The sequence below is a fragment of the Somniosus microcephalus genome, chromosome 9, assembly GCF_052327205.1.
Source record: "Somniosus microcephalus isolate GS21.2 chromosome 9, FLI_Smic_1.0, whole genome shotgun sequence".
Lineage (NCBI taxonomy): Eukaryota > Metazoa > Chordata > Chondrichthyes > Squaliformes > Somniosidae > Somniosus > Somniosus microcephalus.
Window position 1 is genome coordinate 164,030,237 of NC_140995.1, and position 72,089 is coordinate 164,102,325.

Below are 72,089 nucleotides of genomic sequence, written 5' to 3' on the forward strand. Positions count from 1 at the left end.
TACTTACTGTGACTATTATTACTGTGGAGAACAGAATTAAGTATGTTGTTTTTTCTGATGAAAATGTATACCATCCCTTGATTTTGAACATTTCTACAGTAAATCTTAGCCTCATGTAGTTATTCCCTCAAATTACTTTTACATGATATAAGCAAGTTCCATATTAATTTGTACCAGAGAAAATTTAAAGAAATTTAATATACAGGTATTAAACAAATACGCACAAATGATTACATGTGGTAATTAATTAGAGGCAGTAACTCAATCTCAGAGTGCAAATGACTATTTTTAGATTTGTTTGTGTGTTTTATGTAAACTGGGCCTTTCAAGTGGACGTTACTGCTTTGTAATCAACTGCTCTTCAATCACTATTCTCCAGGTGTTGATCCTTCCTACTGTTCATACCTTTTTTTTTAAAAAAAAGGTCATAAATATCAGCAGTAAACAATGGGAAATGTTTAACAAAACCAATCTGAAAAGTTTATTGACAGCAAACTACAGTTAGTGTAAGTTATGTTAAAATGTTACAACTGAAAGCAAACTGTGTTTACAGTGTGAATAATCTCAGAAGAATGCAATACAAATAAAACCTTAAGCAAGTACTGAACTATAGACAGCACTTGGAAAAAATTTACACCTATATACATATAAACACCTACACAGTTGTCACGTATGCCTCTATAATGAGACAAGCCTCCAAAACTCATGGAATTTCTGATCATGGCAAGGATGCCAGACATTTTTCCCCCTTAATGCTTACGATTATTGGGCGTCCTCGACCTGCAGAAGGAGAAAAAAAACCAAATTAATAACATGCAAGACTGCACTCTAATCACCAGCTAAACTAATTGAAAATACAGTATTTCAAATTAAGTTTTTAATATATATACCCCCCCAGCTAGTATATATATATAAAACAAAGCGCAGAAGAGACCAATATGTCCGTGCCATTTTAACATTACTGGCCTTATAACTTTTACATATAAAGAAAGAAAAATTGTATGAAATGTGTACTACCTTGATCGTGACTTAGACTTGTGTTTGCGGCTTGCCTTCTTACCAGACCTTTGAGATTTTTCCACTGATCTTGAGCGACTGCGTTTCGATTTCTTTGCCTTCTTCTCTCTGCTGCTATCTGGAGAACGTGAGCTGCTCCTTGCACTAGATTCTGTGTCTGAACGCTTTTTACCATCCTTTGTAGATCCTTTCTTGCTGGACTTGCTATCCTGCCTGCAATATTGTTGTGGAAGTTTACTGGAGCTACTACGCGAGTAAGTCCGCTCTGATTCCCTCTTTCTCTTCAGTTTACTCTCATCCTGACTGCCTGACTTATTGCTATCTTTATCCTCCTTTTGTTTATCCTTACTTCTTTGTTTGTCTTTCTTTTTGTCCTGATCCTTTTCTTTGTCCCTTTTCTTTTCCTCTCTTTTTTTAACCCTCTCTGTACTTCCACTCCTAACTTTTTTCCTGTCCCTGTCTTTACTATTTCCCCTTTGTCTTATTCTACCCCTGCTATGACTCCTACGCCTTTCAGGACTCCTACGTCTTTCCTTGCTCCTACTGCGACTGACACGCTTGACATCACTTTTGCTTCTACTCCTATGCCTGTCCCCGCTTCTCCTATTCCGGGACCCACTGCGATGTCTACGCCTCTCCCTCTCCCAACTCCCATTTCTACTGTTTCTCCGAAGTCGATCCCGGCTTCTGCTCCTCTCCCTCCTGTGCCTGCGGGAGTAACTTTGGCTTCTGCTACTACGTCTAGTTTTACGGGAAGGGGATCTGCTACGGCTCCACTTTTTCTTTCTCTTAGGAGAAAAGGAATAGGAAGAGCTACTACTGCTTTCTGTACTGCTGCTGGACGTAGAGCTCCTTGACCTACTACTGCTGCTAGTGGTGCCACTGGTGCTGCTACTCCCACTACTACTGCTGGAGGAACTTCTGTTTCTTGAAGTTTTTTCCTTTGAATTTTTCTCACTGGAGCCTTTGCTCATTTCTGAGTTGGGTTCAGTTTCACTGTGAGTTCTTTTCTTTTCAGTAACAGTTTCACACTCTTTTTCTTTCCCTTCCTGTTTTACTGCACTGCCACCATGTTCTTTACTCTGTTCTTTAATATCCACCTCCCTGAAAACTTTGCCCTCTTGTTGATGTTTTGCATCTGGAAAAAGAGGAAAAATAATTTTAAAAAAGGAAACTGAACCGAAAATGATCTTGAGAAGTTACGAACGAGTTTCAATGAGAGGTTTGTGTCTTAGCTATGTGCAAACACAAAACTAATTTAAAATGAACACGGAAAACCAGGGCAGGTAGAACTTTTTGAAGTGAAATTCACACATTAAAGCATTGTTTTTTTTTAAATGCCATGGACCATGTCCGATTACAAAGCTACAAGATGACCCTTAAAGGAAGCTGCTAGGGTGAGGCATCCAAACTTTTGAGTCTGTGGATTGCTTGACGCGTACCATATAGAGCCTTGGGAACCATATACGATATTCATGTAACCATTACATATGGTTGAAGCTGTGGGAAGTAACAAATCATGGCTTTCTGATTTAGGATTTATGTACAAATGAGGCAACAGTGCAAAAAAACAGCCCTTTTCAAGTTTTTAGCTCCACAAAATTGAAACAGCACAAACCAGCAAATTGTAAAACAAGTGCAATTAGGACCGAGTTATCTGGGCCACTGTTTGGACATCCCTGGGTTAAGGAAAAATTACAGGAATTTAATCTAAATTTAAACAATGCATAGACACAAAGACAGTACTATAAATAGAGCACTTTTGGAGGAAGATGGCGAGTACTTTTGTGAGTATAAGCTAATCAGTCAGTAGTTTCATCTCAAAATGCTTTATTGCCAAGTTTTCCTTCTTCCATATGGATCATTCACATGGTAAGGTGCTATGTAATACATTGATTCATTGGCTCAATTTAGTCTTTAGGTGAAGAAATGTACTCATTACTATTCCGCCTGCAGGCACACTTCATGCTTTCTATTTACTGACATTCCTGACATACCTAGTTAATATCTACTGAAAATAAAGAACCATATAATTTCTGAAGCCTATCTGGTCATTTGCTTTTTTTAAAAAAAAAGAGCTTTTCATGTATAGTAGTTGGATAGTTTGGAAGGGACTTGGGAAAAAAAAGGACCCTATAGGAAATGTTCAGTAGGTAAATGCAACTTTAGCTAGCACAGTGATGGGACAGAGAACACTTGGTCTGAATTATCACTTGGCATGGGATGGTGGGAAAAAACACAGCCAAGATCCTTGCTCCTATTCATTACACCGATTCCTGCTTCAAAATATGCATCTAGTTAAGACAGATACAGCTTGGCTAAAAAGCCTACCAACATTCAATTTTAGACTCACACAAAACCTGGTCACTTAGATGCAGTATTATAGAATCATAGAACGATACAGCACAGGAGGCCATTCGGCCTATCGTGCCTGTGCCAACTCGTCCCAAATTAGTCCCACTCCCGTGTAAATTTTTCCCCTTCAAGTATTTATATAATTCCCCTTTGAAAGCTACGATTGAATCTGCTTCTACCACCCTTTCAGGCAGTGCATTCCAGATCATAGAAACATAGAGAGATAGGAACAGGAGTAGGCCATTCGGCCCTTCGAGCCTGCTCCGCCATTCAATGAGATCATGGCTGATCTTCGTCTGAGATCATAGCTGATCTTACCAGTTCAGTACCCCGTCCCCGCCTTTTCTCCGTAACCCTTAATCCCCTTAGCCTTCAGAAATATATCCAATTCTCTCTTGAAAATATTTATTGAATTAGCCTTCACAGCCCTCTGTGGCAGGGAATTCCACAGGCTCACCACTCTTTGAGTGAAGAAATTCTTCCTCATCTCTGTTTTAAATGATTTGCCCGCTATTTTTAGCCTGTGGCCCCTGGTTCTGTGCTCCCCGGCCATTGGAAACATTCTCTCTGAATTCAGCCTGTCCAGGCCTGCCATAATTTTATATGTTTCGATGAGATCCCCTCTCAATCTTCTAAACTCCAGTGAGTACAAGCCCAAACTATTTAATCTCTCTTCGTAGGTCATTCCCGCCATTCCAGGTATCAGCCTGGTGAATCGCCGTTGCACTCTTTCCATGGCAAGAACATCCTTCCGCAGATGGGGCGACCAAAACTGTACACAATACTCCAGATGCGGTCTCACCAGCACCTTGTACAGCTGTAGTAAGGTATCCCTATTCCTATACTCGAACCCCCTTGATATGAAGGCCAACATACCATTTGCCTTCTTAATCGCCTGTTGCACCTGCATGCTCTCCTTCAGTGACTGGTGCACAAGAACACCCAGGTCCCTCTGCACTTCCCCATCTCCCAATCTATTGCCATTTAGATAATAATCTACCCTCCTGTTTTTACCCCCAAAGTGGATAACCTCGCATTTATCCACATTATAGTGCATCTGCCACGTATCATAGCAACTCACTGCGTAAAAATGTTTTCCTCAAGTCGCCTTTGGTTCATTTGCCAATTACCTTAAATCTGTGTCTCCTGGTTACTGACCCTTCTGACACTGGAAACAGTTTCTCCTTATTTACTATCAAAACCCTTTACGATTTCAAATCTCCTCTTAACCCTCCCTCGCTGCTAGAAGGAGAACAACCCCAGTTTCGCCACATAATTGAAGTCTTTCATCTCTGGAGGAGAATTGTAGGCACGCAAAGCTCAGCCCAGGTCTCCATCTTCAGGAGATGACAACGAAGGAGCATAACTGAAGGGAGTATGTCCTAAATTCTGGATTCAGAACCCACTACAGGTGGATCAAAATCTACATCGACAGGGAAAGATTTTATTAAAATATTAGCACTTGATCTCCCATGGCAAGTCAGACAGTAAGAACAGGGACATTATGCAATGCACAATGTATTATGCTGTTGCTTTTAAGGCCACATAGTTTAATAATGGCAAAGAGAGACATCTTGAGGTCAATTACATGTTACTTCTTCTTGGGTTCTAGAGTCATTTTTACAAATATTGCTCCTGGCAGAGACTCTGGCACACCAAGAGTGCGGCATTATAAAACTTAGCCCTATTATTTCTCTGCAGACTGTCAGCTGGCTTTAAATCCCAGCTTCCTTGGTTTACTTTGTCAGCGCAGATCCTTGTAGCCCTCTCACCTGCACATGTCTAGGGAGGTTGCATACTGGCATTGGTGCCTCAAGATTTCTGCCCCTATTGTATGTACACTAATTAATTACCATGGTGTTGCTCATGGACATCAAATTAAAAAAAGCATGCACCTCTTGGGAGTTTATTATATACCAGTTAATCATCCATCGTGCTGCACACGGTTTGTCGGAGGATTAGCTGTTTTTTTTTTTTTAAGAATAGGAACATTATAAAATGTATTATTCTGATGGTAAGTGTAGGTGTGGGCCCTTTTTAGCTCACAAGGCATAAATATTCTGCACTCTTACAATGAATGCAGAGCATTGCTTGTGGGAAGGTTAAGCAAGAAGCATGATATAGAAATTTATGTTAGACCAAGTGGGATGTCTAGATGTGACAACATTTTCATAATAGATATCACAAACTGTAGCATGGAGAACCAAAAGTTCTTATTAAAATGAAAATATAATTGGAGCTATTTTTGTTTTGTAGGTCATTTTATTTCGACATAATACCAATCGAAATGCATTTGATTTGCTATTAGAAATGGATGTTAAAACTTTACGTCAGGTAGCATCTGTAAAGAATTGAAAAGGGTTTGGTTAATATTTTGGAACGGCTCTAACAAAGGGTCATAGATCTGAAATGTTGATCTATCCTAAGTTGCTTTTTGCTTACAGGAAACTTTCGATTTACCGGCACCTAAATAACCGGAAATCTCGGTTAACCGGCAAAATTCAGGAGTAGGTTCAGGTAAGTTTTACTTCATATTGTACTTGCCTTCCTCGATCTGTTGCTGTGCAAGGGTGTGGCTGCAGCTGTTGCTAAGCTAGAGATGCTTGGAACTTGTGGCCATTGTTCTGCACCTGTTGCTAAGCAACAGGGTTTGTTGCTTTATACGGAGCTCTCAGCTCTCCGTATCTTTTACTATAGCTCTCGGTTATCCGGAATTTTTGATGAACTGGCACCACGTCGGTCCCTGATAAAAAAAAGTTTCCTGTATTTGCTGAGTTAGCGGGTTTGTCGGGTTGGTTCATCTCAGATATGTGCAGTTGCCAGGGCTGAGCTTGAACCTGTGAGGCAGTTACTGACAGCTGCTGGGACTTTATGTAGATTAACTGCTAGGATGTGAGCTTGTTGGTTTGCAGTTAAAAAAAATAATTCATGCTGGCTCATGGCTTTAAGATCAGCGTTGGAGCTTTGTCAGATTGAGTGACCCAAGTCGGGTTTTTTTTGGCAAGAGTGACTCTAATCCAGTAAGACCTTTATTTACTGAGTTAGTGGCAAATATATAAAAAAGGTGATGAAACCGTTTAAATAGATACATACGCGAGGAAGAAACCAGGGATTTTTTTTAAAAACTACATGCTTAAGAATATTAAACTGAAAAGTGGCTTAGTTGAGGGGGCACTTAAAGAGCAAATGCTATATAATTGTATAGTAAACTCACATGTTTGTAAAGACTTTTTTTTCGTCCGCTCAATCCTGGGAATCCAGCAGGAAGAGAGGACGGGAGATCCAATGAACAAAGAGGGCTGAAGGTCAAGTGGATGATTGGAAATTGTTAGGCTCGACGGGGAAGGCTTGAGGCCCAAACAGCCCTAATTTGGAGGCCATAATACCAGGGACACACCCCGTATGGGAGAGGCTCCAAAACATAAATGTTTCAGGTGAGTAGGCCCCCAAGTGCTAGCCCTGAGACCCAATGAACTCTTGCCAAGGAAAGGAAATCAGCCGGATGGGGAGTGGTAGGTTCCGGAATAAAAATAATGAGTTGGACACGTGGAAGCGGTGCTTGGAATTTGGCTGTGCAGTTTCAGCAAAACCCAATAAAACAGAGTCAAAAATTGGAAAAGAAAACAAAATGGCAAGCAGACCAGATAGGATTGCTCAAAAGTGCCAACTAGTGGCCAATGGTCTCCAAAACTTTGCATCACAGAAGTGTGATAGGAAAGAGACATATTTTGACACTGTGAAATATTGACAGATGGTATCGAGAGAGATTTGGGTGTTCTTGTACACAAATCACAGAAAGTTAACAAGCAGGTACAGCAAGCAATTAGGAAGGCAAATGATATGTTAGCCTTTCGTGCAAGGGGGTTGCAGTATAAGAGTAAGGAAGACTTGCTGCAATTACATAGGATTTAGCGAGACCACACCTGGAGTAGTGTGTACAATTTTGGTCTCATTACCTAAGGAAGGATATACTTGCCTTAGAGCGGGTGCAATGAAGGTTCACTAGATTGATTCCTGGGATGAGAGGGCTGTTCCAAGAGGAGAGATTGAGTAGAATGGGCCTATATTCTCTGGGGTTTAGAAGAATGAGACGTGATCTCATTGAAACGTATAAAATTCTGAGGGCTTGACAGGGTAGATACCAAGAAGCTGTTTCGCCTGGCTGGAGAGTCTAGAACTAGGGGTCATAGTCTCAGGATAAGGAGCCGGCCATTTAGGACTGTACTGAAGAGAAATTTCTTCACAGAGGGTTGTGAATCTTTGGAATTTTCTACCCCAGAGGGCAGTGGATGCTCAATCATTGAGTATATTCAAGACCGAGATCGACAAGACTTTTGGGCACTTCAAGGGATATGGGGATAGGGCAGGAAAGTGGAGTTGGTGTAGAAGATCAGACATGAACTTACTGAATAGCAGAGCAAGCTCAAGGGGCTGTATGGCCAACTTCTGCTCTTATTTCTTATGTTGATACCTTAATGATGGCAATGAAAGCATCACTCAAAAATTGTGACAAAGATAGGTTAATATATACAAGAGGTGTGTGCAATACACAACATTTTTAATAATAGGTGAGTTGACTTCCCATAGCGTTGTACATGGGAAGGAAAGACCATGGGTGAAGAAAGAGGCACGGGAGATAGCTGGACTGTGGTGTGCAGATATAATTCAATCCTCATTTTAAAATCAAATATGCTGTCTTTTTTTTAAAATAATATTTAGTTTTATTATTTTTCTAGTTAAATAGCAAAACTAAACAATATGGGAAGCAGAGAATTCGAGTTGGTTGGAAGATAGGAATTTCTCCGCAGTACAGGCCGAGGAGCTGGGAGAGGCAAAACTCAGGGAATACAGCAATACCACTGGCAAGGTGGTATAATTACAGTGCGACAGGTTTACATATGTCCATAGTGGAAATTGCCTAAGAATTTATAATGGAAAAAGTTGACAAAAAAAGTGTGCCAAAAACATGACAAGAGGAAGTAAGGTTTTGTAAACATGTACAAACAAATGGAGATTTTTAAAATGTGATACGTATATTACAAATATACAGATTGAGAAGAGATTGCAAACATTTATGAAATCATGTATACTTCTTAACAGTATGTAAAAAACACTGGCTCACTGTTTGTAATCTACAGATTTTCAAATTATTTGTATGATAAACAATTACAGGAGACTTTGGTTTATCCGGAGGTTGTATGTCCGGAAACCTCGATCTACCGGCAGAAATCAGGAGCCGTTGCGTTAGGTTGTTTTTCTTCTCGTGGCTTTTTTCCCCCCCAACAGTCAGGCTTTGGAAAGTCTCTCTGAAGCTGTTGCTAAGCTACAGAGACGCTTCCAAGGTACGGGCTGACTGTTTGAAGCTGTTGCTAAGCAACAGTGTTTGTTGTCAGATACGGAGATATCTCCGTATGCTTCAACATTAACTTTGTATGTATGTCCGGCAGTTTTGATAGATCGGCAACAGCTCGGTCCCGTCGGTGCCGGATATAACAAAGTTTCCTGTATCTGTGGATTATAAAATGCAAAGAATTCCACTTCAGGGGGTCCATTAAATTTGCCACCCAAGTATAGAATCATAGAAATTTACAGCACAGGAGGCCATTCAGCCCATTATGTCTGTGGCAGCCGAAAAAGAGCTTTCCAGCCTTATCCCACTTTCCAGCTCTTGGTCTATAGTCTTGTAAGTTTTGGCACTTCAAGTGCATATCCAAGTACTTTTTAAATGCAATGAGGGTTTCTGCCTTTACCACCCTTTCAGGCAATGAGTTCCAGATCCCCACCACCCTCTGGGTGAAAAAAGTTCTCAACTCCCCTCTAATCTATCCAAATATATGTAGCAAATATAAAATCTTTCCAGTGATCCTAGCAGAATATTCATTAAAGATAACAGAATCTTAAATCTTGATATGAAAATCTTGGCTCTGTGAATGGTTCAGTGAAGCACTCAGACCAGGAAAGTCTCGGGTCCAATTCCTGAGCTAGCTGGATCTCAACCAGGTGGCAGCAGTGGTGTACAACTTCCCTCTCTGTCTCGAAGCTCATGGGTAAAGGAGAATGATTACATGAGTCAGATACTGGAGAGTGTTATTACCCATGGACCAATATTGGCAAACATTCTCAGGAGAGGAAAGGAAAAAGCTAAGGAGTGGGTAAAGGTTAATATTGGAGAACACCCCATTGACAAGGTTTCAGTAGAAAATATAATCTAACCTCAGACAGCAGTCATACCTTCCATTTGTTTCTCTTGCTGCTGTTGTAGTAGGAGCTGCAATTCCCTTTCTTTGCGTCTAAAGGCATCCTGTTTTTGTCTGATTCTACGGTGTAGTTCTTCATCATCTGTGTCAGAGGATTCGGAGGCTCTCTCACTTCTCTCATCTTCACTGTCAGAGCCATACCCGCCCAGTCCACCTGCACATAAAAACCCCAGTTTCTTTCACAGTGGCAAGAACATGCTTTCTAGCATATTTGTAATTTAGTTCATTATATGCTTAATATACTTTGCCTTAGTTTGTCTAAACTCTTTCCTGAAGTACTGAAACTATTTGCATATTGCAATATCAAACATTTTAGTATCAATGTTAAAATTAAAATACTTTCTGCAGCATTATCCAGGTAAGATTCAAGAACATAAACTTCCAGTACTAAGCTATTGACAGCAATTTAAATCTGTGCTATCAATTCTTAAATTGAAGGCAATTTCACACTAGATTTCTCAAATCAGCCCGATATGATTTGGAGGGTAGCTAAAGAATAGTGACCTCTTTGTGAGCACCACAAGTTCTGACATTGAGGAAACTCTTGCATTTTTATTGACTTAATTGAAGACACTTAAAATATGCTAATGAGGAGCACTGCAGATGGCTTGAGGAGTAAATTCACCAACATGTGGTTCTGAGCCACACAGACCAGGTAAGTCACGTGTTCAATCCCTAGTCTGTGTACAGTTTGCTGGCCTCAGCTGCAGCAGCGGTCCCTTGACAATATTTTGTGGGAGAGAGCGGGAGGGAAAAAATCTGCTAAGATTTTTGCTCTTCATCACTACCTATAACTCTTTCTGATAAAATGCACATGTGGACACTAAGTGAGGCCAAGATCACTCTTTCTGCTCCATGGTGAACAGTAACTTGGGCAAGGTGCAAAAGGGCTGCCAGTCCCTGTGGAAATTTCACACTAGATTTCTCAAATCAACCCGGTATGATTTGGAGGGTAGCTATAGAACAGTGGAAATGTACCCAGGCATGAGTCACTGGCCTGAGGGAAGACAACTGAAAATAAAATGGCATCATAACAGCAACCACAAAGCAATGTTTTTAAATTATAAAAAAAAAAATCATGTTTGACTTCAACTTCTCATTTAAAATTATTTTAATTTTTTTTCTTCATAGCTTGGGTAATTCTTTGTGAAGTTATGGATCCTTTAAGCTTACCATATGTGTTTTTTTTTGGGGGGGGGGGGGGTGAGAAACAATTTCAGTTGGAAATTATTCAGTGAATATTAACAAACCCAAGTGTATGCAGCACCATAAAGTATCTTAAAACCTTAAATGTGCATTTAAAGCTTTGTATGTAAATAAAAGGAAAAAAATGTTACATTATCTCCAGCTATGGAGCATAAATGTAGATGAATGGGTTCAAACTTTGTTATTACAGTATTTATAAATTTTCTGATATGAAGTCTGGCCTGTATTTTATTTGTGCAAGTAATTTCCCTAGTTTGAGGAGGTGGGCCGTAGCTGTTAATCATAGGGGGGAAAAAGCAAATACAAACCACCACCTGGCAAGACAACATAAGACTTCACATTTTGCAATACTGGAAAGTTACTGCACCTTAAACCGTCTTGCTAACATTCTTAGTAAATACTAAGAAATTGCAGGCAAGAATCACTATAATACAGCATAGATAAAAAACAAAACAAATAATCATTATTTGTAGCAACTGGCAAATTGTTTACAGGCAAGATGAACCATCATGAAAAATAATTAACATAAGGGAGACAGTGTACAACTGCTGTTTGTTATCTCCAACTATGGAGCATGCAAGATATATTGCAGGAACAGATTCCTGACTCACATTTTTGGAGCTTAAAACACATCATTTCTTTGGTAGTCTTTTTGGCTTTAACAAATATTTAAAACAATAACCATGGCATGAACCAGCAACTGAGTAGTCTGAATAATTTTGTTCTATGAAAGCAACAGTGTGGAAGTAGTATTGGTACCACAGCATTCACGATTAAAGTGGCACTGCTAACAAAAGGAAAAAATAAAATAGATGTACCAATCAGCTTCCGATCGAGGCAAAGCTCATTAGTTCCCAACTGTCTGTAATAGGTTTATTTGCTTAAATCTGATTTAATGACAATGAGTTTCTAATTATTGGGTTCTCACAGATGTCATTTTCTTTCACCAGTTTCCAGTTGGAAACAGAAAATTGATTTGACACAAACGGGCATTATTATATCACTGTAACAATTACTTTTGAGGACTGAAGAGGGGACAGGTTGCACTGTACAGAGGTGTGAAAGTTCAGGCTGGGCAAGGATGAAGTTCTGCAATGTCAGCAGCACAGCTTGGTCACTAGTACTATACAAGCAATGCTTTCCATAAAGTTTATGTAGTAATCTACAACTGGATAAGAAAACAAGAGTGAGCTGAAAGTACATAATTATCACCTGTTGACTGTTAAAAGCACATGTTCAGTTAAAAAGTACATAGGTACACACATGTACAAGCTTAAATTTTGAACACATCCCCTTTCTCCCATTACCCCTTTTTTCTTACAAAGGATGTTACTTACCAAGTCCAGTTAGAGAAGCCAGTGCACTGGACTGTGCCAGCTGCTTTGCAGGAGCTTTGTATCACATCAACAACAGGAACAACATGTTAACACTTTTTCAAAGTCATGAGTTTCTATGGCATTGCAAAACTGTACTACTACAGCTGCTTTGCAAGGGAGAGAAGAAACATTATAAACAAAAAGATCCATTCAAGAGCATAGTGCTTCACATAACAGGCACATTTTGTTTACAACTTTATATCACCTAAAACAAAATCAGTTAGCATCTTCTAACATGAAATGGCAAGGTGTCCTTCTCTAATAATGCACTATCAACTAAGAGGGAGCAAAGGATTTGGGTTTCATAGGACTTTTTATATGGCAAGGAGATGCACTGTCAGCTTTTCAAAAATAAATCTTCTGATAATTTTCCTGCCTTTAGGGAAGCAAAACCTGAAAATATAGTGAAATGCTGACATATTAAAAAAAATCAGTGATACATATCAGTATGTATTCAGCAGGAAATATTACTACTGGCTTGGCAGCAAATGCAAAATCTGAAAAGGTAGGTTGATTATATCACTGATTTCAGGATTCACATTAAACCAAAATGATCCCAATTTTTGATCCTTAAATTCAGGTATTAAGTGAATTGTACATATCTGAATATGCACTGCACTTATAATCCAAGAAACAGAGTTCAGAGGCTGTTGCAGATGTGAGGCTGCAAATTGAATTGCTGCACTTTGATTGTGCACTAGTAGAGACAGATCACAATAACTGCATTACACTATTGCAGAACACTGCTAGCATAAGTTTGTTAATGATTTGATGACCGAAAACCACCAACTATTAATGGATATTAAAGCTGCACTCCCTAATTTGTTAAATTCACAAATATAGGGAAATAATGGAACCTTCACTTTTGTTCTGATTACAACTATGAACAAATAGTATAATAAAAAGAAATTGCATTAATTCCTGAGCTACCTGTATAGCTACCCATATCTGTGTTATATATTAGAGAATATAACTCCTGCTCTCTTTATTAGTCATTTACTGAAAGGATTTCAGAACATACCCATGCTCATTTTTACAATGGCTACCCTTAATAAGTCATAAATCTCAAAAGATCCCCTATCTTCCTTCTGTGGATATAATATCCAGAACACAACTTTCTTCTGAAATCCTGTTTGGCGGGCACTTCCATTTTGGAGAAAAAATGTCAATATCAATGATACTTTAAAAAGTATCATGGAGGTTTTAATTTTTTTTATTTTTAAATTTTTTTTATTTTTTATTTTTTTAAAGCAATTTGAAATATTGTGGGAGAAAATATTAAATCAAAGTTTTCTTAACTGAAATACACTTCATTTTAGTTTTGCATACAGTAAAGTCCCATTCAACCAAACCCCTCACAAACAAAACTCTCAATTAACCAAAAGGGTTACCTCACAACAGGTCCGTTACCAAATCCTGTTTGACCAATACAGACCCTGAAAGTCGGGTTATCACCAGTGGTTAGCAATTTAGTCATTTGATTAAAAAAAGGTATAGTACACAGGGGTTTGTGCAATTTTCAAACTGCAGTTCTTTGTTTTCCTGTCTTGCTGGCAAATGGAGCACTTTCAATTTGAGGTACCCAGTCTCAGTATAGAGCACTCCCAGGGCCTTGTACAACACAGCCAGATGTGGAGTAAAGCTCACTCTCTCTTTCGGTCCTAATCTCAGAACCGCGCCCCCTACCACAGTAGTGTTACATTTTTACATTTCTCATAGCAACCATCCTTAGGCCTGTCTGAGTTACATTACCAATTAGTGCTAAATTAGGAACAATTTTGTGCTGTAGGCCCATATGCACCAGGAACTGGAATGAGACTGTCCACACACATTTCATACAAGACACTTAGTCAGAGAGACTTCCACCCCATCAGTCTAGGCTGGATTTGAACCCACTGTACCACTAATTGTTAATGACCACCTACAAGGGCAACGTTATCACCGATCAGCTACATAGGTCACCTTCAAGAGGTAATTAAAGAGTTAGTTTTAAAATTTACATAAGTAACCCTAAATAAATTCCACTTTTGTCAATTTCAGACATAAGCTCGGATTTCAGCTATATTGTGAATTGAGTACTGTACCTTTATCAAATAGCAAAACTATTTTAGACTAACCATTAATCTCTAAGGGAGCTAGAGAAGTACATGAGGGAGAAAGGAATAGAAGGATATGTTGACAGGGTTAGACGAAGTAAGGTGGAGGAGGCTTGTATGGAGCATAAATACGGACATAGACCTGTTGGGCCGAATGGCCCATTTCTCTGCTATAAATACTACGTAATCTCTAAAATAAGATTGGGACAGTTGAGCCAAAAAAAACTGGCAATGCACCTGGCTGCAAACTCTCGCCAGCAAGATTAGCTCATGCTGCAACAGCTGATTCATCAACTGATCTGCAGGGTCACTTCTCCCCACTTTCCTGAATACTCGCTTGACACTTTCTGTAGGTCTCTTATCTTCATCTGGGGAGCAGTTATAATTAAGTTGTTCTATGTCTGTGATAGTTTGTCACAGCTACTGCATAGCGAAACTCATTCATCTGATCTCTTTGACTTACTTCCATATCCCACAAACATTTGATTTAATGAGGTTTTACTGTACCATCTATTCAAAATGACTTTTCTCTTAAGAAATCTAAAATCTTTTTCTGTAGAGTGTGCAATACAAGTGAGAAATGTTAAATTCAAGGAGTAGCTTACTTTTCCATTTCTCCTTAGGAATAAATGCAATTTTCTTTATGGAAGTTTAAACATTTTAAATTTACTGTCACGCATTTTAAGATTTTGAAAATTCCAAAATATGTTGAGTCTGAAGGAATTAAAAACCTATTCCATATTTTATGCTTCTTCAATTTTCTATCAATTATTTAATTAAAAAAAGACAACCATCTTTTGTACCTTTAGTGGCTTTACGGTGAACTTCTCTGGCAACATAATAGATCTCTTCATTTGTCACTTCTAAAAGGACTTCTGTAAGCAGCATCTTCATCATTATCATCTGCGATCAAGAACAGAATAGCAAACATTTCAATATCAGCTTTAGGTGATCACCATATAGAAAGGGAGAATATAATGGAATTATGTGCATAAATTGGAAGCTAACATCCACATTTACAGCCTTAACCAGTCATTGTAATACAGCATCTAATTTTTTTTAACAAGTCTATGTAAATGCACCTGAAATCAGTTTCTATTTTAATAATTAACTTGTACTGACAGAGACTGGCTTAAGTCACTTGTGAAAATGTGTTCTTTAGACCATACATAGGGTCAGAATAACCATAAAAATGTTGCTTACAGTTTGTGATCAGTCATTTTCTCTTGCTTCTATTTGGTAAATATTTTAATTTTAAAATAATTCATATACTACAAACTCCTTCGGCTAATACATTGTTTTTGGCAACTATGGTCTTTAGATTTACATTTTTGTGCTCATTAATGTGACTGTTTCAGTGCGGAGAAATGGAACATTTCTGGTATCCACTTTTAGCATCAGACATTCCAATTTCAAATATGACAAAGCCACTTGTAGAATAAGACGCCCTTTAATCTGCCCAACAATTTTCCTCAACCTCAACTTCAGGAACGCCTCCCCTACTGCAGGACATAGAAACATAGAAGATAGGAGCAGGAGTAGGCCATTCGGCCTCTAGAGTCTGCTCCGCCATTCAATGCGATCATGGCTGATCATCCAAATTCAGTACCCGGTCCCTGCCTTCTCCCCATACCCCTTGATCCCTTTAGCCTTAAGAAATATATCCAACTCCTTCTTGAATATATTTAATGTATTGGCCTCTACTGCCTTCTGTGGTAGAGAATTCCACAGGTTCACCACTCTCTGGGTGAAGAAATTCCTCCTCATTTCTGTCCTAAATGGCCTACCCCTTATCCTTAGACTGTGACCCCTGGTTCTGGACTCCCCAACCATCGGGAACATCCTTCCTGCATCTAGTCTGTCCAGTCCTGTCAGAATTTTATACGTTTCAATGAGATCCCCTCTCATTCTTCTAAACTCCAGCGAGTACAAGCCCAATCGACCCAATCTCTCCTCTCATGCGTCATTCCTGCCATCCCAGGTATCAGTCTGGTGAATCTTCGCTGAACTCCTTCCATGGCAAGAACATCCTTCCTCAGATAAGGCGACCAAAACGGCACACAATACTCAAGATGTGGTCTCACCAAGGCCCTGCACAACCATAGCAAGACATCCCTGCTCCCACACTCAAACCCTCTCGCTAAGAAGGCCAACACACCACTTGCCTTCCCAACCGCCTGCTGCACCTGCATGCCTACCCTCAGCGACGTTATCAACCTTGGAAACTAAGGATGATATTTATATACAAGTTAGAAAAAGGATGTAGTAATAATAGTTATAACTGAGGTTTTAATTATGCAAAATAATTCATTTTAGGGAAAATGTGTGGTAAGAAAGGGTTGGGAGGGAATGTACAGTACATTCAGGACATTTCTCAATCAATGTGTTGTTGATCAAATGTGGACTGATGCACTACTTGACTTGGTTATGGATAATGAAGTAGAGCAACCAGGTGACCTAAAAGCAAGCAAACATGTTGGAAGCAGTGACCACAATATAATGAGATACAGTGAAAGAATGAAAAAGAAAATGTTGAGGACAAGGATACTTGACTAAGAAACAAAACAAAATATTGTGAGATAGAGGAAGGAAAAACTATCAAAATTGGTACATTGTGAATAGGAAATATTCAAACAAGAGATGGAAAAAAAGTACATATCAAGTATGATCAGTTAAGGGGAAAAGGGAGTTGTATTGGAGGTCGCACTTCCAGTTACAAAGCATTGGTTAGGCCAGTTAGAGTTAGGTGTATAGCTTTGGGTATTCCACTCAAGAAACAACATTAAAGCCACAGATAGTATACAGCGAGGATTCAAAGATGTTGCCAGGAATGCAAAAACTACTGAGACTATTTCACAGGAGCAGAGAAGGTTCAGAGATTTAAGAGACTTTAAAAAAAAAAATTATGAAGGCATAGACACGACAGACCAAAAGGCTTCTTTCTGCGCTGTAAACTTCTATGGATGAATAGGGAAATAAAATTTGAAACTAGTAAATAATAAAAATGAAAGCCAGGACAAATATAAATAATATAGGAAAGCTACGAAAAGAGAGCTCAGAAAGGCTAAGAAAATTAGCAAAGAGTATAGCAAATTGCAACAAGGATTAAGGGAAAAACAGCAGAACATGGGTAGGCAGGATAGACAGATAGGTGGCAGAATCAGTGCAATGAAGAAAATGCGAAGTAATATGTTTTGGAAGAACAGGTATAGTGTTAAGATTTTAAATGCAGTAAAGGCACCTTGGTGTTTGAATGTACAAAACATTAAAAGGTAGCAGCACAAGTAGACAAGGCCCTAAGAAGTCAATTTGAATCCTTGGACTTGTATCTAGAGGCATGGAAAAGCAAGGAGATAATGTTAATCTTGCACAAGACCGTAGACAGGCTACAGCTGGAGTATTGTGGACAGTTTTGGGCATCCCATTATAGGAAGGATATAAAAAACAATGGAAAGGGTGCATAGATTCAATAACATGTCACCAGGGATGAGGAATAACAGTTATGAAGAGAGATTTGAGACGTCAAGGGTGGTTGCTCATATTGCCACCTACACTGAAGACAGACCTAGAAGGTATCAAAGGTAAGTAGGCAATAGCATCACCTACTTTGGGGACCAAGTGGGGAGGACTTGATCAGAGGCAAGTAAAATCAAAAGAAATGCAGTAGCAGTGACAGAAAAAGCATGACGGATGTTGCAGGAAGGATAACAGTTACAATTGGCGCAGGTTTTTATGTATGATGAACATATCAGTAGCATTTAAAGAATTTACCATCTATGGCTTTACAGCTATTGTGTGGTAAGCAATTCCATAATAGTGTACAAATTATTTTTTCTTGGTCCATAAAAGAAATTTATAGAAAGCTATAACTTCCTCAAATTCAAACTCTAGTTAAGAGTTCTCTGTACTTGCACTGTTCTTTAATGCTTACCAGAATTTTGTACATATACAATTGACATATTTCTGATTAATTTTGTTTCCTAGTTTGTAAGCTTTAATTTCAAACCCAAAATGTAATAAGGTCAATAGATTAACATGCCATCTGAAATTCTTTTTCTTCTTCAGTCATTTCTGGTTCGCTCTGTTCTTCCTGAGCCACTGGCGAGGGACTCCTACTTGGTTTGTCACTAATTTTGGTTTCAGTGGCTTCATACTCCTCCTCATCTTCATCGCTGTCCTAAAATACCACAAATCAGAATATCAATCCTCAAATTTCAGAATGGAGTTTAACAAGAACCCAATTAACTACTTTGATTTTTTTTTTTTTTTTTTTTAAACTCACAAACCCTTTCAAAAGCATATTTTGTAAATATGTACTCACCAAACCAGGCAGCTGAACATGAGAACCAACAGGCTCTAAACAAGCATGTACATTGTGCTTAACAGAGGAGTACATGGTTATCTGAACAAAAACAACTGCACACATCTCAATTCCCCTAAATGTAACTACCGGGCTACATAAACAGCTGAATGCTCCATAAAATGTATCAGTATGTCCTACAAACAACAGTACGTATCTGGTTTAAGCTTTTTTTCTGGAAAGGTTAACAATGTTGAGCTGCAAAAAGCACATTACCCACCAAGCCATCATCCATTTCGCTATGCAGATTTCACACAGTTATTGTAAATCATAAGCAAACTTGTCAATGGAAGTAACAGATTTTCCTGAAAACCTGTAAACATTCTCAGATGGAAAACATGGTTGAGAGCACTTCAGTTACTGCACCTTGCGATATGCCATGTGCGTGTACTTACAAATTTACTTTTGTGAGGCAATCGCGGTCCATCAGTTTCTTCAGGCACCTCTTCTGGATCTTTTTTGTGTTTTGATGATTGAGCGCGCTCTTTTTCTAACCTTTCTTTTTCAAGTTTTTTCTGCTTTTCCCGCTCCATCTTTTCCAGTCCCTCACGAATCCAGGCCGGCAGGGTTCTGCGTTTCACAGCATCTGCAGCATCAAGGTATTGTATGTTATGACGGGAATATTTAACAACTTGTACTTGGTCCAAAACTTATCAATCTCAAGTTCTCTTCGTAGATTTCACTACAAAAGCTATAAACAAACTATTTAACATATTCTTATTTTCAATAGATTATAGATGAAAATATTTCATACCACAATCTTCTAAATATTACCATGAAATAAACATTTGAAATCTTAGTACGAGACATTCTTATAAATGGGTTAATACCTTTATTAAAATAGCAGACAATGGAATGTTGAGAGAGCATTTTAAGCATTTAGCAACAGCAGACTTGCACTGGAAAGTCGATCATATTAAGCTGATTTTAATCACAGTATCATAAACAGGGATTTCTGGACCAGCGTTCCTAATCTCAGTCATGCTGTTAAGGGGAGATGTGTATTATGTAGGTTAGTCATTTCCCCACAGTAAGTGAGGGAAACCAAAGGGAAAAATACCACAATGAGCACTACTATATTTCGTAGTTACGAATTAAAAAGCAGAAATAAGAGAGGTCTGGGAAGTGGAATTTTCCATCTTGGGAAGTAATAAGCTGTTTGCGGACAAAAAACATCATTGTTGCCACCTGTAAGGGCATCACAGCAATACACTCCGCTACACCTGACACAATTATCTGGGTTAACCACCTAAATGTAAACTAATAATTGTTGCTCTACATCTACATCAGCCACACAAAGTAGTAGTGGGGCCTAAGTGAAATTAGTTTAGGGTATTCTCAACTCAGTTTATGAGTGGGTGCAAATTCAGAGCACAAAACTATATAAAATGCAGAAAGAATGCTAGTCTCACTCAGAAGCCAGAAGCAGAGCTCGTGTGGGATGTGCAAATGTCACAGATAAAGTAGTTCAGGCTCTTACGTGTGCGTTTTGGGAAGGTGGGACAGACTGAAAGTGTCGGTGGTCATTATTATATTTAACATGCGCTATACCTGACTTGTGGTCCAAAATAAATGTGGAAAAATATTGCCACAGTACAGACAACTGTAAACAAAAATGTATATGTACATACAATTTTAAGAGAGCTATTAGATGGAGATATATAGACAGCACAGAATTGAGAGGATGCAACCATAAGTATTTTTAATTTTTTTTAAATTTGTTCACAGGATGTGGGCGTCGCCGGCAAGGCCAGCATTCATTGCCCATCCCTAATTGCCCTCAAGGTGGTGGTGGTGAGCTGCCTTCTTGAACCGCTGCAGTCCGTGTGGTGAAGGTACTCCCAACAGTGCTGTTAGGGAGGGAGTTCCAGGACTTTGACCTAGCAACGAAGGAACGATGATATACTTCCAAGTCAGGATGGTGTGCGACTTGGAGGTGGTGGTATTCCCATGCGCCTGCTGCCCTTGTCCTTCTAGGTGGTAGAGGTCGTGGGTTTGGGAGGTGCTGCCGAAGAAGCCTTGGCAAGTTGCTGCAGTCCATCTTGTAAATGGTACACACTGCAGCCACGGTATGCCGGTGATGGAGGGAATGAATGATTAAGATGGTTATAGATTGAGCAGGCTGGGGCTCTTTTCTCTGGAAAAGAGAAGACTAAGAGTAGATCTGATAGATGTCTTTAAAATTAGGAAGGGGTTTGCTGGGATGTGGAGAAACTGCTTCCACTTGTGGGCGAGTCCAAAAGGGAGGAGCATAAATATAAGATAGCCACCAAGAGTTCAAATAAAGAATTTAAGGATAGACTCATGAGAATATGGAATTCACTGCAACATGAACTGGTTGAAGCAGATAGCACCGACACATTTAAGAGAGGCTTGATGCATACATGAGGGAGTAGGGAGTAGAGGGCTATGGGAGCAGAAAGAGGTAATTAGAAAGGGAGAAGGCTTGTGTGGCATATAAACACAGGCAAAGACCAGCTGGGCCAAACAGTCTGTTTCTGTGCTGTAGATTCTATGTCAATAGGGTTGGACATATTCTTGGATATTTTAATCACAAAACCTCTTGCCTCCAATCACTCCACCCAGTCAAACAGCCTTCCCCACCACATCACCAATATTTTATAACAAACAAAAACGTTAAAATGAAAAATTACACCTTTTTTTTTTAATGCCCCAATGATTTTTCTCTCCTGGATTGCTTGCAGCAGTGTCCAGGAGATTAATCTTCAATTCCTGGAGACTCCAAGACAAACCTGGAGGGTAGGGTTTTTTGGTGCGCACTTGTTAAGTGAAGTATGTGTGACACTTGCAGCTAATTGGCTCAGACCTCCTAATTGTGAGGCAATCGAGAGCGTACCAAAAAGCAAACAGACAGCAGGAACAAACATTACCAACCGTGAAGTTCTAGACTACCAAAGGTAGGTAGTCAGAAAACAGCTATCAATAGCAAAGAGCAGAAGAGGAGCCAAAGAAGTCACTCCAAATACTTTTTGAAAATATTTTTGATCGCTATGTTGGTTTCTCACTATACTGACCAACTTAATACTGGAAATAAGATTGAACATAATAAACACAAAATTAAAAATATCAAAGCAATAAGTATTTTGTATGTGTTTGAAATATCTCTAACAATCTTTCCTGTTGGAAACCTGTGTTTATTTGAAAAGCCTGAGGCTCAAGTCCATAGACTTCTGAGGGAGCACTTTGCCCATTAAATGATCAATAAGGTTATCAGACTACAATCCCCAGAATCCATCAGTCTTCACGATGTTTAATCATATGGACCAAAATTCCCAAAGCACCAGTATCAAAATCTACAAGTAAACAATGCCCACAATTTGCATATTTTGTAGCTACATTAGCTAGTTTTCTTTAATAATGTATAAACACTCTGTAATAAGATTGCAGTATAGCCATCAATAGGAGCTTTATAGAAAATGATAATATATAACTAGTTAATTTCAATAGTAACTACGAGAATGAATTACAAGACAAGCCTTGCTTAAGTCAAAAAGAAAAAGACAGACAACTATGTCACAATGGCTCAAACTAGCAGAAAACACAACTCACCGAGTGCAGGAGGGTCCTGTTTTACTGTTATGGGTGAGCGTGGGCGATCTCTGTAAGAGGGTCTGTCTCTCCGATTAGGTGGTGGCCCAGGTTGCCAATAAGGCGGATGAAATCCTCCAGGAGGACCAAAAGCTGCTCCGTGCTGCAAGTGTAAAACATTATCCATTTAAAAGGTTATCTGAACGGAGACTTGTCTCATGAGCTTATTATTAATATATCTTAATTTCTCACTGCATGCACCAACTTTCTTACACAGAAACATAATTCATTAAAGCAAAGTTAATGGTAAACACATAGATCACTTGCATTTAAAAAAAAACAAAATAAGGTACTTTGGCAAAATAATTTTTTGCCAGCGCTGGATTTTTAAACTTTTATTTCTGCATTTCTAGAATCAGCACTTAAGGGGTTTGCCCTGAATTTCACACAAAGTATCCTCATCCTTAGCAGCTGGAACCACAGATCAGACAGTTGCCTGGGAAAGGAGTAAGCGCATCTTGGTCCACACAATGATCGTTTGAAGGTTTAATTGCTTACACATCTCGGAGCCATATTTAGGATCTAACATCTTGCACTGTCAGAGATGGGTCTATTGTCCCACAAAAGTACCACTGCGACATCTTGCTATTTAAGGTGTCATTCTATTTAATAGCAGTTCTCAATAAAAGATATGGGGTCCATCAGAACGTGTGGGCGGCTCACACCCATGAGCTGCAAAGTTCTCTGCTTTTAAAGTTCTGTACCAGTCAGACAAGGAAAGTCAGGCTAGTCTGAGGTTATGATAAGTACCATATTTTGAGAGAATGCGAGTTGCATCGTTGTTTTATATATCGAGGAGTGTAGGAAAATACGTATCTGAGTCAAACTGCGTACTGTTCATCATCTACCTTACGTAATTGAAACCATTTATTGCTTTGAAGCCCGAGTCTCAAGTTGGCAAGACTGTTTATCCAGTCTGCCGTTCATAGAAAAAGGAGAATTCACATGACAGCATATGGTACATTCTAGTAGCTGGTGTATGGAGTAAGGGTTCTCTGTTACAATCCTTGGGTCGTGTTTTTACTTATCTAGATATTAGGCAGAAAAAGGTGCACACTGGATCATAGGGGACACAAGATCCACTTATGAGATTGAGCGGCAACACTGAACCAGAAAAAGTATCAGTACAAAAAGCCAAAAATTACGTGTCTTTTAAAATGCTCGTTTCTGAACCTAATCCACCATTGAGTCCCTGAATCACAATTCATTTTTTTCTCCCTACACTTTTCACCTGTCCTCACAGCTAAAAGGCTGTTTTCATAAGCAGACAGTCTCCTGTAAACAGGAATCTACACTCTTTTATGTGTACTATATAATATTACATTGTGTGCCACGGACCTAGTCGTAATACATCGCAACAGGGAACACACATTTGCCTAAATAGCCCAAGGGACAGTAATAGCCAGATGGGTCAGACAATTACATTCAGGGTCAAACAGAATTATATGCATGCATGTATTACACATAAAGTCAGCATATAGGCCCAGATAATTCATGGGCCAACACATCTTGGCAAAGTGCTGAGATATGCCCACCCCAGACCTCTGCTGCTAACCCCACCAAAGTTTGTCGGGTGAGGTGAGAAGTCGCAGTTTAAACACCCTGCTGAAGCCAGAAAATTCGACATAGGTGTGCTGGGCCGAGAATGCCCCTACTAAAAAAATTAAATGCCAGATCTTTGGGGGTCCAGACCTCAATCCTGACCTGAACATCCAGATGGGCCCCAACACCACCACCAATGGTTCAGCCAGTACACCTGGTCTTAACAATCGTAAAGGCTCAGTGAATGGGAATTCTGACAATCTGAGTTGCTGTCCACTATCCTGCTTCCCAAAAGACCATCTGGAAAGTTGGATGCAAGGCTGGGACCTAGGGAGCCAGACTAATTCCAGCAGACTCCTGGTGACATTGTGGCAGGTGTCCACTAGGACAGCCATGGAATTTGGGGCCATAAATAGTTCAAAATAACGATAAAATTGGTCCCCAAGAGACTGAAATGCCCTTTTACAGAAGAATATTTCTTACTGTTCGTTGTGTGTTAAGACTTTTGTATGAAACAAACTGTTGCAGAATTTCAACACAATATGTACTGCACATGGATAATGTGATTTCTAAGTTGACCCAGGAAGACCAAGTGTGAATTCCAGAAAATGAACTGAACTAAAGCTAAAGAAAAGTCTGCAGTATATATCTTGGATGAAAGGGCCTCCGAATAAAGAGCTTTCAATCAATAAAGCTCAATGACATGATGGTACACAATGCCAGGTTCCACATGTACGCTGATGACACTCAGTTCTACCTCACCACCACCTCTCTCGACCCCTCCACTGCCTCTGATTTGTCACACTGCTTTGTCCGACATGAAGTACTGGATGAGCATAAATTTCCACCAACTAAATATTGGGAAGGGCGAAGCCATTGGCCCGGATTTTGTGGTGGCAATGAAGGCGAAACAGTCTGCGGATAAACGTGGAAATCCAGAAGTTGCGGTCAGTCACTCCCTACTCTGCCACAGGTTGCGCTGTAGAACTCCCCAGCGTCGGCAATCAATTCAAATCACAGGGAAGGACAAAAACTAGCCCATATATGCTGGAATAATGCTGTTAACCCCCACCCCCCCTCAAAAAAAAGTTAAGCCTGGTTGAGAGAGGTAACTGGGTTTTTAACGGCATATTGACTGATCAACAGTTCTGGCCCTGTAAAACTAATTTTATACTTGTGGAATGTCAAATTTTTCCATTATGATAAAGATTTTATTTTTAGGTTTATGATATTTCAGCTTCTACCTTAATCCTATATGTATGTCCCAATCTTTATTTTGCACTGTAAAATTTATAAAAGATAAATTAGATTCTGTGCATTTTACTTCCTGGTTTGCTGTCTGTGAGAATTCTTCAATGTGATTGGTTGTTCAGCCTGCTCGATGACATCAGTGTTGCTGGATGCTGGAGATTCACTTGATTTGACGCCAGATTCAAACAAAGGTCGCAAGAGCTGAAATTCATGCCAGAGATCTCTAGATCCATTCCTCTGCCTGGTCACTGTCTGAGGTTGAACCAAACCGTTCCCAACCTTGGTGTCATATTTGACCCCGAGATGAGCTACCGACCACATATCTGCTCAGTCACCAAGACTGCTTACTTCCACCTCTGTAATATTACCCAACTCTGCCCCTGCCTAACCTCATCCATGCCTGTTATCTCTAGACTTGACTATTCCAACACTCTACTGGCCTGCCTCCAATCTTCCACCCTACATAAACTTGAGATCATCTAAAACTCTGCTGCCCGTATCCTAACTCGCACCAACTCTCGGTCACCCATCACCTCAGGGGTTGCTGATCTACATTGGCTCCCTTTGAGAACTCTGCGCTGCTCCAATTCTGGCCTCTTGCGCATCCATGATTTTAATCGCTCATCACTGCCTTCAGCTGCCTCAGTCCGAAGCTATGGAATTCCCTCCCTAAACCTCTCCGCCTTGGTACCTCTCCCTCCTCCTTTAAGACGCTCCTTAAAACCTACCTCTTTGATCAAGCTTTTGATCATCTGTCCCCAATATCTCATGTGGCTCAACTTCAAATTGTGTTTGATAACGCTTCTGTGAAGCACCTTGGGACGTTTTACTACATTAAAGGTGCTATACAAATGCAATTTGTTGTTGTATATGCAATCATACAGCAAAGGAGGAGGCCATTTGGTCCATTGTGTCTGTGTCAGCTCTTTGAAGAACTATCAAATTAGTTCCCCTGCTCTTTTCCCCATAGTTGTACAAATTTCTCCTTTTCAAATTATATATCCAATTCCCTTTTGAATGTCATTATTGAATCTGCTTCCACCACCCTTTCAGACAGTGCATTCCAGATCATAAAAACTTGCGTGTAAAAAAAAAATTCCCATCTCCCCGCTGGCTTTTTTGTCAATTATCTTAAATCTGTCCCCTCTGGTTACAGATAGTAGATAGTGGGAGTTGTTCACATTCCTTTCTCATGAGCAAATCAGCTGTTCCTCAGGATTTGATGCTTTAAATATATATTTTGAACTCTTCTTGAACAAAAGCCTCTTCATGGTTTGGCCATTTACCATGCAATTAATTCTTCACATACTTCAATATTTGCCAGCAATTGAAATCATCAAATTGATTTCCATCTGAGCATGGTTTGGAATCTACAAATAAAATATTTATCATTCTTTAAAGGGCCAATAATGCAATTAGCACATAAAACCAAGCTTCTGTATCCTGGCTAATATCCAGATCAAAGAACTCACCTTCAACTTGCAGACACCTAGGTGCCACCTTAACTCGAGTTATTTCTGAAACACATTTACCTTGTATATCTACAGTCAAAAATATTAAAAAGCAAAAGTCTCCCAAATCACAACATTCTGCATATCCGCCATTTTCTCCTAGGATCAATGGGATCATACAAGTCTCTGAGCAGAATCACCTCGTCAGCTTGTTGAGATGGATTGTGGGCCACTTTTTCTGAATCTGCTAAACACTTGCTACATTTTAGCAGATGTCTGTCAGAAATTGAAAGACAACCAAAAAGAGACAAATCCCATGGATACTGATGAAAAAAAAATGTTCCAAGGATATTTCAGTGGTTGATTCCACCATATTCTTTCTTGTCTTCAAAATAAATGGGTATATGTTTCACATAGAAAGCCCTGTAAACTTGTATTCCAAAAAGTCTATTTTCAAAAACTATGTGGAAGAATTAGTAACATTAACATAATAATTAATGCATTAAATACTACCCAGTCACATCCTACTTTTACAGAAAAAGAAAGAAAAAACAGAAATTACACAGTGGGCTGGAAATTAAATAGACCATGTATTGGATAGGACTCTTCACTGTTTTGAGAGATGTGCCTAACTGTAGAGCTAATTGTAATCAGAGTTCACTCATTAGAAAATTAAACTTCCTGCAATCTTTAATGCCCCCTCCAATATAATGCAGCATTCTTGCAGCTGCAAAAGAAATGTTACAAAATAGACACCAAGAATGAAACTGCATTAAACAAATTTACCTGATAATCAAACTGGCTGACTGGCACAGATCCCATTCCAAAGTTTTCTGGTGCTCCTCCAAAATTGTTGTTACTGACTTGATTGAACATACGTCTAGAGTCTGGTGCAAACTCACCACTGTCTTGGCTACTGTCCTCCGATGGAGGGACTATGTCCATGGGGGCTGGGGTTGGTATCCACTGCTGGTCTGGTGGTGGGGGAGGTGGTCGATGGTGTTGCATTCCCCAGTCTAGTAAGTGCACAAATTGAAATTCAGCACAAATAATTTTGAAAACCTTTAGCTACTTTGAATTTCTATCTGGACGTTGCTCTGCAAGTATTAATATTTACTGCTCACCAAGTACACTCCTCTATATCAAGTACTTTCTAGATTTAGTTACAAGCTTAATTTCATGTTTTAAAACTGAATGTGTTTTTTTTCAAAAGCAATTTTGGGAATTTATTGTACTCTTTTCTCTCCGCTGCATATTTTACCAACCGTGGAATGCTGAACTTACAATTGGCAAAATATGCCTCTTCCTGGCCATGAGCTGGGAACAATATAACTTTTAAACCTCAGCTGTAGGGAATGTAAAGGGAGATGGTCAAAGATAAAATCTGAGGGTTGTGTTGGTCTTGGCTCTTGGATGGAAACCTGGAGGCAGGCATAGTACCGGGGGATGATAACATTTAAAAACTTTCTCACAGATGGGAACTTCGCAGGGTGACTGGCCAATGGCAGGAGGCTGATTAAAAAATGTAAACCCAACTCTTGAGGCCCAATATTCATAGCACTCAGGAAGACAGAACTCCAGAGCTGGAAGGACTAAAGATCACTTTATAAGAATGAACCAGAGATAAATATAAGAAATAACATTAAAAATACTTTAGGGTGATAACCAATCATGATGGAAACAGCATGATGGGAGAAATTAATTGTAACCCTGTAAGTACAGGAAAGTGGGTGCTAGCAGATTTCACATGGTATTGTTCACAGAGTAGGAACAAAGGCTGTTTTATAACAATATAGGGTGGGGTGGGGTTATGCCATGTAATGGACAATGCATCATCAGGGAAGCTGTGAAGAAATGCCAAATATTTTTTCTTGCATGATTCTAGGCCTAATAGCAGTGTTTTGGAACCAAGAACTGGACACAGTACACATGGTGTATAGTATGACCTGAACACTATAGTTCTGAGGATGACTTCCTGACTTGAACACTACTGTCTTGGGAGTATAGTTCAGCATTTTATTTGCTTTGTTGATTGCTGCTTCACATTGGTTGTATGTGTTCAGTGTTGCATCCACTAAAACCTCTAAATTTCCTTCGACTATTAGCTATTTTAGACTTAGCTATTTTGATATTATTCATGGAATACTTAAGTCACCCTTTCGTTCTTCCAATATGCAGTAATTTACACTTGTCTACATTAAGTTTCATCTACTGTTGTTCTGCCCATTTACTTCTTTTTACACCCCATTTTCTTTTTAGTTCCCAGGCTGTCCCCTCAGAATCAACTGCCAGTCCTCATTTGATATCATCAGCAAATCTAACCAATTTGCATTAAGTTTCTGAATCCAAATTGTCAATGTAAATTAGAAACTGCAGTGGCCCCAATACCAATCGCTCGAGAATGTCCCTCAGCATCAAATGTCCCTAACATACAAGGCTATGCTCCCTCCTCTCTTTTCTGAACACTCTACACCTCTATTTTGTACTCATCATCTACTGGTGTCAACATTTTTTTGATGCACCTTTAACCTTATGGTTCATTAGTGTTACAAAAGGCTCCAGGATCAGGCATCTTGTTCCAAATGCTTCTGGTGTTCATGTATATACATATTATTATTGCATTGTTAGCTCCTTTATTGGCCCCCAGCGTCTGCCTTTTACTGGTATCTTGCTCCTATATTCATACCTACCTAACGGCTAGCTTTCATTCTACAATTAGTCTCGCCTTTCATCTCAAGATCCATTTTTCATCTCTTTAATTTAACTTTGTTTTCCTAATACTTTCTTTATTGTAACCTTTCCCCCATCCACTCTGGAGGTGGAGACTATGTTATTTGAGTAATTAAAGAACTGCAACGGGTCTCAGCTGATCAGCTAGTAAAGGTCTGGATGTTGATAGAATCCCATCATAGATATGACCAGGGCTACTGGAAAACCATTACTGCATTTTTAGCACAGAATCCACAAAAAAAGTCAACCCGCTGCCCACTCTCTCCCCGCCCCCATCACCCACCCACCCCAGAAGAACTGTCTGGCTGTATATAACTCACCCATTATTGCTCCTAATTAATGTACAGTTGTTCCAGGGAACTGAGCTGTGCTGCACACTATTGCTGGGAAATCTAAACCTTATGAAGGTTATATGAAGTATTGTTTGATCCCTGGAGCAACATCAGCCATCAGGTAGGGTTTAAGAGCAAATGTGAGGGGCAAATAGAGGAAGACTGGTTCCATGTATTAGGGTGTGGGAAGGGAAGTAGTGCCAGCTTGACTTTTTTTTATTATTCATTCACGGGATATGGGCGTCGCAAGGCCAGCACTTATTGCCCATCCCTAATTGCCCTCGAGAAGGTGGTGGTGCTTCTTCTTGGTATATCGAAGTAGCTTGCTAGGCCATTTCAGAGGGCAGTTAAGAGTCAACCACATTGCTGTGGGTCTCAAGTCATATATAGGCCAGACCACGTAAGCGGGGCAGATTTAACATTAAGTGAACCAGATGGGTTTTTATGACAATCCGTCAGTTTCATACTAGCTTTTTATTCCAGATTTATTTAATTAACTGAATTTAAATTCCCCAGCTGCCGTGGTGGGATTTGAACTCATGGGCAGGATTTTCATTGAGCCGTGGAGGCGGGATTAGAGGCGTGTGGGGGGGCACGAACCCATCCCGCCTCCATGCCAGTTTCAAAGGAGGCGGGTACCCGACTCGCACTGGGACCCGCCTCCCCGAGGCGGGAAGGGGATTAGTGCCAATTAACTGCCTAACTGTTAACAGGTAGTTAACAGGCAGTTTTTAGCCTAATCCCTATTTTTAATGTTGAAGTGTGGGATTCCCGACGGCTCCAAACCACACCAAGTTAGAGGCGGACCATCGGGATGAAGGGCTTGGAGGGGTCGAGATGTCCGGTGTTCAGGTGAGTGATGGGTGCATGAGTGCAAAGGTAAGCGTGTTTGGTGTGTTTAAATAAGTTTTACATACCTTTACAGCCTTCCTTCCTTCAGGTCTCGGGAGTCCCTCATCTCACCGGCACAGAAAGCAGAATGGCTGCGAGCTGTCAAAAATTGCAGCATTCAGCTTTCTGTTCCGGGGAGATCTCTAAATCAGCCTGAGAGGAAGGAATTAACCTGGAGTACAGATTGTCAGTGTTTGGCAGCTTCAAACAGCTGTGAAACGCTGATATTTCATCTGGCAAAAGGTCTTGACAGATGAAATATCAATCTGTGACGTCACCTGTTGCCTGGTGGCCCTTAATTGGCCTGCTGAGCGGGCTTAACAAGGTCAATCAAGTCAAAATCGTGTGGGTTAGCTACAACTCGATGGAGGCGGGACTACAACCCTGAAAGTTGTAGTCCCGTCTCCTACCCGACTCCTCAATGAAAATCCAGCCCCATGTGTCCAGGCCTCTGGATTACTAGTCCAGTAACGTAACCACTATGTTACTGTACCCATAACTTGGGGATGGTGGGGGGCACGGAGAGAGAAAGAGCGAGAGGGGGGGGGGGGGGGGGGTGGCGAGCGGGGGGAAGCGAGAGAGAGGGGAGAAAGAAAGAGGAGTGCTGGCATGAATGGGAAAAAGAGGGGGGGGGGGGGGAAAAAGTGCCAGCGACAGTGCTACCACTGAACAAGGCTGATACTTTAAGGGAAGGAAGAGTGTAAGTAAGAGCTGGGAGTGGGGAAAAAAAAGTGCTAGCATGACCGGAAAGGGGAGGGGGGGGGGGGGGGGGAAGAAGAATGGGACGTGTTATGAAACAATTTAACATTTAATTAAATAGTCTTGGAGAAATTTAATTTTCAACAGAACAATATAGCTTTGGCAAAAGAGAGTACCCATGCATTATCCACAATAGCTTGCAATTTCTTTACAAGAAAGAAGGGAAAGCACCCACATTTTTTTGCCACAATCTTCTGCAGTTTTCTCACAACCACTGGATATGACACCAATATTTTTCATAGAAGCTATGGATCATTAATTCATCTTTTAAAAAAAAATCTGGATAACCATCTACTTAGGAACTGGATTGAGGTTTGTAGGTAATAATACCGTATCACATAATGGCTTCTGACCTGCTGGGACCAGAGTATCATACCATAGAAGACAGCTATTCAGAATGAATAATGGAAAAGGTAAGGTTAGAAGCATTCTGGAGTTTCTCTCGATTTACCTCAGAGAAGGAAAAATTTTCCCCGAGGATAATAAATGGGTTAAAGCCCATGAAAGGACAGACAGTATAGGATCTGTGGAAAGAAATGGTTTAAGCTCAACCTGCTTATTCTCATGCCACATGTCTCTATGCTCTTATTTATAGGGACAGAATCTAATGTGATGCATTAGAAGGATCAGTAAAGAGCCATGAAATTCCTTACTGTTGGCACATTACAGAAAGCTAAATCATGTGACAACATGGGAATACATGGTTATCTACTTACATTACTATCAATACACAAGGAAATTCTTCAATCTCCCCTATTTGCAATAATATTTCCAATTTACTCCAAGCTAACAAACATATCTCGGCAAAGTAATAAATACAAACCCTGTTCCCACATTCTGTTGAAATTAGGATCTCCTGGAAAATTTCCATGATTGTCTTGACTATTTTCAATGCCATGTACTGCCTGTCCATTGGGTATCATGACTGGCTGTTGTGCGGTTACAGATTCCTCGGAGGCCTCTCTTTGTGCAATCCATGCCTGTGCTAATGCTGCCCAGTCAATCTGACCTGAAAGAGAGTTTTCAATCCAAAGACAATTCAATATATTTGTTACATTTGTAATACTGCGTTGGTATGTAGAACTGCTGTAATTTTGCATCTGTACATCAGTTATTTATCATATTTGGTAAGCAACATGTACTTCCAATTCCGAAGTGGTTAGGACTGAGAATCTCTGAGTGTTGTCACTAGGATATCAATAAAGCATCCTGACGCACTGGCCTGTAACTGGTGACAAATTAATACCATATTGGCATAACCTTAAAGTATATTCGGTACTAGGAAAATATAACAACTACTGAACGCCCTCGAAATTTATTTACTCTTGACAATGCTATACCTACATCCAGGTAATGTCTGCATGCTTTTATCTTTTACAATTTAAATATTTTACGTATTGTGCAAATTTCAGTTATGGAAACTTACTTGGATCCTGTTGCTGCTGAAATGACTGCATCCACTGTTGCTGGCTTAAAGGCCACTGCTGCCAAGGTTGGCCACCTTGATCCCACATCTTCAACTGCAAATGTTTAAAAGCTACAAACAGAAAAAAATACATGTGTTTGTCATATTTTCCACACTGCCTCAACAGATGAGCAATTATATAAAGCTGATTGGTACAATTCCTTAGTGTTTTCAACTGACTAAACTACTAAAAGACACTTCTTAAAAATACATTGGCAAGGGGCACCTGTTGAAAATACTAACATAAGTGAAGTATTGTTCAGAAAGTGTTGTTTTTGTTTAAAACTTCAATTTCTATAAAACTGTTGATGACAACTACAGTACAGAAGGATGAAACAGACACCCAACCTGTGACCATCAATAACTTGTATTTATATGGTTCTTTTAATGTGGGAAAATGTCCAAAAACACTTCACAGAGATGCAAGGGGAAAACAATAGATACCGAGCCAAAGGAGGAGATAACTGAAGGGGTGATCAACAGCTTTGTCAAAGAGTTGGGTTTCAACTTCCCCTAAAGGAAAATTGGGAGGTGGAGAGATGGAGGGGATTAGGGAAGGAATGCTATAATTGTGGGGCCCAGGGCCCAGCTACCAATGATGGGGTGAAGGGAGAGGGAATGCAAAAAAAGCTGAAATCAGAGGAACAGAGAGCGGAGGGGATTGTAGCATTGGAGAAGGTGCAAGATCATGGAGAGAATTAAAAAATGGTGAGAATTTTAAATTGATGATTTTGGGGAACTGGAAGCCAATGTTGGTTAGCGACGGCAGGGTGATGGGCCAGTGGGATATGGCGCAGGATTGAATATGGGCAGCTGGGTTTTGGATGAGCTGAGGGTAGAGGTGGAAGGGTGGCCAGGAGCCAAGTTCGGAGGTGACAAAGGCACGATGAAGGTTTCAGCACTGGGGGGTACAGATGTTGCACAGGTGGAATTAGGCAGTCTCTGTAATGGAGAGTGTATAAGGATAGGGTCAAAACCAATGATCCCTTTAAGCTGCACGACCGCGCAGCGCTCTGGACCTCCCGCGCAGCCGGCTCACCAGTTTTTCAACAGGAAAACCCACGCATGCTCGGTATTTTGAATGGGCCTCACACCCAAACAAAATTAAAGGGAACATTGGTCAGGACTCAGCTCAGCGCTGAGGTTGCAAACAGTCTGGTTTCTGCATGAGACAATTGCTGAAAATGGGGATGGCTTTGATGCCAGGGAAACAGAATTTGCATCAGGGCTAGAGACAATTTCAGTCTTCCCAATGTTTAGCTGGAGGAATTTGAGATTCATCCAAGACTGCATGTTGGACAAGCAGTGGCGAGGTCAAGAGAAGTAGTGGTGAGATAGAACTGGGTTTAGTCAACATATACATGCAAGCTGACCCGTCTGTGGATGATTTCACCAAGGGCTGCATATACAGTAGATGAAAAGAGGAGGGCCAAGGATAAACCCTGTGGGGGGGGGGGGTGGGGGGAGACTCTTGAAGTGACAGTGTCTGGACTGGGAAGAGAAGCAAATTGCTAGATTATCTGGCTACAGCAAGATAGTCAAGACAGAAAATAAGTGATGGCAGTGGCAGTTGCACTTAGCTGAAAAAGGGAAAAGAGGCACTAGGGGACGGTGTAGTCGGCCACGTCAAAGGATAGAGAGATTGAGGACAAGGAGGGGAAATGCATCAGGGCCACAGACAATGCTGTTTGTGACTTGGTTAAGCCCATATTAATGCTATGGGAAAGTTGGAAACCTAAGTGATTCAAACAGGGAGTTGTAGTAGAGAGGGGCATGGATTTGGGAGGCAAAACACATTCAAGGGCTTTGGCGAGGAAGTGGAGGTTGAAGATGGGGCAAGATCGAGGTGGATTTTTAAGAGACTACAGCATTTTTGAATGGTGGGGGGACACAGTTGCTGAGGAGAGGGAATAATTTACAATGTTAGCTAGCATGAGGACCAGGAAAGGAAGAATGTGTTCTTGGCAGTCTAGTGGCAATGGGGTTTATGGGTCTCATGAGGAGGTAAGCTCAGAGGCCTGAGAGGAGATGGGAGAAGAACTAGAGACATGGGGGTTCCACTTGTTGGGCAAGGGTGGGGGAAGCAGCTGAACAAATGTCATCTATTTTGGTGACAAAAGAAATCCATAAACTTCTCACACTAACGGTTAGAGTCGGCAGTGGGAAGGGGTTGAAGGAGGCAGTAGATATTGGAAAAAAGCTGGTTGTTATCTTTGCCCTAGAGTTGTGGTTTTACCAGAGACCCAGTGGAACTTGATGTGGGCCAGCCAGGTCCGGTGATGGTGCTGAAGCCAGTTGTCCACCACAGACGCTTAAGGCTAGGCAGTTGGGAATTTGAAAGTGTAGTTCTAAGCAACTTGGGGCAGGGAAGTGGATGGTGTGGGATACAAGATGGCTGGAGATGGCCTCATCAATGATCAAGAAACATGGGAGTAGAGATGCTATGGGAGATGACAAAGTCGAGGGGTGGCCATGAATATGGGCAAGAGTTTTTATATGTAAGTTTAGGGAGGGCAGCAAATTCAAAGAGAATAAAAGGGAGCAGAAATGGAGATTGAAATTACTGAGGATGAGGAGTCACTCCCTGCACAATCTGAGGCAAGATATCTCGGGAAGAATCTTAGCTGGTGGGGAGGATAAAGATGATAAACGAGGATTTTAAAAGGAGACAAGGGTGGAAAAGAATGAGATGCTTGAAGGAGGAGAAGGTGACATAGGAGTAGGGGCAAGAGAACAAAGTATAGTTTTGTGGTAAGAGCCACACCACCACAGCAGTTTGGGTAGGGTAGGCATGGAGGTTTCGGTAAATGGCTAGGTGTAACCATCTGTGAGCCAAGTTTCAGTCAATGCTAAGGTATCAATGTAATCATCCACAATTAGGTTGTGGGTGGCAAGGGCCTTGTTTGTGAGTGAACAGACATTCTGGATGAAAATGCAAAAGGGGCAGTGATTGTTAATTTGGCTGGCAGAGTCCAAGGGCAGGATGGGATGGAGGATGGTCCCTACTTATAAAAGTCCAACAATTGTTTTTTCTTCCATACTCATCACAAATGGTGATGCCATTTGTCTACAGTGTAATTTGAAAACTCACAGACAACTTCAACACCAAGACGACATTATTCAAACCACTTAAAATACTAGGATACAATCGAGGGAATTTGATTATAAATGGAAAAAAAAGTTAACGTGACCTTAATATATGAGTAACTGTTGAAGACACATTTGGAATACCATATTCAATCTTGGGCAGCCTACCTGGAGAATGACTGATGTACTGGCAGGGATTCAGAAAAGTGTGACAAGATGATTGCAGGGATTAGGGCTCTAAATTATAATTTCACTACAGAAAAGACAGTGGCGGGGAGGAAAGGTATTATTCAGGTCTCCAAATTACTCAGAGGCAATAGATTATGTAGATTTAAAAAGGCTACTCTTGGCTTGTGACTTCAGAACTTGGGCTGCAAGTTTAAAATGGGCAAATCTCAATCAACTTTTTTGCCTAACAAAGTAGTGGAGATTGGTATCAGATTCCAAGAAAAACACTGATGCTGGTAATCATATTCTATAATTGTCCATTTTTCTGTGAAAAACACAACTAGTGACTTTGATCATGTCCAATTCATCATCTTAGTCTCTACCTATCCCTAAAATTTTCAATCTCATTCTCAACCAGGTAGTTATCTAGTTCCTTTTTGAAACAAGTCAAATTTTATTGTATGTATTAGAGTTTTAGTGGTAGTTTGGGGATTGTATTCAGCAATTTCATCCATTTCTTCATGAAAAGCACAAATCAACAACCATTCTTATGATGGAAAGACGAGTAGTGGAGGTTGTAAGGTTAGATATCCTGGAGCTTTACTGAATTTTCCTCTGGGAAGCAGGAAGCAGCTTTGCATAACTTTCTCTCAATAAATTAAATAAACTGGAGAAAGTTCATGTTATGAATTGTACACGGTCTGCAGAGGAACAGTCTTAAATTGATCAAATGATTTTCTCATTCCATCCTTTATCTTCTTTTGTAATTGCAAGAAATATGTCATTATTTACTCAGTGTACTCTTGGGTGCAAGATCTAATGTGAATCTGTTGTAAACATGTTTTGCCTGAAGAAAAACCACAACATCTGCATTAAGCTTATAATGCTTTCACAAAACTCTACCACAAACACACATTTAGTCTCCATCCCCTTTTTCTGGTAGAATATGGCAGCATTGTATAATGTAGTTCTAAAGCAGAACAAGGAGGACTCTCTACAAAGCAACAGTTACTGCATTTCATACACAATTCATTGGCTGTAAAGTACTTTAGGACATCCTCAGGACACGCTAGGCACTATGCAAGTGCAAGATTTTTATTTCCCGCACCTGATAAAACTTACCTGTACAATCAAAGCAATATTATTTATAGGAAATGTTATTTTAGAGATTTTGGTTTCAGTCTCTGTTGTCAGTGCTTCCACTCCCTGACGACTATTCATATTCAAAAAAAGTGAGCAAAAATTCACAACCCTTTTGTGTTGTTTGAAGCTGGAAATGGGCAGTTCTGCTTTGGGCTAATAATGAATCTTCAGCAGTGTAATTTTAATTCAAAAGCCAAAACACATAGCAGTTTAAGATCTCCTGTTGCATGGAATAAAGGCAGCATTCACCATAAACACCACGACTGGAGAACAAAACAGGCATCATCATGGTCCAAATTCTTTATCTCAGAGGTTGTAAAATACTCAGCCTTTGATCTTATCCAGGCACAAGTGTAAATTTAGGAGTCAAAAAGCTAAATATTGCAAATCTAATACAGAAACAGAAAAGCTAAAAACACACAGATCAATCAGCATCTGTGGAGAGAACAGAAAATTTCAGGTTGGGGCCTTCAGAACTGAAAAATAAGAAACAGGCATATTATGATCAGAAAAATGGGGATAGGAGGGGAAAAGTATTAAAAAAAAACAGGAAGTATCAGTGGGATGGTCTAACAAATAATTTCAAATAAGTAATAGAAGTATTAAAGAAATAAGGCATTAAAGAAACAAATGATGTATGACAGGCTACGATAAGTGGGAGGCCTAAGGAAAATACAAGAAAATGAGAGATGGTAAACATAAAAAACCTGGGGATCAAGTTTGAAATGGAAACTGGATTGAAGTTTAAACAGACGTGCTGGCAAAGTACAGTGGGTCCATCAGCTCTGGAAAAAAGAAACACGTCATCAGGTAGGTCAGTTTCCTCCTCTCCCAGCAGCATGGTTCGGAAAAAGCATCTCACCCCCACTGAAAACACCAATCCCTTTCCCTCCTCCTGCACCAGAGAATGACAGGGTGCATTACTAGAAAACTCCATTGTAAAAGTATAGAGCCGAAGTCCTAAACACAAGAAATAGGAGGAGTCGGCCATTCGGCCCTTTGAGACTGCTCTGCCATTCACTAAGATCATGGCTGATCTTCTACCTCAACTCTGCTTTCCTGCGCTATCCCCATATCCCTTGATCCCCTTAATATACAAATATCTATCGATTTTTCAAAAATCTATCCTGTGGCCCACTCTAACTCTCCCTTCCATTCCATCTGTGATCTCTGTTCTTGGCTTCTGCTCCAACAAAGCCCAACACAAGTTTCAAGAATATTATCTCATCTTTTTCCTTGGCACACTACAGCCTCGGTTTGAACAACAACTTCAGTGATTTCAGAGTCTAGCTGTATCCTCCCATTTTCTTTACAGCAAAGGTTGCTGGTGGTGTGGGTGAGTTAGTCAGTGTCCAGGAAGGGGATGGCTGTTTTGAATGTAGAGACCCTTTGTCAAAACACAGCACCCTGTTGATCTGTTCTCTTTTTGGAGCTGGTGGGCCCACTGTACTTGGCCAGCATCTTCTGTTTAAATTTCAAACCTGATCCAAGTTTTCTGGATTTTTCCATCTCTCCCACTTTCTTATATATTCCTTAGGTCTCTCACTGCCTTAACTATTCACACATCTGTTGTTTCTTTGATGCCATTTATTTCCGAAAGTTTCTTTGTTACTTGACTGAGATGGTCTGTCACATCACCGAGCACTCATTCCCATAATACTTTAAAAAATATATTCTCCCTCCTTTCCCCCCGATCCTATTAATAGGTCTACAGTCTTTTATTTTTCAATTATTAAGATAACAAATCCAAAACGGCAACTGCCTGCGATACCGATTGACCTGCTATTTTTCCAAGAATTTCTGTTTTAACTGTTAAAAACAGAAAAAGTTGATAAAATTGTGGAATCTCTCCAGATCATCTAAAATATACATACATTTCATTTATGAATTCAGGTTAGTTTGAGCTTTGAGAGTCCATTTATTAGAACCAGCTTCAATAATGCTTTCCAGTAACACTAATTTTAAGCAAGACTACCTCCATCTGGTAAGTGACTGAAACAGGTAGGTTTTAATAACTCTTTGCAATTAGTTACTCATAAAATATATTCACAAGATCAAGAGACATGCTCCAATGACATCAAAGGGAATCCCTGAAGAGTTTATATCCCAACATTAACAATTTCAGAGTTGTTTTGGGACACTTATTTTCAAATTTCAGTTCTTATTTTATGGCAAGGAGTTGCCTGATTAGTCCAGAGGACAAAAAAAAACCCTTCAAGGATTTCCTTCACTGCATCTCATCATTAAGTCAGAAGGTCTGCTGGAGTTCTTCAGGACTAAAGTAGATGTCTTGTCAGTACCGAGAAGCCCTTCAAGTAACAATGTATAAGAATCAAAAGGCAAGTATTTTCATTTCTTTTTAAATTAACAAAAGAGGTTCAAAACTAATTAATGGTGCAGCCTTATCAGAGGCAAAGTGAAATTGATGTAAACTAAAAATCACCTGTGCACGTACAAATATCAAGTAGCAGCTGAATCAAATACCTCACAGAAAATGTTAACCATTTGAGCATCTTTAATGAAATCCAGTTTACATTGTTTTTGTTAAACATTATAGCTGAACTCGGAATCCATAACTCACTATAAAGACTGGATGCTATTACCTCTTGATTCATACTTTGGCTATGGAGCACTGCCATGTGGAAAGAGGCACCCCATTCCCAAAAAACACTAACATAATTTCCCCCCTCTCCCTTACCTTTATGCTGCAAAGGAGGCACATAAGCAAATTTAAGTACTTTGTATCATATTTTTAATTTAAGTGCAGTTGCCATAAGAGAACGAATAAATATAACTCTCTGGATACAACAAGAGTGACCGCACTATATAGCAGTAGGACTCTATCTACATCCAAATGGGTCCCAGGATGAGACGCACTCTTGCTGTGGATCATGCGGACCCAGATACCAATTTGAATGCAGACATATCATGTTATTAACAGCAAAATAAATCTTTGGATTTATGACTACGTTGTTCACATTTGATATATGTGCTTTATATCACCCATTTAATATATTCAATGATGTGTTGGGTGGTATTCTTAAGTTGCAGTCACTTTTTATTGCAGCTGATATTTTGGGATATAGTGGTGGGTGGCCCCAAGTGTATTATGGCTTTGTGCAGCTCAAGAATGGACCTCATGGGGTATTGAATAGAAAATACAAGAGACATCTGTCAAAGTTGCTGATTCACATTAGTTCCTTTAGTTAGGAACTAATGTAGATCAACAATTGTGACAGAATTTGTTGGGACTGTGAGCAGCAGGGGAAAAAGGCCATTTAGTGCTTCTTATTTTCTTCACCAACAAACTTCCAATCAAGTTTAAGGCTGTGGCATATTATACAAGGGCTTTCTTTGTCCCATGTAAAACACCCAGGGGCCAAGCTGCAAGATGGGACTATTGCAGGGATGGCAATGATAGAAAAGCAGGGTCTTGCAAGTTAAGATGGCTCCAAAGTGACATGGAATTGGAACGGTCACCCTTGTGTGGGAAACTCTGTAATCTGATAACAGAGCCAGGCATACCTGTAGTACCTGCCAAGTTTGTTAGAGACCTGGAAGGTTAAACCCATCACTGAGGTCTTGGATTCTTTCCAGTCAGCTCCAAATAACCCTGCAAGTCAACACCTCAACAGGCATGGTGATCCTAAACAGACAAGTAGCAAAAAGTAAATAAGAGCTGTGCTGGTAAGCTGCATGGTTGTAGCTCTTTACACTTGGGGGTACCTAAACCTGGGCTTGTGCCAACCGCTGCTCATACAAATGCAAGTAGCAGTAAGCTCTATGAACTGAGGTCCAGGGTGTGTATCCCTATTGGGTCAGCCTTCTTGCAAAAGTAGTTTATTCATTGATAGTTGACTATGTGAAATAGCCAGTTTTAATAACAGCACAGACCACACTCCGAATTGGAAAAACAGATATTAATTTTTCAGGAATGTGATTTAGGGACATCTAAGCAAGATGATGGTTTTCCACACATCAAACACTCGAGGTGACCAAAAAAGATCACTCAATGTAGGGTACAATATCCAAATTATAATATATTTTTTAATAAATGTAAATATGGTAAAATACCACATTTGCAGCCAGCAGCAGTTTACTCTCATTAATTAATTGCCAATTACCAAATGGCGTATTGAGATGCATTCTTAAAAGCAGATATATCCAAAGACGGGATGCTTTTTAAAATAAATCTGTTTCAACAGTTCGAAATTTCTCAACAATTTCTCATTTATTAAACTAATCATTTCAACCACCGACTTACTTCTGGAATAAATGGTTGTGTTTAGATCAAGATTTTTACTACAAAGTAACGGAATTGCATTTAACAATAAACCCTCCAATTTCAGATAGTATATCACAAGAGTGATTATATTTCGAGGATTAATTCTCGGGTTACCTCGACACGATGGATGGACGGATGCGAGAATTTATATGGAAAACAATTTTTTTTGCCGATCACAATCGACTCTCCCCGGGGGGAAAGTTTATTTTTAAGCGGGAGCCGCATTTCTGATCTCTGGCCTCGCTGAAGGCCGAGCCCGCAAAAGGACGAGCAAGAGCAGAGTCCCTACCGGCGGCCGCCAGCTCTGGGTACCCGGTGCAGGGGCGCCCTTGAGTCCAGCTCTCGGCCCCGCCTTCTCCGGGAGCAGCGCCGGCACCGAGATCGGAAGGTTTAAACATCGCAAGCGACTGGCGCCGAGTGCCCGAGCCTGTGGATACTCCCGGGGGGCCGGGTTGTGGGTCGGGGCCGGCTCCCTCCCCCGAGCCCCTCCCCCCGGGTGAGCAGGCGAGGCCCCGGCTCCCGACGCCATAGCCACTTGAAGGCTCGAGGCCTTCGCCCGCGGAGCCGAGCGCGGTGTCCCCGCCGCTCGGGCTGAACAGCGAGCTGGGGCCAAGCCCCGGGTCGAGTAGATTCCGTTCACTCACTCACCTGCCTTCCTCCCTCCCGCCGCCCGCTCGCTCGTAGCTCCGAACCCAACAATATGGCGCCGTCACCCCCGACCCGGAAACAAACCCGCGGCCTGCCCGGGCACCCCGGCGCGCAACCGCGCGAGTCTCCAGAGAGCAGCGGGCAAGAGAGGGGGTGGGGGGTTACCGTCACTCCAGCCCGAGCCCGCGCCGTTTCCAACACTTTAAATCAACACTTTGGGCAGATTCTAATCACATAGGTGTTCTCGCGATACAACGGGAGAGTTCTGAGATCCTCCCCCCCCCCAGGAGGAACAACAAGGGCGGGGCTCCATCAGCAAACGCAGGTCTAAAATTAAATTGGTACAACTTTCTTTTCGCAAAATGCATTTCTTTTAAACGTGCAGTTAATTCACCGTAATTATTCCAACTCTCCAGGTTCTCACAGTGGGCTATCATCAGAAACTTTGGAGTTAAGGTTTAGACAAGAGTTGGCCAACATCAAAATTCCCCAAATGCAAACTGAGCACAGCGTCAAGACTTTACGTTCACTCCCCATCAGTGGGGTAAAACACACTAGAGAGGGGATGCATGCTGCTGTATTCCCACAACTCTGGTTGGATGTATTCCTGGAGGTTTGATCATCTGATGGTTATAGCAGCTGGCCCCCTATAGTTCAACAGGGTCACGAGCAGTGTAAATTGGTGCATTGTGATCCCACTCCAACACATTTACGATGGTGGGGAACTTTGGTCCTAATAAGTTTTACCTTTTAATTATAAGACTGCTGGCAGACTTCCTGTCTGCTTGTTTTGAGCCTAGGTGCCACTTAAGTACCAACATGCAATGTATACAGACTCACTGGATGTCTTCTGTGATTGTTACCATTTGGATTTGTTAATTGTTTTGTTGGTTTAAATCTAGTGGTGTTTCCTTTAAGGGGAGGCACCTTTGGTGGGGTTGAGTTTTGCCAAACCCAATTGGCCCATCAGAAATTAGGATTGTTTCTTGTCCATCGGCCAACTGACAAATAGAATCCCTGTACTGTACATATATTTTGGAGTCTCAGTGAATAAGTGTTGGCTTGGTGTGCTCTTGCCTGATTAAACTAGAGGTCAGCAACAATTCAATTCCAGATGTGTCCACAATTATTTTCCCTAAAAAAGACCCCTTCATTGTGTATATTTCTTGTTCCAATATTACTACAACAATTTGCATTTATATAGCATCACTAACGTAGTAAAACATCCCAAGGCACTTCACAACAGCGTTATCAAATAAAATTTGACACCAAGCTACATCAGGAGGTGTTAGGGTAAATGACCAAAAGTTTTGTCAAAGAGGTCGGTTTTAAGGAGAGTCTTAAAGGAGGAAAGAGAGGGTTAGGGAGGGAATTCTAGAGCTTAGGGCCTTGGCAGTTGAAGGCACGGCCACCAATGGTGGAGCAATTAAAATGGGGGATGCTCAAGAGTCCAGAATTGGCAGAGTGCAGAGATCTCGTGGGTTGTAGGGCTGGAGGAGATTGCAGAGATAGGGAGGGGCGAGGCCATGGAGGGATTGGAAAACAAGGATGAAAATTTTAAAATCAAGGCATTGCTTAACTGGGAGCCAATGTAGGTTAGTGAGCACAGGGGTGATGGATGAATGGGACTTGGTGCGAGTTAGGACATGGGCAGCAGAGATTTGGATGACCAAGTTTAAGAAGTGAAGAACATGGGAGGCTGGCCAGGAGTGCATTGGAATAGTCAAGTCTAGAGGTAAAAAAGGCATAATGAGGGTTTCATCAATAGATGAGCTGAGGAAGGGGCGGAGTTGGGCGATGTTACGGAGGTGGAAATAGGCAGTCTTACTGATGCCGTGCATATGTGGTCGGAAGCTCATCTCGGGGTCAAATATGACACCAAGGTTGCGAACAGTCTGGTTCAGCCTCAGACAGTTGCCAGGGAGAGGGATGGAGTCGGTGGCTAGGGAATGGAGTTTGTGGCGGGTACCAAAGACAATGGCTTCAGTCTTCCCAATATTTAGTTGGAGGACATTTCTGCTCATCCAGCACTGGATGCTGGTCAAGCGGTGTGACAATTTAGAGATAGTGGAGGGGTTGAGCGAGGTGGTGGTGAGGTAGAGCTGGGTGTGGTCAGCGTATATGTGGAAACTGATGCTGTGTTTTCGGATGAAATCGCTGAGGGACAGCATGGAGATGAGAAATAGGAGTGGGCCAAGGATAGATCCTTGGGGGACACCAGAGGTAATGGTGTAGGAGCAGAAACAAAAGCCATTGCAGGTGATTCTCTGGCTATGACAGGATAGATAAGAATAGGATGAGGCAAGTGCAGTCCCACCCAGCTGGATGACAGTGGAGAGGTGTTGGAGGAGGATGGTGTGGTCAACCACGTCAAAGGCCGCAGACAAGTCGAGAAGGACGCGGAGGGACAGTTTACCTTTGTCAGTCACGTAGGATGTCATTTGTAACTTTGATAAGAGCCATTTCAGTACTGTGGCAGGGTGGAAGCCTGATTGGAGGGATTCAAACATGGAGTTCTGGGAAAGATGGGCACAGATTTGGGAGGCGACAGCACATTCAAGGACTTTGGAGAGGAAAGGGAGGTTGGAGATGGAGCAGTAGTTCTAAGGACGGACAGGTCAAGGGTTGTTTTTTTGAGGAGAGTGGTGATAACAACAACTTGTATTTATATAGCGCCTTTAACGTAGTAAAAGGTCCCAAGGTGCTTGACGGCAGATTTGAAGGAGAGGGGGACAGTACCTGAGGAGAGAGAACCATTAACAATATCAGCTAACATGGGAGCCAGGAAGGGAAGTTGGGTGGTCAGCAGTTTAGTGGGAATAGGGTCGAGGGAGCAGGAGGTGGGTCTCATGGGCAAGCTGAGCTTGGAGAGGGCATGAGGGGAGATAGAGAAACTAGAGAAAGACACTATATTTATAAACATTAAAATCCATCTGTAGGTTTCAGCAGTGAATCACAAAGAGCTAAAGTCCTCCACATGTTTAAAATACCTTTTTTTCCACATTCCATCAGATATAGATTGCATGTGGAATGGGTACCACCACTGAACCTACTTCACCCTGATTGCAAGGCAGACTTCACTGCCAGTTGGGGCAGCAGGAAGTGACAGGTTTCTAATCTGAAGGCCATTTTGAACAATAAACAAGAAAATGATACATCCTTGGTGCAATATCTAATTTACACTCCATCTGTGCATAATGTACATTGGTGGTAATGTTTTCCATGAAGAAAAAACTAAACATGTGGGGGATTTTCCAAACTTCTCCAAGTCAACATTGGGAAGACTAAAACCCCACTATAAACTTCACTTCATTGCCATTGACTATCACACTCCTTGGCCACTGTCTCAGGCTGAACAAGACTATTTGCAACCCATCATCCCAATCTGAGTTGCAGACCTCATATCCTCTCCATTCCACCTCCACAACATTGGTTGTATCCACCCGGATGCAGCCCCTTGGCTGCCAAAACCCATATCTTAAGTTATATATGCCTTTGTTACCGCCAGACTTGACTTCTCTAACCTTCTCCTTGCTGGTCTCTTATCCATAAGCTCCACCTCGTCAAAAACTCTGTTGCAAATATTCTATCACACACAAAGTCCTGCTCACCCATCACCCCTGGTGTCATTCATCTATTTTGTCCCCCAATGCCCTAAATTTAAAATCCAAATTCTCATCTTTAAATCCTGCCATGGCGTCACCCCACTCTGTATCCTCAAACACTGCTTTCCTATATCCTCCTCTCGAAGACTCTTGTTCCTCTGACTCTGTCCTTTTGTGTATCCCCCTCTCTTCATCCCACAATTGGTAGCAGAGCCTCCAGCCTCCTGGGACCTACTGTCTGGAATTCCCTCCCTAAACTTCTCCACCTTTCACGCCTTCTATGAAAACCACTTCAAAACCCGTACTACATAGAATGATATAGAATCTACAGCACAGAAACAGCTCATTTGGCCCAATTGGTCTATGCCGGTTTTTATACTCCACGAGCCAGTCTTCAAACAAGTTACCATAGATGCCTTTAGTGTAGTGAGACAGCAAACACAATTATTAATCACTCTCCCCTAGTGGAGGAAAGGTTTTCTGTGAGGGAAATAAAGAGCTTGGTTCACAGAGACATATTTTACTGAGATTTTTCATATTTCGCATCTTTCCACAAACTTCTCTAGTTAAAAGGGCTGTCTTTAAAATTGCAAAGCTTGTAAACAGGAAAATGCAATGATGTCATTGCAACAAAATGTGTTATTTATAGAAAGTTGAAATACAAAATATCTTAAAATATGAAAGCTGTATTACAAAAGCTCACACTGTAGCACACACTACTTGCAGAATAGATTTCTTGGTGGCCAAAATAGGGGACATCAAATGGAGTTTTCAGAACAAGTTATTCATAGCTAAGACTATGCCTTCAAATGTTTTCATACTCGTAAAGCATTCTCAAATCCCTTGCAAAGGAACGCTTGAAAATTCCCCGGTTTAACTATTTGTACTAACAGAAAATGCTGGAAATATTCAGCAGGCCAGGCAGCATCCGTGGAGAGATCTCTCCACAGATGCTGCCTGGCCTGCTGAGTATTTCCAGCATTTTCTGTTGTTATTTCAGATTTCCAACATCCGCAGTATTTTGCTATTATATTAACTATTTGTACATCTGGTATGGACAGAACTTGGCTGTGATGCTGCCTATGGTCAACTAAACTGAGACTAAATGAATAATGGACATTTGGGTGAGCTGTCAGACAGTGCCTGGTACCTATACAATCAGACCACAAGCAAAGGAGTCAATACTTTTGGGAGGGAAGAGGAAAATTATGCCAAAAAGTTTTCTCTCCAAGATGTTTTGTTCAACATTTCATCTTGAACTTTTTAACAGAATGGATGTAAACTTGTACAGTTTTTATTTATTTATTGTACATCAGTGTACAAAAGAAACAATATACAATGGAGTGCTGTCTAGTAATAAATTGCAATACAGAATGCACTGAATTATAGTTGGAAGCCATGTTGGCACATAGAAGAGACAGAGGGGGAGAAATTGGGTGGAGCCGCAAACGGGGCGCCAAGCTCGCCTGGGCGCCGGATTTAGCGCAGCGTTTGGAGCAGTAGCGACCGCCGGAAATTCAGCTTGAGCGCCCCGAGGGGGACACGGGGCGAGGCTCGAGGCGCTCCGCGTCCCTCTTAGGGCGCTGAAACTGAATATCGCAGCGCAACGTGCCACAGCGCCACACGCTGCGGCACGGCACGCTGCAGTACTGCAGGCCTTCCTCCCATTCTTAAGTGGGAGGGGCCTGCACCAGCGCGATCAGAGATCGCGAGTGCCGGCAAAAGAGCCCGGCACCGAGAAGTGCCGGGCTCTCGGAAAACAGCCGGCAATGCTGCGGGGGGCGATCAGGAGGCCGGGGACGGAGGTGCTGGCAGGCGGCCGCCGGAAAAAACGGCCGCCCTGCACCTCCACCTTAATTTGCGCCACTGCCGCCACAGGAAGGCCCCGTGAACCGGGCGCCATTTGCGAACGGCGCTACAGAGGCGGTCGCTGCCAAATATTGAGATCGGGGCGCTGCGCACACCGATGACGTCATCGGAGGCGGCGCAGCGCAACAGGTTAACGCCGCCATTAGCGCCCCAGCTAAATATCGCGGGAGGCGCGGCCAGTGGCGCTAAAGCCACCGAGTGCCCTCTTTAGGCGCTAACTGGTGGCGCAGCCCACCGAATTTCTAGGCCAGAGACTCAACACCCTAGATCCTGTTCTGCACAAGCAGGGCAACGGTTTACTGTGGAGTTACTTGACAGTCTGTTTCCCTTCATTGTGCATGTGTGCTCATAAGTAATAGTTTGTATATTATCCTTATCATCAGGACAGTTGTAGGAAGCCCAGAGCGACAAATCCTCTGTAATAGCTTTCCCAGCAAATATCTATTTCCTCATACCAGATAACAACCTAGTCTTCTAAGGAATTAACTATACCTCCTGTTTTGGTAATTTCAAATTTCAATACCATTCCCTTTAGGCCTATATCCAAATCAATGATATACACAGCAAACAGAGGTGGCCCCAGAATTGAACCCTGTGGGACATCACTACCCACTTCCAACACACTGAAAAACTATGCTTCACTCCTACTCTCCATTTCTTCCTCCCTAATTATATACCCCTTAATCTTTAAGTCTCGGGTGTGGTACCTTGTTGAAGGCTTTCTGAAAGTCCACGTACACCAAATCCACTGCATTTCCCCCATCCACCATATCCGTCACCACCTCAAAGAACTCTATGGAATTGAGGCAGTAAGAGGTAGGTCTCATCGATGAGATAAGCTTAGAGAGGCAGGGGGGAAATGGGAAGCACCTATAGAGATGAGGGTTCAGGCCTAGGGTGGGTGCAGGATGGGTTGGCCTATAGAGCAAGGGGGGGGGGGGGTGGTGTGGAAGCAGTAGAGGCAGCTGAAGGGATTTTCTCTATCTTAGAAACAAAGAAATCCATAAGCTCCTTGCATTTGTGGCAGAGGAGAGTGAGGCTCAGTTGAGCTTGGTGTGGTCCAGGCAGATCTAGCAATAGAAGGCTAAGCCAGTTGTGCACCAGGCATGGTCAAGTTTGCACCCCTTCGACTTGAGGGAGCAAAGATGGGAAAGGTGACTGGCATGGGAGATAGGGAGACAGTGAATGTTTTGCTGGTGACAAAAAAAATCAAAGATGGAGATGAGGGAGTAGCTCAGCAAATCAGCAGCTGCAGAGATATTGTGACGAATGGAGGGCTAAAGGACTAGGTAGTACAGAGTTTGAGACGGCATTTGTAAGCGACCAGGGTGAGAGGTTTTTACAGGAGCAACTGCAGAAGGAAGCGGGCTTAAAGGAGAGTAAGATGTGGGTGGTAAGTGATATATGGAACTGATTGGAGATTCAATGATTGAAACGAAAGGAGTGGAGAGGGCATGGGAGATGGCAAAGACATGGGGATGGCCATGATTATGTGTAGGAGAGTTTATATAGAGGGAGAAGTTTAGCAAGGACAGAAGGGCAGTTAAATGGGTTAGCAAGAGGGCAAGGAGATTGCAAAGGTTTTTATGTTCTTTGTGAAACAAAACTTGAGTGCTGGAGATTTTCTTAGGGAGTTCTCCTGATTGACAGCCATAACTTCGGTGGAATCCCTGTTTACATATCTATTCAGGGTTTCCGCCAAAGTTATGGTGGCCAATCGGGAGAACCCTGGAGGAAATTCGCAGCGGAGGTTTTTTAGTTATGTTTCGGTCAAATTATTTCAACTGTGGTGTGTAATAATCATAGAAATTTACGACACAGAAGGAGGTCATTCAGCCCATCATGTCTGAGCTGGTCAAAAAGAGCTATCCAGCCTAATCCCACTTTCCAGCTCTTGGTCAGTAGCCTTGCAGGTTACAGCACTTCAAGTGCATATCCAAGTACTTTTTAAATGTAATGAGGGTTTTTGCCTCTACCACCTTTCAGTCAGTGCGGTCCAGACGCCCACTGCCCTCTGGGTAAAAAAAATTCTTCTCAGCTCCCCTCCAATCCTTCTACCAAATACTTTAAATTTATGACCCCTGGTGATTGACCTTCCTGCTAAAGGAAATAGGTGCTTCCTATCCACTCTATCTAGGCCGCTCATCATTTTATACACCTCAACCACATCTGTTCCAAAGAAAACAACCCCAGCCTATCCAATCTTTTCTCATAGCTAAAATTCTCCAATCCTGGCAACATCCTCGTAAATCTGCTCTGTACCCTCTCTAGTGCAATCACATCTTTCCTGTAATGTGGTGACCAAAACTGTACGCAGTACTCTAGCTGTGGCCTAACTAGTGTTTTATACAGTTCTAGCATAACCTCCCTGCTCTTATATTCTATGCCTCAGCGAATAAAGGAGCATCATGTATGCCTTCTTAACCACCTGATCTACCTGTCCTACTACCTTCAGGGATCTGTGGACATGCACTCCAAGGTCCCTCTGTTCCTCCACTTTTCTCAGTATCCTACCATTTATTGTGTATTCCCTTGCCTTGTTAGCCCTTCCCAAATGCTTTACCTCACACTTCTCCAGATTGAATTTCATTTGTCACTTTTTGCCCACCTGACCAGTCCATTGATATCTTCCTGCAGTCTAATCTTCTTCACTATCAACCACATGACCAATTTTTGTATCATCTGCAAACTTCTAAATCATGCTCCCTACATTGAAGTCTAAATCATTGATATATACCAAAAAAGCAGGTGACCTAGTACTGAACCCTGTGCAACCCCACTGTAAACAGCCTTCCAGTCACAAAAACACCAGTCGACCATTACCCTTTGCTTCCTGCCACTGAGCCAATTTTGGATCCAACTTGCCACCTTCCCTTGGATCCCACGGGCTTTTACTTTTTTGACCAACCTGCCATGTGGGTCCTTGGCAAAGGCCTTGCTAAAATCCATGTAGACCATATCAAATGCACTACACGCATTGGCCCTCCTCAAAAAATTCAATCAAGTTAGTCAGACATGACCTTCCTTTAACAAATCCATGCTGACTGTCCTTAATTAATCCGTGACTTTCTAAATGGTGATTTATACAGTGCTTCAGAATTTTTTCCAATAATTTTCCCAGCACCGAGGTTACGCTAATTGGCCTGTAACTACTCGGTCTATCCCTTTCACCCTTTTTAAACAATGGCACAACATTAGCAGTCCTCCAGCACCATGCCTGTAGCCAGAGAGGATTGGAAAATGATGGTCAGAGCCTCCCAATCCGAATGAAATAATGCAGCAATGTGATGCCTTTACCTTAACAGCTGGTTCCAACTGTGATATTCCAATAACCAGGCAGTGAAGAAACAGATAATTTCAAGGCCATAACAGACCATAGGTCACTCTCATCCACTTTCCTGCTGTCCTAGCAGTTGTAACCAATGATATATTTCTCCTTAAGATACTGGTCCAATTTGACCTTGAATCAATCCAAGTCACTACAACCTCACTTGGTAAGCTATTCCAAAAACTAACCACCCTCTCAACAAAGTCATGCTTTATTTTGTCCTGCCTGAATCTGTCCCTTTTCTGCTTATACCCATGTCTTCTGCTATCCTGTACCAAATCAAATACTTCTGGCTGATCTTCTACATCCCTGAGACTTATCAATTTGAATACTTCAATCATATCTTCCTTGAGATTTCTCTCCTACGAAAAGAGTACCAGTTCTGAGAGTCTATACTTATATATGTTTTATTCTCTAGTCCCTTAATTGTTCTAGTAGCTTTTCTCTGTGCCTTTTTCAGCTTAGCTGCATCTTCGTGTGAAAAAGACAAACTCCATTCCAAAGGAAAATAGAGTCTCATTAACTGGGAACAGTAGTTTTAGGGAAACTGCTTAAATGCAAAGAAACAATGAACTTCCATTTATAAAGTGCCTTCATGTCCCAAAGCACTTCACAGCTAATAAATTGCTTCTTAAAGTGTAGTTACTGTTGTTATGTAGCAAACATAGCAACCAATTTGCACATAGTAAGATATCATAAAGAGCAAACAAAATGAATAAGCAGTTAATCTGTTTTGCTGGTGTTGATTTATATGTATCACAATGTTTTATTATACTCAGCTTTCTAACATTGGTGAATGATGCAGTTGAAGGGCTCCTCCACAGAAACTTCTCACTGAACATTTCATTAAAAAAATACCAACAAATTAGGCAAAGATATAGCAACATTCGTCAGGAAATAGTTTTAAAAGACATCGGAGGTGACAGTTTACTGAAACCTTAAAATATTGCATTGTGGAGTGGTAGGATGTGGGTTCACAGCTGCAATCCTCAATGTGTGAGCTCCCACTCTCAACTATCATTGGGAACCAGAAATAGAAAAAATGTACTTCCCTATAGGAAGAGAGGGAAAATGGGTTGTACTTTCTAACAGGCAATTTCAGTTGAAGACTGGAAACAAGTCTCCTTCATGGTGAGGAACAGTTTGCAATGTGGGGAAACCATAAAATGAGATGAGATACCTTATGGAAAAAAAGAACCACCCCCATTGGTCTGTAAAAGGATGAAACATCTAGACTTTTGGTATTGCAAGTTGAAACTCTGACTTCGTTATTCCAGGGAAGCTTTTGGGGAGGATGGGTGTGGAGCGGAACTTGTGCCTGCCTGCTGTGGAGGGCCCTTGCTGCTGGCTGACAGCTTGGGTACAATCAAAAAAACCTCTCCCACTGTCTTATTTACCCTCTCTCTGTAAGGACATTGGTATCAATCTGATTCAGATGGGGTGACCCGTTGCTGCAGCGGGAAATTTAAAAGCCACCTGGGTTGCAGTAGTGGAGAAGTTCTAATTTACTCCCAGATTGCTAGCAGCAGTGCCTCGGAGATTCTGCTTTCATTTCGTGACAATCTGGCAGGGTTAACAACCCTACTCAATCTGTGGGTGACCACTCTCTGAAATATGTCTTCCAGAAATCATTCCTCCCCATTTATGTTGTAGAGTGTAGACACCTGCTCCTCCAGTATTGCTTTGCTCGAGCAACGCAGCTTTGACACCACACACATATGTACTGCTCCTGGAAACTTGCTTCTCCAGATATTCCACCTCATAACAGACATCACTAGCCTGGCCCCTGATCTGCCATAACTATACTCCTAACTTATATGATACTCTAGACTTAATAAATTACAACTAATTTTCACTTACCTGCTTGTTCTTGCAGATTCAGACCCATTTTGTCTCAGTGCTGAACTCCTGTTAGTCCAAACTCATTTCCTTACTTTTTTTGGCAAAAAACTCACCACCAGGGTCTCAGCCTCACACAGCTCAAAAGTCCTGTAGGTATGGAACTTATTTTATACCTACAAGCCGAGGCTAAGGATCTAGTTTAACCCTATTCTCAAAGCCCTGGACAGAATATTTGTCACCATAGCAAATGCAATAAAAGTTTTGTACAGTATACAGCAACAACTTGATTTTATATAGCAAAATACTGCAAATCTAAAATGAAAACAGAAAATGCTAGAAACACTCAGTAGATCAGGCAGCTTCTGTGGGGAGAGGAAGGTTGGGTTAATGTTTCAGGTCTATGACCTTTCATCTGATGAAGCCTGAAATGTTAACTCTACCTTCCTCTCTCAAAGATGTTGCCTGACTTGCTGGTCTCCACAGGTGCTGCCTGTCTTGCTGAGTGTTTCCAGCACTTTTTGTTTTTATTTTGAATTTTACATAGCAATGGAATAACTCCAGAATAAGTAAAATCATGTGAAATATAACGTTACCAGTGATAAATAGGGAATATAGTTAAGGCTGATGTTTTATGGTAACTGACTAAGTCAAATTTTGTTTTTCAGGATTCAGGGCATTTATTTGTTTTGGGGATTGAATTCCATGAAGTTGTCCATTTTCAGTGAAGTTGGGAAAACAGCAGCCTTGCTTATATAGCAATAAAAAGGGACTGCTGTTCCATATAATCAGGGCTACTGGTTTATGGTGACTGAATAAGTCAAATTTAGTTTTTTTTATTTGGGTTTCCAGGATTTTTAGCAGAGTTTTACAGATGGTATTCTGCAATTCTATCCATTTTTCAGTGTATTAAATTAAAAAAGTGACCAATGCGCTTTTTGTTCAAATGTTTGTATTATAAAATACAGTAGTTAAAGAAAAAGGCCAGCTAAGTAGTTTCTAGTCATTTTCTTGGTCAATTACTTTTTTCTATTAAATTTAATATTGAAAAATTATTACATTCTTTTGCAAATCAATAAGTAACTAAATATTGAAGCTCGCAGTGCAGTGAAGAAAAAGGATATTTATTCCATACCTAATCTGTACCTTGGTCCTCTTCACTCGAGCTTTGGTTTCAACTTTTTTTTGTAAAAATATTGCAAGTGTTTTCTTTAAAATGTAACTTTCAGTTGAAAAATTAGAATTTATTGGTTATGCTGTTTAATAATTCAAAAATAAACATGCTTGGAGATAATTTATTAAAATATCTTTGAACATGAAATGTGTTCATCATAGTGGACATCAACAAAGATTAGGAACAAAAATACATAAATTAAATGGCATGGTGAAACTGTGCAAGTTAAATCAATAAGGAAATTTACGGGTACTGAAAGAGACCCTCAGTGCATTAAGCATCAGTGTGCCTTTCTAGTATTATGTTTTGTGTGAATTAACATACGTATAGCATTTCAAATGCACAAAATTCCTTATTTTCCATTTATTCTTGGGCACCTCTGTCTTACGATCCAAAATTTATGACATAATGATTTTATAATACAATGCAAAGTGAACCTAGCATGAAGTGAGATGGGCTTCCAATGAACCAAATTCTATCCATTTTAAAAAATATATAAATAAATCTGTCAGATACTAATTCATAATTACTCAATATTTCCGTTGATCTACCCTTTGTTCTTATTTCTGTCTTTGACAGTAAATATCATCACTCATGAAACATGAGAATACAATAGTTTCTACTCTAATATTTAAAGAGTAGTCTTCCTCACTTTTGAATGCACATGGTCATTGTCTTTGCAAATACAATCAAAGCAGCATCTTTTTGAAGTTGAAAAATATTTGTTGAATGAAAATGACCATAATGAAAATGCCTGCATTTCAAGAAGTCAGAATATACATCCAGGAAAAAAAAACAGTATTAAAGGCATCATTTGTAAGTAAACTTAATTTTTCACTGCTTTTACATACATTCATACTCTTTTTGCATTTAATTTCACTGCTGGTTGCAACAAATTTTGATCATGATGTCCCTGTAACTTATATTCTAATAAATGAAAGGTAGCATGAAAGGTTTGCAGAAGCCATATGGGTAGTTATAAAGTAGAAAGTGTTGTCAGCCTGTTGTTTTACAGTACATTTCCCAAGCAATGCTTTTTATAAAAGTTGTTCATAGAACAATAGATAGGCCTGAGCATTGAGTACTCTAGCTTCAGGAACTGTCTGTACATGGGTGTCACTGACATAAACCCACTGCCCCGGTGGTGCTCCAACATCTCTGAAACCTGAAAAGCAAAGATCATCATTAATAAATCTATTAAATACAGACTAGAAACCACACTGTATTCCTATGGCAGAATTTAAGAACAATCACACTAATGATTTTTAAACAACAGGATACAGTTCAAAGTAGCGGTCGTCAAAAGTAAGAACAAAAATAGGAAATGCGGAACATGTTCAAAAGTTAGGCCTCATTGTATGATAAGAAACATTTTTCTGTGTATGTAACTGGCTGTTTTGTTCCAAGTGATTTTCTCCATGACCAAGTTAAAGATCCATGGAAAAAGCTGCTGGATCTACCTTTTTCACAAAAATCTCAATATTTTCTGTTTTATGCCAATGCAAAGTTAAAGGTTAAATACGTTAAAAAAAAAAGCACCTTCAATATATGGGGCTGGATTTTCATTCAGAAGTCGGGAAGGAGGCGGGACTACAACTTTCGGGTTTTAGTCCCGCCTCCATCGAGATGCGGCCAATCCACGCGATTTTCCCTTGATTGACCTTGTTGAGCCCGCCCAGCAACAGGTGACATCACAGACTGAAATTTCATCTGTCAAGATGTGTTGACAGATGAAATATCAGTGTTTCACAGCTGTTTGAAGCTGTCAAACACTGACAGTCTTACTTCTAACCTGAGTCCTTCTACGCAGACTCAGTTAGAAATCTCGCCGGCACTGAAAGCTGCAGGCTGTCACTTTTGACAGCTCGCGGCCATTCTGCTTTCTGTGCCGGCTGAATGATGGACTCCCGAAACCTAGAGGAAGGAAGGCTGTAAAGGTAAGTACAGGTAATTTAAACTTCTTTACACACTTTAGACACACCAAACACACTTACCTTTGCACTCATGCACCCATCACTCATCTGAACACCGACATCTCGACCCCTCCAAGTCCTTCAACCCGACGGCCCGCCTGCTCTAACCTGGCGTGGTTTGGAGCGGTCGGGAATCCCACACGACACCCTTCAAAATAGGGATTAGGCTAAAAACTGCCTGTTAACTACCTGTTAACAGGCAGTTAATTGGCACTGATCCTATCCCGCCTTGGGTCGGCAGGTCCCAGTGCGGGGCAGGTACCCGCCTCCTTTGAAACTTACGTGGAGGCGGGTTTTGGGCGGGATGGTGTCGGGACCCCTGAATTCGGCATTTTTGTCCCCCGCACGCCTAAAAGCCTGCCTCACGGCACACTGAAAATCGACCCCATGGGGTTTTCCCTTTTTTTTTTTAAACTGATGACACCAAAGTTCCTTTGTATCAATATACCGTGGACATGCTGTAGATTACTTTTGGCGTAGATCTGATTTTGTGTTTTCTCCCTATAATTAACATTAGCAATGTAGGCACACTCAAGTACTGTAATTTGTGAGCAAATAAAAAACAGGGCATTCTGTTCCTGCACCAGAAGCTATTGGATCATCTAGGTGCAACGAATAAAAGAAAATCATGCCAAGCAGAGTGCATGTACCTAACACAGCCTGGCCATTATTCTGTCAGTTTTACCTGGAATATTCTTGTTTCCAGGGATATGCTCAGACAATTTTTTGTTGGCTGTTCTGACGTGCACATATGCTGTGTAGTGCCCTCCACGCATAGAGCCACAGTGTTCAACTATTCCATAAAGACTGTAGAGCACTTTGTTTCCCTCTCCAACATTCTAAAAAGACAGATGCACAAAATTAAGTTAGAGTTACTCAAGTACATTTGCAAGACCCGATGATCAGATTTTCAATAAACCAATAAGCTTATTTATGAATAATTTTGTATAATCTCTTGCTATAAACCATAACCAGTCACAAACTCCAACATGAGCTCAACAGAATGCTCAAACTCTGCACAGCCTGCTTCTACCTCTTCCCCAAAATCCACAAACAGGACTATCCCGGTAGACCTATAGTTTCAGCTTGCTCATGAAACTTATTTCCTCTAATTGGACCCCAATTTTTTCTCCCTTTGTCCAGTCCCGACCCGCCTACATTGACAACTCATCTGACACCCTCCACCATTTTAGCCAATTCCAGTTTTCTGGCCCTAACTATGCCCATAGTTGAACAGGAGACAGAGTCCCACCTTACCACCATCCCTTGTGCGCCCAACATGTCTTCCTGGAACAGCGGCCCAACTAGTCTGCAAAGGCCACCACCCTCCTCCTCGCTGAACTTGTACTCACCTTAAACAATTTCAGCCAAGGATTCCTCTTCACTGCGGAAAACAGAGCCCACTGCGATAAACAGAGCCCTCAAACGAGTCCATCCAATTTCCTGTTCTTCAGCACTCACTCTCTCTTCCTTTCCCAAAACTGTGATAGGATCCCCCTTGGATCTGCCATCTCCCTGATCCCACCACCAAACACATTTTCCTCCCTTCCCCTTTCAGCATTCCAAAGGTACCGGTTCTCCATGAACCTCTAGTCCACGCTTCCACCACCCTTAACACCTGTTCTCCTTCCTCTGGAACCGTCCCATGTGAGTGCAGTAGATGCCAAACCTGCCCATTCACCCCTTCCCACATCAGCATCCAGGGCCCAAGCATTCCTTCCAGGTGAGCCAATTATTTACTTGTACTTCTTCCAAACTAGTATACTGTATTCACTACTCACAATGTGGCCTTCTCTACACTAGGGACAGCAAAAGGTGCTCGCTTTTCTGAACACCTCCATTCCGTCTGTAAGCACAACCCTGCGCTCCCTGTCGCTTGCCACTTTAATTCTCCGTCTACTCCCACTCTGAACACTCTGTTCTTGGACTTCTACACTGTTCTAGTGAAGCTCAACACAAGCTCGAGGAGCAGAACCTCATATTTCCACTAAACATTTTGCAATTTTCTGGCCTTAATATTGATTTCAACAACTTCAGACTTTAACCATAGTTCCCATTTTCTCTGACAGTAGGCACTTCTAGGCATGGGGGAGTGAGCATTGGTACATCGCCAGCAGGGTGTCTGGACCGCTGGTGCCGTCTTGCTTTTTCTTCCACTAGACTCCTAGCCCTGCTCTGCTTTACCAGGTTTTGATCTTCCCACTCTCCAACTTAACTAACCTGCTTTAACTATTCAGAGAGCTCTGGGCCTTGTGTTGTCTTTTAGTTTTCTAATTTATCTCATTGTTTCTCTTTTTTGTCTCACACTATTATAATTTATATCAATTAAGCATCTTCTGTTGTCCACCGAATCACTTTACAGCTTATCTTTTTCTTCTCGTGTATATATTTTTCCACCTTCCCTTTCCCTCAAGCTGTTCCTTCTTATAAGCTGTTCATGTGTAATATTTTCTGGTTCTGATGAAGGGCAATGCCTGAAACGTGACTTGTCGCTTTTCTCACAGATGCATTGCTTGACTTTGAGTGTTTCCAGCATTATCTGTTTTTGTTACACAGAGGAGATTTGAAAGAATAAGCCTTTATCTCAACTCTAGCAGTCTCAGAAATCAACCAAACTTTGTTTCCTCCTGGAGGCACTAGGTCTAACACAGAATAAGAATACAGCAGCCTGGATTTTCCAACCAGGTGTGGAAGTAGGAAGGAACATGATTCACACCTGCCCACAGTAAAGCGTGCAGACCCAATTGTAATTTTCCAGGTCAGCCTATTTTTTGGGTGGGCACCATAGCATAAAAGTTAAGGGCAACTGTGGTCTTAACAGCGACTAGTAGTGCAGTGCCCGTCATGGAAGTGCGCTGTAGATCCACTTACAGCATGTGGTGTTACTCAGTGACTGCTTCTTTAATAAAGCCAAGACTCCACAGGCCTGACCAGCAGGAGCGGATCGCAGCGGGAGCAGATCTGAGCGGGAGCAGATCGAGAGCTGAGCAGGGATAAAGAGCGTGGCGATAGGAGGCCTGATACCAGAATGAGAGGACCTGAGCGGGAGCGGATCGAAAGCAGAGTGGCCATAAAGAGCGCAGCGAGAGCAGGCTCGAGAACAGAAGGAGCAGACCTGAGTGGGAGCGGATCGAGAGCTGAGCGGGGATAAAGAGTGCGGCAAGAGCAGGCCCGAGACCAGAAGGAGCGGATCTGAGTGGGAACGGGGATAAAGAGGGCGGCAAGAGCAGGCCCGAGACCAGAAGGAGCGGATCTGAGTGGGAGCGGGGATAAAGAGCGCGGCAAGAGCGGAGCAACTCAACACAAGCAGAATTTGAAAGAGTGATGTCAGAGTAAAAAACTTAAAGTGATGTCAGCACAAGGGAAGGAGCTGGTTGGTGAGTGTTTTTTTTAAGTTTTAAGTTTATTTCTGCTAAGTTCTGCTAAAGAGCACGGTTGGAGAGGGACTCTTCAAGTTAGGGGCCAGGGTTAAATAGCTGGTTAGGGATAAAGCAGGAGCTTGGAGATTAGTAACTGTTAATAATATATTATATTAATAACTTGAATTAGGTACATCTTAGTCTTAAGTTTCTGTAAAGTTAGTTAATAGTCAAATAAATAAAGGCATGGCAGGGCAGCTCAGTCCGGCAAAATGTGCATCCTGTTACATGTGGGAAATCCAAGATGCTTCCCATGTCCTGGACAATCACGTGTGCAGGAAGTGTCGTCAGCTGGAGGAGCTCGAGCTCCGGGTTTCGGAGCTTAAGCAGTAACTGGCGTCACTGCGGTGCATCCACGAGGCTGAGAGCTACATGGATAGCACATTTCAGGAGGTGGTCACCCCACAGCTAAGGAGTGTACAGGCAGAGAGGGAATGGGTAACCACCAAACAGAAGAGGACCAGCTGGCAGGTAGTGCAGGAGTCCCCCGAGTGCATCTCGCTCTCCAACCAGTATTCTGTTCTGAGTACTGGTGAGGGCGATGGTTCCTCTGGGGAGTACAGCCAGAGCCAAGTCCACAGCACCATGGGTGGCTCAGCTGTACAGCGCGGCGGCGGCAGGGGGGTGCAAGGTGGAGGAAGATAGTGAAAGCAATAGTGGTAGGGGATTCGATAGTTAGGGGAACAGACTGCCGTTTCTGCAGTCGCAGATGTGACTCCAGGATGGTATGTTGCCTCCTTGGTGCCAGGGTTAAGGATGTCACCGAGCGGCTGCAGAACATTCTGAGGGGGGAGGGTGAATAGCCAGAGGTTGTGATCCATATCGGTACCAACGACATAGGTAGAAAGAGGGATGAGGTCCTGCAGGCAGATTTCAGGGAGCAGGGAAAGAGATTAAAAAGCAGGACCTCAAAAGGTAGTAATCTCTGAATTACTCCCGGTGCCACGCACGAGTGAGTATAGGAATAGGAGGATAGAACAGATGAATGCGTGGCTGGAGAGATGGTACAGAAGGGAGGGCTTCAGATTCCTGGGGCATTGGGGTCGGTGGGACCTGTACAGGCCGGACAGGTTGCACCTCAACACTACCAATATCCTCGCGGGGAAGTTTGCTACTACTTGAGGAGGGTTTAAACTAAGTTGGCAGGGGGATGGGCACCAGGATGTAGCATTAGAAAGGAGAAACAAAGGATACAAAGGATTGGGAGAGACGGATAGCACTAAAGTAAGAAATGCTAAGGTATTAGGTGGGGTCAGACTAAGAGAGAACACAGGATGGTCTAAGATAGGTTTACAGTGTATGTATCTGAACGTACAAAGCATAGTAAACAAGGTTGGTGAGCTGCAGGCGCAAATAGCCACATGGGAATATGATGTTGTGGCAATAACGGAGACCTGGCTCAAAAAAGGGCAGGATTGGGTATTAATTATTCCTGGATACAAGGTGTTCAGGAAAGATAGGGAAGGATAGGAAGTGGTGTGGCAGTATTGGTTAAGGAAAATGTTACAGTGCTAGAGAGAGAGGATGTCCTGGAGGGGGTCAAGGACACAATCTATATGGCTAGAGTTAAGAAATAATAGAGGTGTCATTACACTAGGTGTATTCTATAGGCCACCAACTAGTGGGAAAAATATGGAGGAGCAAATTTGCAGAGAAATTACAGAGAGATGCAAGAACTATAGAGTAGTGATAATGGGGGACTTCAACTATCCTAATACAGGAAACTCTCGTTTAAACGGCACCTAAATATCCGAATTCTCTATTAACCGGCAAAATTCATACTCCGAAAACACCTCAATAACCGGAAATGTTGCCAAGTCCAAGTCCGAGTCTCCCGCGGTGGCCGAGTTAGTCAGTGTGAGTAGTTCTCCAAACTGCCACTACTCGGCTTCTTGGCGCTGTCAGATGTCCGAACACCTCAATAACAGGAGTCTGACTCTTTGTTTGTTAAAAATAGCCTCGGTAGATAACCCTCCCCGTCATCCGGAATTTTTAATCAACCGGCACCATCCCGGTCCCGTCGGTGCCGGATACCAGAGAGTTTCCTGTATAGACTGGGATCGTAATAGTGTAAAGGGCAGAGAGGGGGAAGAATTTCTGAAGTGTGTTCAGGAGAACTTTCTTGATCAGTACGTTTCTGGCCCAACGAGGAAGGAGGCATTGCTGGATCTGGTTCTGGGGAATGAGGTAGGTCAATTGGAGCAAGTGCCAGAAGGTGAACATTTAGGGAACAATGATCATAGTATCATAAGGTTTAGATTAGCTATGGAAAAGGACAGCGAGCAATCTAGAGTAAAAATACTTAATTGGAGGAGGGCCAATTTCAGTGGGTTGAGAACGGATGTGGCCCGGGTAAATTGGAATCAAAGATTGGCAGGCAAAACTGTAATGGAACAATGGGCTGCCTTTAAAGAGGAAATAGTTTGGGTACAATCGAGGTACATTCCCACTAGGGGGAAAGGTAGGGCAACTAAAGTCAGAGCTCCCTGGATGACAAGAGAGATAGAGGGTAAGATGAAGCAGAAAGAGAGCGCATATGACAGGTGTCAGGTCGAGAATACATCTGAGAATCAGGCTAAATATAGAACGTTCAGAGGAGAAGTGAAAAAGAGGGGTAAAGAGAGGGTATGAGAATGGAATGGCAGCGAACATAAAAGGTAATCCAAAAGTCTTCTATAGGCACATAAATAGTAAAAGGGTAGTAAGAGGCAGGGTGGGGCCGATTAGGGACCAAAAAGGAGACCTACGCATGGAGGCAGAGGGTATGGCTGAGATGCTAAATGAGTACTTTGCAACTGTCTTCACCATGGAAGAAGATGCTGCCATAGACATAGTGAAGGAGGAGGTAGAGGAGATACTGGATGGGATAAAAATTGATAGAGGTACTAGAAAGGCTGGCTGTACTTAAAGTAGATAAGTCACCAGCACCAGATGGGATGCATCCTAGGACACTGAGGGAAGTGAAGGAAGAAATCGCAGAGGTGCTGGCCATAATCTTCCAATATTCCTTAGAAACAGGGGTGGTGCCAAAAAGGGGTGTAAAGATAAACCCAGCAACTACCGGTCAGTCAGTTTAACCTCAGCAGTGGGGAAGCTTTTAGAAACAATAATCAGGGACAAAATTAAGTCACTGGGACAAATGTGGACTAATTAAGGAAGCCAGCATGGATTTGTTAAAGGCAAATCGTGTTTAACCAACTTGGATCGAGTTTTTTGATGAGGTAATAGAGTGTGTTGATGAGGGCACTGCGGTTGACGTGGTGTACATGGATTTCCAAAAGGCGTGCGACAAAGTGCCACATAATAGGCTTGCCAGCAAAGTTGATGCCCATGGAATAAAAGGGACAGTGGCAGCATGGATATGAAATTGGCTAAGTGACAGGAAACAGAGAGTAGTGGTGAACGGTTGTTTTTCAGACTGGAGGACCACTGCTTTTTTGATATATATTAATGACTTGGATGTGGGTGTACTGGGCACAATTTCAAAATTTGCAGATGACACAAAACTTGGAAGTATAATGAACAGTGAGGACAGTGATAGACTTCAAAAGGACATAGACAAGCTGGTGGAATGGGCAGACACGTGGCAGATGAAATTTAACGCAGAAAAGTGCGAAGTGATACATTTTGGTAGAAAGAATGAAGAGAGGAAATATAAAACTAAAGGGGGTGCATGAACAGAGAGACCTAGGGGTATATGTGCACAAATTGTTGAAGGTGGCAGGGCAGGTTGAGAAAGCAATTAAAAAGCTTACAAGATCCCAGGCTTCATGAATAGAGGTACTGTATAGAGTATAAAAGCATGGAAATTATGATGAATCTGTATAAATCACTGTTTCGACCTCAACTGGAGTATTGTGTCCAATTCTGAGCACTGCACTTTAGGAAGCATGCGAAGGTCTTAGAGAGGGTGCAGAAAAAATTTACGAGAATGATTCCAGGGATAAGGGACTTCAGTTACGTGGATAAACTGGAGAAGCTGGGGTTGTTCTCCTTAGAGCAGAGAAGACTGAGAGGAGATTTGATAGAGGTGTTCAAAATCATGAGGGGGTCTGGACAGAGTAGATAGAGAGAAACTGTTCCCATTGGCAGAAGGGTCGAGAACCAGAGGACACAGATTTAAGGTGATTGGCAAAAGAACCAAAGACGACATGAGAACAAGCTTTATTACTCAGTGAGTGGTTAGGATCTGGAATGCACTGCCTGAAAACATGATGGAGGCAGACTCAATCACGGCTTTCAAAAGGAAGTTGGATAAGTACCTGAAGGAAAAAAAATTGCAGGGCTACGGGGAAAGGGCGGGGGAGTGGGACTAGCTGAAGTGTTCTTGCAGAGAGCCGGCACGGGCTCAACGTGCAGAATGGCCTTCTTCCATTCTATGATTCCAGGCCCTGCTCCTCTGACAAAAGCTGGTATGCACACCTAGAATGATGAGGGGGTACCAGCAGGTGGGTGGCCTTTGTTGCTGCCTGAGCAGCCTAGCATCTCTCCATTGCTCCTCTTGTTTAAAAAAACAAATATACAGGTTAATCCCCAATGGGAAATGGTGAGGTAAAAGGCAGCCCCAAAGAAAATGGTAAAAAGATATATATCAAAGCAGTTGGAGTAAAACCCTTTCAAAAAAGTTAGAAATAAGCTTTATACAAATTGTATCAATGCTGATGCTAGTCTCTTTAAATTTTCTTCTGCCACTTCCTTTAATCACTCTGGATGCCAATTTTATAAAGGCAAGAGAACGAAAGAGAGCAAATGAGGCATAAATCACAGTAAATGGGGTATATATCATTTTGCGTCACTTGCCCATAAATCCAGGCAGCCAATTCCTATACCTCCACAGCCAAAGGAAAGGTTATCTGTAGAAAATACATGGCTTAAAGGGCAGGAATGGCAGCTCAACATTCCTGGTTACAGGATTTTCAGGCAAAATAAAAAGGGGGGGGGGGGCGGTGGCAATATTGGTTAAGGAAACAATTACAGCTGTGAGGAGGGATGATATGTTAGAAGGATCATGAAATGAGGCCATATGGGTTGAAATGAAGAACAAAAAAGGTGCAATCACCATGCTGGGAATGTACTATAGACCCCCAAACGAACAGTCAGTTGGAGATAGAAGAGCAAATATGTAGGCAAATTTCTGAAGTGCAAAAACAATAGGGCAGTAATAGTAGGGGATTTCAACTATCCAAATGTTAACTGGGATAGAATTAGTGTAAAAGAAATAGAGGGCGCAGAATTCCTAAAATGCATTCAGGAGAACTTTTTTAGCCAGTACGTAACAAGCCCAACAAAAGTGGAGGCTGTTCTGGACTTAGTTTTCAGGAATGAAGCTGGGCAGCTGGAAGGGGCATCAGTGGGAGAGCATTTTGGTGCTAGTGATCATAATTCAGTTAGATTTACCGTAGTTATGGAAAGGACAAAGATAGATAGACCAGATGTAAAAGTTTTTGATTGGGGAAAAGACCAATTTTACTAAGCTGAGATGTGATTTAGCAAACGTCGACTGGAAACAGCTACTTGAAGGTAAATTAGTGTCAAAGCAGTGGAAGGCATTCAAGGAGGAGATAGGAGGGTTCAGAGCAAATATGTTCCCACAAAGAAAAAGGGTGGAACTCCCAAATCTAGAGCCCCCTGGATGTCAAGGAGCATACAGGGTAGGATAAGGGAAAAAAGGGAAGCTTTTGTCAGATACCGAGAGCTCAATATGACAGAAAGCCTAGAGGAGTATAGAAAGTGCAGGGGTGAAATTAAAAAGGAAATTAGGAAAGCAAAGAGAGGGCATGAAAAAATATTGGCAAGTAAAATCAAGGAAAACCCAAAGATGTTTTATAAATACATAAAGAGCAAGAGAATAACTAAGGAAAGAGTAGGGCCTATTAGAGATCAAAAAGGTAACCTATGTGTGGAGGCGGAAGTATTAGTATGGTTCTTAATGAATACTTTGCGTCTGTCTTCACAGACAAGAGGAATGATGCAAACATTGTAGTTAAGGAGGAGGAGTGTGAAATATTATATGGGATAATCAGAGAGAGGAAGTATTAAGAGGTTTAGCATCTCTGAAAGTAGATAAATTACCAGGCCTGGATGAAATGTATTTCAGGCTGTTGAGGAAATAGCAGAGGCTCTGACCATCATTTCCCAATCCTCTCTGACTACAGGCACCACGCCAGAGGACTGAAGGACTGCTAATGTTATACCATTGTTTAAAAAGGGATAGACTGAGTAATTACAGCCCAGTCAGCCTAACTTTGATGGTGGGAAAATTATTGGAAAAAATTCTGAGGGACAGTATAAATCATCATTTAGAAAGTCACAATTAATCAAGGACAGTCAGCATGGATTTGTTAAGGGAAAGTCATGTCTGACTAACTTGATTGAATTTTTTGAGGAGGTAATGAGGATGGTTGATGAGGGCAGTGCATTTGATGTGGTCTACATGGATTTTAGCAAGGCCTTTGCCAAGTTGGTCAAAAAAGTAAAAGCCCATGGGATCCAAGGGAAAGTGGATCCAAAATTGGCTCAGCGGCAGGAAGCAAAGGGTAATGGTCGACTGGTGTTTTTGTGACTGGAAGGCTGTTTCCAGTGGGTTGCACAGGGTTCAGTACTAGGACCCTTGCTTTTTGTGGTATACATCAATGATTTAGACTTCAATGTAGGGGCATGATTAAGAAGTTTGCAGAAGATACAAACATTGGCTGTGTGATTGATAGTGAGGAAGATAGCTGTGGACTGCAGGAAGATATCAATAGACTGGTCAGGTGGGCAGAAAAGTGGCAAATGGAATTCAATCCAGGGAAGTGTGAGGTAATTCATTTGGGGAGGGCTAACAAGGCAAGGAAATACACAATAAATGGTAGGATACTGAGAAATGTAGAGGAACAGAGGGACCTTGGAGTGAATGTCCACAGATCTCTGAAGGTAGCAGGACAGGTAGGTAAGATGGTTAAGAAGGCATACAGGATTCTTTCCTTTATTAGCCAAGGCATAGAATATAAGTGCAGGGAGGTTATGCTAGAACTGTATAAAACACTAGTTAGCCCACAGCTGAGTACTGCGTACAGTTCTGGTCACCACTGTCCAGGGCCCCAAACACCCCTTCCAGGTGAAACAGTGATTTACTTGTACTTCTTGCAATTTAGTATACTGCATGCGTGGGTTTCCTCCGGGTGCTCCGGTTTCCTCCCACAGTCCAAAGATGTGTGGGTTAGGTTGATTGGCCATGATAAAAATTGGCCCTTAGTGTTAGGGGGGATTAAATACGTGGGGTTACGGGGTTAGGGCTTGGGTGGGATGGCTGTCGGTGTAGGGACCGGGTGCTAGGGTTTGGATGATCAGCCATGATCTCGTTGAATGGCGGAGCAGGCTCGAAGGGCCGAATGGCCTACTCCTGCTCCTATCTTCTATGTTTCTATGTTTTTATGTATTCGCTGCTCACGATGCGGTCTCCTCTACACTGGGGAGACCAAACGCAGATTGGGTGACCACTTTGCGGAACACCTCCGTTCAGTCACTAAGGGTGACCCCGAGCTTCCAGTCGCTTGTCACTTTAATTCTCCGCTTCACTCCCACTCTGACCTCGGCCTTACATTGAGCTTCAGTGGAGCAGTGTAAGCTCGAGGAACAGCACCTCATCTTTCGATTAGGCACTTTACAGCCTTCTGCGCTCAACATTGAGTTCAACAATTTCAGACTATAGCCCCTGCCCCTATTTTTTCCAGACAGCAGGTGTTGATGATTCTGCCATCCCCATTTGTAACATTTAATCTCTCTTGCCTTCCATCCTAGCACAGACCGCCCCTTTTGTTTTTTCCTCCCCTCAACCCCCCTTCCCTGCCTCTGCATCTGCTTAAAACCTGTTACATGCCTAACTTTTTCCAGTTCTGACGAAGGGTCACAGACCTGAAACATTAACTCTGTTTCTCTCTCCACAGAATATGCTTGGCCTGCTGAGTGTTTCCAGCATTTTCTGTTATTACAGGAAAGAGGTGATTGGACTAGAGAGGGTACAGAGGAGATATACGAAGATGTTGCCAGGATTGGAGAATTTTAGCTATGAGGAAAGATTGGATAGGTTGGGGTTGTTTTCTTTGGAACAGAGGAGGCTGATGGGAGACTTAATTGAGGTGTATAAAATTAAAGGGCCTAGATGGAGTGGATAGGAAGCACCTATTTCCCTTAGCAGAGAGGTCAATAACTAGGGGGCATAGATTTAAAGTAATTGGTAAAAGGATTAGAGGGGAGTGGAGGAGAACCTTTTTCACCCAGAGGGTGGTGGGGATCTGGAACTCACTGCCTGAAAGGGTGGGAGAGGCAGGAACCCACATCACATTTAAAAAGTACTTGGATATGCACTTGAGGTGCCGTAAACTGCAAGGTTACGGACTAAGAGCTGGAAAGTGGGGTTAGGCTGGATAGCTCTTTTATGACAGGCGCGGACACTATGGGCTCGATTTTCAGTGTGCTGTGGAGTCAGGATTGGAGGCGTGTGGGGGGTTAAATTCCCGAAATCGGGGGTCCCGACCCCATCCCGTCTCCATGCCAGTTTCGAAGGAGGCGGGTACCCGCCCCGCACTGGAACCCGCCTCCCCAAGGCGGGAAGGGATTAGTGCCAATTAACTGCCTGTTAACAGGTAGTTAACAGGCAGTTTTTAGCCTAATCCCTATTTTTAAGCTTGAACTGTGGGATTCCTGACGGCTCCAAACCACGCCAAGTTGGAGGAGTCGGGCCGTCGGGTTGAAGGGCTTGGCGGGGTCGAGATGTCGGTGTTCAGGTGAGTGATGTGTGCATGAGTGCAAAGGTAAGTGTGTTTGGTGTGTCTAAAGTGATTAAATAAATTTTACATACATTTTCTTACCTTTTCAGCCTTCCTTCCTTTAGGTTCGGGGAGTCCCTCATCTCACCGGCACAGAAAGTAGAATGACTGTGAACTGTCAAAAGTGACAGCCTGCAGCTTTCTGTGCAGGAGAGATTTCTAACTGAGTCTGTGGAGAAGGACTCATGTTAGAAGTAAGACTGTCAGTGTTTGACAGCTTCAAACAGCTGTGAACACTGATATTTCATCTGTCAAAACGTCTTGACAGATGAAATTTCAGTCTGTGATGTCACCTGTTGCCGGGTGGCCCTTAATTGGCCTGCTGAGCCCTCTGGGTGGGCTCAACAAGGTCAATCAAGTTAAAATCGCGTAGATTGGCCGCATCTCGATGGAAGCGGGACTACAACCCTGAAAGTTGTAGTCCCGCCTCCAATCTGACTCCTGAATGAAAAGCCAGCCCTATGGGTCAAATGGCCTTCTTCTGTGCCGTAAATTTCTATGATTCAGGGACCAGTTGGAGCTGTTTGCATCAGTGACCATCTTTATATGAAGATGCTAAATAGTATTGGTTAATATCTAGAAGTCCCTATGGAGATTTAATACAAGCTGACTCAATTTCCATATGCCAGTGTATGTTTCTACAATATTAATTTGCACGAAGTAAAAATACGACTGCAAAAGTTGCTTCGTATCAAGCTGCTTTAAAGCTTAAATAAACCGAACGATGTAAAATGTATATGACTGAGTCTGAGTTTTGGGTGCAATGTCCTGCGCCCCAAGGACGCCTGAAAAAAGTCAGAGCTAAAGTTAAGTCGGCATTTTTCAGGTGTCCTAGGCAGCCTAAGACCGGTGTAAGGCCCCTTGCATGTCATAATGAGAGGCCTAACGCCTGTTTAAAGACCCTTACAAGGTATTGGGTGGGGGGTGGTTTGATAGCCCGGAAGAAGGTAGCTTGGTGGGCCGAGGGGAAGCACTCCTGCTCCTCCTGGCCACAAACAGTGCTGCAAGGGCACTTAACTTTTATCCGAAGCTGTCCTCATCTCCCTTGAAGCTGGCCAGGGTTAAACCTGTAACAAAGGTTAAATGTGAGGCTCCCAACCTCGTTATAATATTTAACTAGCCAACCTACCTCCTGGGAGCGGGTTAGCTGCCCGCCCCCTGTCCCGTCTCCGTTAAACCCAAGAGTGGGCGGGTTGGAGGAGTGTTGGGGTTGGGTTTGAGATTTAAAAAATTGTTTACATCTCACCTGACCCAAACCCATCCATTTTTGAGTGTTAAATTTTACCTCCTATATTTCTGGATTGTGAAGTTGGTATTTTATTAATTAGTTTTCCGTCATCCAAAGATTTCAAATAAATGTTGTGACATGGCAACAATATACAGCACAAATAAAATGTGTAGATTAATTTTGTGATAATTTTCATAAGTGATCAGAAAGTAGTTAACATGTTTTAAGTGAGTTTTCCAAACTTGTCAACAAATGTAAAATTTTGAAACCAGTGACTACCTATGAAACCAAATTTGTATAATGAAACATAAAAAAATAATAAAAACTAGGGAACTAGGGAAGATAAACTGGAAGTAAAGCAGAACTACGAAATTAAATTATCAAGGAATATAAAAAGAAATAGTAACGTATTCAACAGACACATCAATAACAAAAGAAAAATCAGGATAGGACCACTAAGGGATGCACAAGCTAAACTCACAGTAATGACAGCGAAATGGCAGAAATATTGAATAGTTACTTTGCCTTAGTATTTACCACGGAGACTAACAAGGTGGGCATGCCATTAGAAGAGATCAAAAAAGATATAAAGACATTTACGATAAAAAGGGGGGGGGGGTGGGGAGATAATTGATAAGCTAATCAAAGTTAGAGAGAATTAAACCCCCTGGTCTGCATGGATTGCTTCCACGTATATTAAAAGTTAGGGAAGAGATAGCATAGGCACTATTACATATATATATAAATAATATATAAAAATTCATTAGAAAAGAGGACTGGCGGGCAGCAAATGTTATTCCTATATTTAAAAAAGGGAGATAGAACAAGCCCAGGGAACTATAGACCAGTTAGTTTAATATCGATGGTAGGAAAGATAATGGAATACATATTCAAAGATGTAATAGAAAAACGTTTAGAAACTGAAAATATAATAAAGAGCAGTCAGCACGGATTTCAAAAGGCACAGTCATGCTTGACCAACCTTACTGAATGGTTTGAAGAAGTAACAGAGAAGGGTAATGCGGTAGATGTAATATATTTGGATTTTCAAAAGGCCTTGAGCACGTGGAGTCAGGGGACAGGTAGCAGAATGGATAGCAAACTGGCTACAAAACAGAAAACACAGTAGAGGTTAAGGGAAATTACTCATACTGGCAAAGTGTGGGACGTGGTTATCCACAGGGATCGGTGCTGGGACCACTGTTGTTCACAATTTACATTAACGATTTGGACTCGGGAATTGGAAATACAATTTCTAAATTTGCAGACGACAGCAAATTGGGGGTTGTAGTATAAACCAATGTTCCCTTTAAGCACCCCGGCTGCACAGCGCCCTGAATGTCCCGTGCAGCTGTCTTGCTGGCTTTTAAATGGAAAAAAACACGCATGCACTGTATTTTGAATGGGCAGCGCAGCCCGTTAAAGGGGCCGTGTAGCCCCAAAACAAATACAGGGAACATTGGTTAATATAAAGGATGATTGTGACAAAATAAAAGACGTTAATAAACTTGCAGAATAGGTGTTATCAGCAAATGAATTTCAATATAGGTAAGTGAGAGGTGGTGCATTTTGATAGGAAGAATAAGGAGGCCATGTATTGCTTGGATAATAAGGTTCTAAATGGGGTAAAGGAGCAAAGGGATCTAGGGGTACAGATAGACAATCAAAGTAGTGACGCAGGTTACTAAGGCCATAAAGAAAGCAAACCAAGCACTGGGGTTTATTCTTAGAGGGAGAGAATTGAAAAGCAGGGAAATCATGTTAAACTTGTATAGATCCTTGGTTAGAATACACTTGGAGTACTGTGCACAGTTCTGGTCTCCATATTCTAAAAAGGATGTAGAGACATTTGAGAAGGTGCAAAAAAGATTGACAAGGATGATACCAGAACTGAGAGGTTATAATTATCAGGAAAGACTGAATAGGCTGGGTCTCTTTTCTCTAGAAAAGACAAGGCTGAGGTGTGACCTGATAGAGGTCTTTAAGATGATGAAGGGGTTAGATAGGGTAGATATAGAAGATGTTTCCACTTGTAGGAAATTCAAAAACTAAGGGCCATAAATATAAGATAGTCATTAATAAATCCAATAGGGAATTCAGGAGAAACATCTTTACTCAAAAGAGTGGTAAGAGTGTGGAATGTGCTACCAAAAGGAATAGCTGAGGCAAATACCATAGATGCATTTATGGTGAAGCTGGATAAGCACATGAGGGAGAAAAATAGAAGGGTATGCTGATAGGGTTAGATGAAGAGGGGTGGGAGGAGGCGCGTGTGGAGCACAAACACCAGCATAGACCAGTTGGGCTGAATGGCCCGTTTCTGTGCTGTAGACTCGATGTGATCTACACATTGGTCAAGAGCATTTTTATTATTGCAGCTGGATTCACCTACATAACGGTGATTGCATTTCAAAGTAATTCACTGTATGTTATGTAGATTGGGATATTTGAGACGTATGATAAGGCATTATATAAATGTGTTGTTTTCTTTTCAACAACTTCATGTAAATGTAAACATGAATACAAACAGCTGTACATTTCTCCAGCATTCCTTTTGGATAGCATAAAAAAACGAACTTATTGAATGATCTTAAAATGATTAGTGAAAAATATAGTCAAAGTACTTTATATGCAAAGAATATACCTTGCAGTTGGATGAACAGAATGGTGCTAGATCCAGCACTAAAGGGAAATCCACATGCCTATTAACTTTCCGTAAACTCAAACCTGCCTGAGGAGGAACAGAAGTTATTTAAAAATAATAGAAACTTATACTTGCATTCATGTGGGATTACAACTACAATATGGCACTTTTT

At 41.7% G+C, this 72,089-nt stretch overlaps 2 protein-coding genes across 9 annotated transcripts in view; both read right to left on the reverse strand.

The window, feature by feature from the left end:
* Positions 1 to 453: 453 nt before the first annotated feature.
* Positions 454 to 42,587, reverse strand: pnisr (PNN-interacting serine/arginine-rich protein). 2 transcript variants are annotated; one of them, XM_085997440.1, is made up of 12 exons: positions 42,423 to 42,587; positions 32,659 to 32,769; positions 32,056 to 32,241; positions 27,307 to 27,536; positions 22,238 to 22,379; positions 19,063 to 19,253; positions 18,347 to 18,484; positions 15,111 to 15,210; positions 12,173 to 12,226; positions 9,604 to 9,783; positions 1,018 to 2,155; positions 454 to 780 (listed from the first exon to the last, which is right to left on the reverse strand). In XM_085997440.1, the coding sequence occupies exons 1-12, from the start codon at positions 42,463 to 42,465 to the stop codon at positions 750 to 752; spliced, it is 2,544 nt and encodes an 847-aa protein (XP_085853566.1). In that variant the 5' UTR covers positions 42,466 to 42,587; the 3' UTR covers positions 454 to 749. The 2 variants fall into 2 exon arrangements, with proteins under 2 accessions (XP_085853566.1, XP_085853567.1); XM_085997441.1 differs by lacking the exon at positions 42,423 to 42,587 and adding an exon at positions 42,029 to 42,235.
* An 11,361-nt stretch (positions 42,588 to 53,948) lies between these two features.
* usp45 (ubiquitin specific peptidase 45) overlaps positions 53,949 to 72,089 on the reverse strand; it is a 174,317-nt gene continuing 156,176 nt past the window's right edge. For 4 of the 7 annotated variants that reach the window (XM_085997444.1, XM_085997445.1, XM_085997446.1 and 1 more), the window contains exons 16-18: positions 71,918 to 72,004; positions 56,502 to 56,655; positions 53,949 to 55,008 (exon numbers count right to left, since the gene is read on the reverse strand). In XM_085997444.1, the coding sequence (XP_085853570.1) occupies positions 54,881 to 55,008; positions 56,502 to 56,655; positions 71,918 to 72,004 (369 nt within the window). In that variant the 3' untranslated portion in view covers positions 53,949 to 54,880. Of the gene's footprint in view, positions 55,009 to 56,501; positions 56,656 to 70,255; positions 70,380 to 71,917; positions 72,005 to 72,089 lie in introns of those variants that run through there. The other 3 variants (XR_015079571.1, XM_085997449.1, XM_085997447.1) reach the window with 3 other exon arrangements.

Coding starts and splice junctions, on each gene's coding strand:
- pnisr (XM_085997440.1), bottom strand. CDS start 42,465: ATGATAGCCCACTGTGAGAACCTGGAGAGTTGGAATAATTACG. Junction 27,537..32,055: donor CAACAGAATGTGGGAACAGG/GTTTGTATTTAT, acceptor TGCACTTACTAG/ACTGGGGAATGCAACACCAT. Junction 12,227..15,110: donor TCACCGTAAAGCCACTAAAG/GTACAAAAGATG, acceptor TGTGATACAAAG/CTCCTGCAAAGCAGCTGGCA.